A 72,089-nucleotide genomic window follows, 5' to 3' on the forward strand; every position below is an offset into this window, starting at 1 on the left:
TGCAGGACAGTACAAATCGCATTAGATCGCCCAGTCTTTGATGAATTTTAAAGACAGTTAGATCGAGAGGGGAAAGCTATTAGAACATTTATCGCGTCAATAGTCAATTTCTAAACTGAAGACAACTCAAAAATGATTAGTTGCTTGGAGTGCTCTTTATCTAGTCCCCCACTGTTGCGAGAAGTCAGTAATGCTGAGATTAAATCACATATTAAACTTGTCTTACTTTCCGTCCATAATTGGGATATGATAATCAAGAAATTCCCAGTTCACACAGAGGCAGACGAACTATGTGTGGAAGCATTGGGAAAAGCTGGGTCGAGGAATGGCTACATTAGAATGGAGCTGCTGTCATAATTATCCACGCATAACGTCAACAAGAATTATCATTCACACATACATTCAGCTGGAAGTAAGTGAAAAAACGGAGAGGTTCTAGGTTTTTCTTCTGTACTTTGGTATGAAAAAGAAATATCTTAGTTTCTTCGGAATCTAAGTTAAAAACAATTTTTGCTTAACAATACTACCAAGTTTCTAATATAATTTGTTTTGAAATATTTTAAGTAACAGAACTGAAATAACCGAGAAAAAATCTGTAAGTTTTTAATAGTTTTATCATTTTTTAAAAAGGTTTTTTTCCGTCTTTCGTCAACTCTGAAATCAGTCACTGACCTAAAGACGTGTCAAATTTCGATAGTATTTTAACAGTACTCTTTGTTGTTTTAATGCGTAACAGTTTGAGCTGTTAGATTCGAATGGTGTCATGCTGAAACACATTAAAACTCATCGTAAAAGTACAAAGCTTTGAAAATTTCTGCAAACTTTGGAACGCTTGGACGACCGGAAGACTTGAATCAATTTGATTTTCTCCATATTTTTTATCTACCTAGTTAGCATCTTTCCCGCAGTTTTATTCTTTCTTCGTGCCTTTGACCTGTAACTACATGTTGTCGGTAATTGTTACTATTGGGTTTTGCATGGTTAATTTGAGGGGTGGCTGGATTCCTTCCTGACGCCACACGGTTACCACCCTCGCCACTCCCCTCGCCCCCCCCCCAACCCCCTCCAGTACGGATTATGTGCATGTAGTGTTATCCAGGTGAATACTGCGAACGTTTTCGAAGTGTTTAGCGAGTTAGGTGGCGCAGTCGTTGGCATCCTGGACTCGCATTCGGAAGGACGACGTTTCAAACCCGCGTCCGGCCAGAAGTGACGACACTTTCTACAGGACCTGACCGTCATTTTGCAGGACAATGCTCGAGCACGAACGAACAAGCTGCTACTGATTTGGTTGACTGATGGGTCTGCTAAGTGCTATACCACCTAGTGCGCTCCCCTGACTGAAGCCCTCGTGAGTTCAACTCGATTTGTAAACTGAAGGAAACTCTTCACAGCATTCGCTTCAGAACTGCTACAAATTTGTCGGGCAATAGACCGCGCCGCTCGAACTGTCAACACAACTGGCACAGCTAAGAGTATCCTACGACTTCCACATCGCTGGTGACCAAAGCCAGTAAAACTTTGAAACACATATATATTTTATACGAGTTGTAAATAAATAGTTGCCACTATTTAAGTTCCCACCCTCGTACATCGATGCTCGAAATAAAAGAAAGATTCAAGAGTAGGGTTAAAATTCACGGTGAAAGGATGCTTCAGTGATGACATAGCTATCCGCAGTAAAAGTGAGGAAGAACTGCAGGACCTGCTGGATGGAATGAATAGCCTAATGAGTACAGAATACGGACTTAGAATAAACTGAAGAGAAAAGAAAACGTGAGGAGCATTCGAAACGAGGAAATGTTACCTCAGAATTTAAGACCACATACAGACTATGTTCAGGACATCTCCTAATACGTCATGGAATAACTTACATGGTACTAGAGAGAACGGCAGAGGAAAAAACTGTAAGGGAAGAAAGAGATTGGAATACATCCAACAAATAATTGCGGATGTCGGATGTATACGTTTTTCTGAGATGAAGACGTTGACATGACAGAGAAATTCGTGGAGAGTTACCGAAAGCCAGTCTGAAGACACATTAAATTGGTATGTTCTGAGCTTCCAATAGACTACCCATAGGAGGTACGAGAGAGGTTGGCCCTCAAGTATTGACCGCTAAGTTGGCGACACCATTCGGAAACATCCTATCGACTGTTATCTGTTTCAGAATGATACTACCCTCGGCGATCCCAAAGTCATAACAGTATAATGATCCGACGAAGATTTTTTTGTCTTGTTTGTATCAGTAGCAGACTAATTAATAACAGTAACTATGCTTCTATCTAATTGTAGTTTGCAATATGAGACGGTCAAAAAAAGTTCCACGCCGTTTCGGGATTGCAGCGGGATCACGTCGACTCCTTGCCACGACATTTCGGCTGAGAACCATTCTAAAGATGGCTCAAGACGTCTCAAAGTTTTTCAGCCAAAATATCGCTACAAGAAGTCGTTGTCATCCGGGTGCAATTCCAAACCTCGTGAAATACGCTTTACATCTACATGACTACTCCGCAATTCACACTTAAGTGCTTCGCAGAGGGTTCATCGAACCACAATCATACTGTCTCTCTACTATTCCACTTCCAAACAGCGAGCGGGAAAAACGAACACCTAAACCTTTCTGTTCGAGCTCTGATTTCTCTTATTTTATTTTGATGATCATTCCTACCTATGTAGGTTGGGCTCAACAAAATATTTTCGCATTCGGAAGAGAAAGTTGGTGACTGAAATTTCGTAAAAAGGTCTCGCCGCGACGAAAAACGTCTATGCTGTAATGACTTCCATCCCAACTCGTGTATCATATCTGCCACACTCTCTCCCCTATAACGTGATAATACAAAACGAGCTGCCCTTTTTTGCACCCTTTCGATGTCCTCCGTCAATCCCACCTGGTAAGGATCCCACACCGCGCAGCAATATTCTAACAGAGGACGAACGAGTGTAGTGTAAGCTGTCTCTTTAGTGGACTTGTTGCATCTTCTAAGTGTCCTGTCAATGAAATGCAACCTTTGACTCGCCTTCCCGACAATATTATCTATGTGGTCCTTCCAACTGAAGTTGTTCGTAATTTTAACACCCAGGTACTTAGTTGAATTGACAGCCTTGAGAATTGTACTATTTATCGAGTAATCGAATTCCAACGGATTTCTTTTGGAACTCATGTGGATCATCTTACACTTTTCGTTATTTAGCGTCAACTGCCACCTGACACACCATACAGCAATCTTTTCTAAATCGCTTTGCAACTGATACTGGTCTTCGGATGACCTTACTAGACGGTAAATTACAGCATCATCTGCGAACAGTCTAAGAGAACTGCTCAGATTGTCACCCAGGTCATTTATACAGATCAGGAACAGTAGAGGTCCCAGGACGCTTCCCTGGGGAACACCTGATATCACTTCAGTTTTAAACTGGGAAAATTTCAATAATTGAACCATCAAAAATGTTTACTAAATGTTTTGAATGTCATCTTTCTTCTGCTCATTTTGTTGTATTACAACAGCCTTAATTTCATATTCTTTGCGGCAGAAATGTATCTCCTAAGACGATCGTCTCTGCAGTGCATATTCACGAATCCATGTTACTTCCGTGGCAGAATTATAATATAGTAGCTGATCGATAAGTCACTTACGCCCGTGAGCTGTCAGTACTGGAAAGCCAAGAATAAAACATTCACCCTCTAACCACACAATGCCCACGCAACTTAACCCACTTGCACTTGTGGTAAGCGACAAACTTTACTTTGCTCACGGCCGGCAGTTATAATTAAGCACTTCTTAAAATGTTACCGTCTCCGTATTTTTGTTTCATACTGTGCAGGAAAATTACGCTCTAAAGGGTCTCTTAACGTTACTTGACGTTTCTGAATTAGATAGTGACATTTTTGAATTAGATTGTGACGTTTTTGAATTAGATTGTTAGGTGGTTTATGCATGTTGTTACACAAGGTGCGTCTGAAAAGGTCGGTCTGTGCTCTCAGGAAATAAAGGAAACAAGAATTACAAACAAAATACCTTTATTTGCCTTCAAATTAATCATCATTAGCTACCACACCCTGTTGGAAACTGTCAGTAAACGCTTCTCGTGGAATCGCTCGACGCATCGTTTTCTCGCGCTCCGGTGTCTGCGTGCTCAACTCCCTCGCTAAAAGAAAGTTGACTGTTCTTCAAAACTCCCCTTGTTCTCCGGATTTAGCTCCGGCTGCTCCTCTCGTTTTCCCGTCTTATATCAGCTATCGCTGATAACTTCATAGTTGAGCGCCCATAAGCTTCTTCCAAATAGATAACCGAACAATTCTTCCAATAAATACACAAGTACGAGTATTAACAAGAGCATCACACGTTCTAGCTCTGAAAGACGTTCGCTTCGCAGACGTTGGTGTGGCCACTGTGCTTCGAACGATTACACAAGAAACGTTTGCTGACTGTTTCCAAGAGCTTTACAACCGATGTCAGAAGGGTGTTGTAGCTAATGATGATTACTTTGAAGGGCAATAAAGATATTTTGTTAGTAACTCTTGTTTACTTTATTTTCTGAGACTGTTCCCCAATCTTTTACCACGTACCTTGTAAAATATGGCTGAGAACCGCGGGGCGCATGCGCACGAGTAATTGATGACCATTGGTCTGCAGCATGCAGCGGCGTGGTGTCGTCTCAGTACTCACATACGTGGCTGTAACACTCAATGTGATTGTTTCATTCAGCTCAGTCAGCTCCACAAATTCCGCTGCTTAATCCTGGACGACGATCGAGGTTACTTAGTCATTAAAAGCTATGAAAAATTAAGAGTGTGTTGTATGTGGATCGTAATTTTAAATAATAAACAGTAACCGCCCCATCTACTAAAAGTTGTTTGCTTCACTCATGTATTGATCTCCGCTTTTGTATTGACGCCACTTCCTAGTGGAATCTGAAGCTGCTACTGTTAGTGCAACCAAACATTTTACTTGATGATATAAAAAAAAATGGCTCTGAGCACGATGTGACTTAACTACTGAGGTCATCAGCCTCCTAGAACTTAGAACTACTTAAACCTAACTAACCTAAGGACATCACACACATCCATGTCCGAGGCGGGATTCGAACCTCAGACCGTAGCGGTTCCAGACTGTAGCGTCTAGAACCGCTCGGCCACTTCGGCTGGATGATATAATTAATAAATCAATTATTTACATGATAGGTATGTAGAAGTTTAATTTTCAGCATGACAAAGTTAGACATGTTCGGTATAGGTGCTGAAAAAGAAAAATGTAAAATATATCTTTCATCACTGTGTACTGAAGCTAGAATCTAAAAGCCAGTTAGATTTAAAAGTGGTCTGTCCAATAATATCTTAGGAAAATGAGCGTGGTATAATTCTAAAACTTGTACATTTGATAAACATTTTAGGTGCTTTAGGATATTTTGAGATGTTATAAATTTTAAACTGAATTTTTTTAACAACGGAAAGCTACAGGTAGTTGTACAACATTTGTAGTATATATAATGTCAGTTTCAGATTCCACCAAACGCGTTCAATATAAAAATGGAAACCTATCAAGGAGTAAAATAATTTCATTTTCAGCAACTGGAATGGTTATTCATCAATACAGGGAGAAGAAAAAGGCCTCTCTAAACACAGAGAGAAACCTACAACAATTTGAAATAGTTGAAAACTTGAAAGGTCATTTTACCGTTCGGCCTTGGTTTTGTGCCTTGCAGTAAGTGTTTTATTGAATGAATGACCTCGTATTCACGGAGTAATTAAAACACAAAACTGCTTCTAACTCTGTAGGAGGGCTTGGTAAAAACTGATGCCTTCGAATTTTTTTACGTGATGACTCTAAAACCTATTTAAATAAAACAAACTTTATTAGCATTCTACGTCTTCATTCTTCAGGGGGTCTACATATCAGCAACCCCCTGCCGCTAGAGGGTTCCGGTTTGTAGCGTGTAACGTGGTGGAGTGTAATGTAAAAATGTCGGTACCTCGTCTCAGGTACCGACTGGCATCGAGTTTCGTATTCAGAAGAACTCGTCCACACATGGAATATTTTGTTCTCTAGCGTGACAGTGCCAGACCACACGCGAGTTCTGCGATATCTGCAACAGTCCGACGCCTTGGGCTCACTGTCATCGATCACCCCCCACACAATGCGACCGGATCCCATCCGATTTTCATCTCTTTCCAAAACTTAAAGAATACCGCTGAGGACTTCACTTTGATACTAATGAAGTGGTGCAAGCAGAGGTGAGATTGTGACTCCGTCAACAAAGTCAAACATTCTACAGTGACGGCATCAACAAACGGGTATCTCTTTGGAAGAAATATGTTCGTCACCGTGAGGAGTATGTTGAGAAATAATCCTCACTTAAAAAATCCGGAGGCTTTGCTTTCTCAGCACGCCCTCGCACTCAAATGCCTAATACAAATCCCTAGACAACTGCTCAAGAATTTCTGTTTTAACTCTTGGAGCAATTTCAAATTCAACATTCACACTAACAGTCAGCAGTTATATACGCACAATATTCTGTTACTAAGCCCCTATATAGTCAGTCCATAAACAGCCTTCCTTACACGCTCTGATCAATTTGTAGGTATGGCTTCCAAAATTACCACACAATGCTTTAGTGAGTTTATAAGCGACTTCTGCGTAATATGACACCCTGAGTTACGACATGTCGTAAGCAAGGTCTGTTTCAATTCATCAAAATATCTTATCCCAGCTGTATTAAAATAGGATGTCACGCACATTTCCACTTTTAAGTGTCTAAGTTTTCTTGGTACTCGTCAAAATTACATTTTAGCAACATTTTGTCAAAATCATCAGAACCGCCCTAACGTTGGTGATTTAATTACAACTCCCCGAGAGTAGCTCGCGGAAAACACTTTCTCCCTCCACAACAGGGAAACGCACATTTCTCTGGTTAGCTGATTCTAGTGATGGTGAATAAGAGTTAGAGCTGTCCATATATATTTAAGAAAATCTCCTTAACTGACCAGTTGTAAGTAGGCTGTTTAGGTTTTTTTATTTGTACTACCATCTCTGTATGAAAATCACTGGCTGTGCTGTGTGCAGTCAGTGGCTGGTTGGCATTGTTGTAATACTCGCCATTGTAGCGTTGGGCAGTTGGCTGTTAGCGGCGCGTAGCGTTGCGCAGTTGGAGGTGAGCCGCCAGCGGTGGTGGATGTGGGGAGAGAGATGGCGGAGTTTTGAAATTTGTAAGACTGGATGTCATCAACTGCTATATATATAATGATTAGTAAGGTAAATACATTGTTTGTTCTCTATTAAAATCTTTCATTTGCTAACTATGCCTACCAGTAGTTAGTGCCTTCCGTAGTTTGAATCTTTTATTTAGCTGGCAGTAGTGGCGCTCGCTGTATTGCAGTAATTCGAGTAACGAAGATTTTTGTGACGTAAGTGATTTGTGAAAGGTATAGGTTAATGTTAGACAGGGCCATTCTTTTGTAGGGATTTTTGAAAGTCAGATTGCGTTGCGCTTAAAAAAATATTGTGTGTCTGTTTAAGCAGAGTCTTGTATAATTTTTCTAAGGGGACGTTTCACAGTCACACCTTTTACATGGACTAAATGATATTGACAAAATTCGAAATAAACGTTTATTAGTCATATATACCTTTACTCGTATTATGGACCTGCGTAAGCACTTTGCTATTCGGTTGGAGTTGCCGGCTGTTTCCGCACTTTTATCTCCAATCACTCAGTGTACGTGAGACACTGTTCCAGGCATCAGACATTCATAACTGCTCACCTATTCAAGATTCGTTCTTCACGTACGTTTCTAATCCACTCCACACCAATAATATGTAAACAATGCATCTTTTTTATTTCTTAGCTGAAAAATTGCATTTTAGGGTAATTTTTTGTCTCCTATGCTATGAAAGATATTTTATTTATATGGTGAAGTTATATGAGCTGGTGCGCTGCTGCCGCCAGTCTCCATCTATGTCATCCCGATCGTTGTGGGTCGATTTTCGATACCTGCTTGTCTTCTTCGCATCTTACGGATGGCTGTTTAACTGCGACGCGCGCGCTCTGCAGGGGCTTGCGTTCGGGTATCAGCTGTGTGAGCGACAGTGACATGTGACGCTGGCGAGTGGCCGGGTCGGTACGGCGAAGGAGCGTGGGCAGCTGCTGCAGCGTGTTTCGCCGTTTGAATGCAGATCCGCTGCCGATGGTGATTGGGATTTCCTGGAGATTTGAAGGACATATTTCCTTCGCGTCTGTTACATGTTACTCACAGTGAACGAACTGGAGTCGTCGAATTGTTTCTTGGTGGATTCTGTTCATGTTAATTGAATACCCGACTGCACTGAAAACTATCTTGGTTCTTTCAGTTACTTGTCACTGTACCTCGTCTCGGTGCCTGATCTACTGATGGTATTTAAGGGAGTGCTAGCTACGCACTGCAAATAGACATGAAGCCGTGCTTAGCGTTGCTAGAGGTCATGCCGAATAGTACGTAAGTCCGTGCCTGACGTTCAAGAGCGGGCCGAAATAACTTTCCTATTCCTATGTTATTATTTTATTTCTTTGTTCTAGAGAATTGACTAATCAAATTTTAACAGCCGTTACTGGGCGAGAGGTCACCTAGGTTAGGCCGGCTTGGGTTCATTGGTGCCGTGTATAATTAAAGGTTTATTTATAACCAGTTGGGCAGATATATTTGTCTATGAGATGCGCCAGAATGTTGTCTGCCACTGATGTGTTTATACTTCAGATAATTGGCAGTGGTCGACGCGAGCAAACTCCGATCGGGGTATCACGATGGAAGAGGGAAATTTAAGGACCTGGATCGGTGTCTCTGGTTACGTTGTTAGTGTCCTGCAATTCCATCTTTCCGGTGGAGCGTTGTGATTTTCTGGAAGCTTAATTGTAGCCCAAATTTGGGTATAGTTCCATCTTACCTTCTCGTCCGTGAATCTCCTCTATCGGGTACCACATTCCGGTCTGCTCGCGACCATCATTAATTTTCAACGTAAAAATTGTAACGGCTCCATGTTAACACTATTTAGTATCCTATTACTATATGCTGGCCATGAAATGTAGGTGAACCTCGTACCTCTGAGTAATACTAAAGAGAAGCTTAATCGAGTGCAGTAGTCTGATAATACTTTTAATTTGTTACATTTTATTAAAATCAGTCGATGGAAGTAGTTTTAGAATTTGATATGGAAGCCTGTTCCCATTTAAGTCAGGAAGCGTTTAGTTATGTCAGTTAAATTTTATTAATGGGGCTTCTAACAACCCTGCCACAACAAAGGTCAAAATTTTAATAACGATTGTGGTGTTGGTCACGCTGCTAAATACTGCATTTTCGGGCAACATCAGTCTTATTATGTGGCAGGTGTCATTAGAGCACAGTTAATAGTCATTTCATGTAATAATGAAAAAACTAGGCACTCCTCTTTTTGTGTTTCCAACGCTGGTCTCGTATTGTCATGGCTCAATCGTTGAAAATCTAGGCGGTTATGATTCCAAGCTCGGATGCAAAAAGGCTTAGATTTTATTCTGCTATATTTAAAAGTTATGTAGATGCGCTTCACAAAACATTCTTCGAGATTAATCCTTTCAAAGTTAGCACAATAGTGGTGTAAAAAAAAAAAAAAAAAAAAAATAATGAGAACTCCGAATTTAAGTTACACTTCCTTTTAATTGTCTTTATTGCAATATCACGTAAACACAAAACATCACATCACAATACAAAACATACTTGAAAACATCTCTCTCACAGTCACTGTTACAGTTCACATTTTATGCGTCTTTCCAACATGACGTCCAACGCTTGACTTTCTCACAGTCCGTCTCTCTAACAACGTAACCACTAACTAATAATCGGTTACGCGCCCAAAAATCAGACTTACAAGTACGTCAAAGATCATAGTGACAACAGAAAGAATACACATAAGAATAATATCATTGCAATGTAAACATATCGATGTATCAAAAGTGAAATCAGATCTGAATGTAGTCTCAGAAATATGTTAAGTAGTTAACAGAAACACAGTAGAAAATTACTGGTATCGAGAGGTTCAGGTGAGGTGCCGTAATGGTTGCGTAATTCAAGTACCATTACAGGCTTTATGAACATTGTTTTAATTAGCGAAAATTGTTTGAGTAAATTTTCAAAAACCTGGGTCTGTCACATTTAAATGCATTAACGTTCCAATCTGAGTACTGTTGTTGGTTCTGTAGGCCAGGTGCCTTTTATTATAATCGTGTTACTCTTGTTTTCATTAACAGCATGTGTTTGTAATAAAGAAGTGTTTGGCGACTACAAACTGGTTATGTGTTTAATTTAGATGTGTCGAAAGGAACGACGCATCATTATACTTTTGTATTGCTGTACACTACAAATGTTAATTAAAGTTGCACTACAGAAAAAATGAAAGTATAATCACAGTCCGGTGTATAGTTTACCGTCTCTCTACACGTGCACTCTGCAGCACGCCAGATGACGCTTAGAACAGAGTGGGTACCCGCTACCTACGCCCCACCCCCACTCCCCTTCTCCGCAAAGCATCTTCTAATCTCCCTATAAGGGTGAACTACAAAGACTGAATTTCTCCTGTACATACGTTTCACTTTGCGTCCATGATATGTTTTAATATTCCACATCTCAAAGTCACCCATTTAGCTTCTACAAGGTTTCTTCTAAGTGGAACCGCAGTGGTGGGACCCAACCACGTCCCGTATTTTGTGACCTGAGAATGGCCGATATCACCTGAAACAGATTATTTCGAAGGAATAAATTTGATATTTTTCAGATAATTAAAATATTCATCAATGGTTTTAAACTCCCACAGTTACGGTTGAGATGTACTTGAAGGCAACATTACAGAAAGGTAAGTGGACGTAGATGGAGATGAGAGATATATTGCTGCGAGGAAAATTAGACAGAGTTCTAAAAGATCTACGTCCAAGCAAGGCCCCAGGAGTGGACGATATTCCGTCAGAACTACTGATAGCCTTGGAAGAGCCAACCATGACAAAACTCTTATATCTGGAGTGCAATGAATAAGTCAGGCGAAATACCCTCAGCCTTCAAGAAGAGTGTAATAATTCTAATTCCAAACAAATCAGTATCTGACAGGTGTGAAAATTACGGAACTATTAGTTTAACAAGTCATGGTTGCAAAATACCAACTCGAATTCCTTACAGAAGAATGGAAAGTGGCAGTGGCCGACCTCGAGGGAAAGCAGTTCGGATTTCCGAAAAATGTAGCAACACCCGAGGAAATACTGACCCCAAGGTAGGTTAAGATCAGATAAACCCTCTTTTTTTGCATTTGTAGACTTACAGAAAGCTTTTCACAATGTTGACTAGAATACTCTTTTTGAAATTCTGTAGATAGCAGGGGTAAAATACAGGTAGCGAAAGGCTATCTACTGTTTGTACCGAAACCAGACGGCAGTTTAAGAGTCGAGCAGCATGAAAGAGAAGCAATGGTTGAGAAGGGAGTGAAACAGGGCTATAGCCTATACCCGATGTTATTCCATCTGTACATTGAACAAACAGTAAAAGAAACCAAAGAAATAGTTGGGGTAAGCATTAAAGTTCAGGGAGAAGAATTAAAAACTTTGAGACTTACCGATAACACTGTAATTCTGTCAGAGACAGCAAAGGACCTGGAAGAGCAGTGGAACGGATTGAACACTGTCTTGAAAGTGTATAAAATTAAAATTAACAAAATCAAAACAATGATATCGGATTGTATTCGAATTAAATCAGGTGATGCTGAGGGACTTATATTAGGAAACGAGATACTAAAAGTAGTACATGTGTTTTGCTATTTGGGCATCAAAATAACTGATGATGGCCGAAGTAGATAGGAGGTAAAACTTAGAGTGGCAATGGCAAGAAATACATTTCTGTAGAAGGGAAATTTCTTATCTAATAGAGATTTAAATGTTAGGAAGTCTTTTCTGGAAGTATTTTTCTGGAGGATAGCCAGGTACGGAAGTGAAACATGCTACACAAGCAATTTAGCCAAGCAGAGCATATAAGATTTTGAAATGTGGTGCTACGGAGGAATGTTTAAAATTAAATGGATAGATTATGTAACTAATGAGGAGGTGCTGAATATAATTGGAGAGACAAGAAATTTGCGGTACAATTTGACCAAAAGAAGGGATAGGTTGATAGGACACGTTCTGAGACATAAAGGGATCACCATTTTAGTTTTGGAGGGAAATGTGTGTGGGTGGTGGGGGGAGGGGGGGAAATCGTAGAGGGAGACACAGAGATGAATACAATGAGCAGATTCAGAAGGATGTATGTTGCAGTAGGTACTCAGAGATGATGAGGCTCGCACAGGATAGAGTAGCACGGAGAACTGCGTCAAACCAATCTTCGAATTGAAGATCAGAACAACAACAACAGTTATGATTTGTGTCACAGTACTAATGATTAGGCGCAGTAACTACGTGACGGGATCCTTAAACCAGCGGTTTAAATCCCCCTCCAGCCATTTGGATTTAAGTTTTCAAGTGCTGTATGGTACATTTGGAAACGATGAGTTCAATTCCTACTCAGTCCTTTGCAAAACCAAGCTTGTGCTTCGTCCCTAATGACCTCGTCGTCTACAACACGCTAAGATCAAGCTCGGCTTCCACGGGACATTGGGAAGAAATTTGAAATTTTAGTCAAAATAGTGCGCATTTGAGTGACTTGGCCATCTGACACCTTGCTATAGGACAAATAATGAAATACAAAATATACGAGACACAACGGAAATTAAACAAAAATACTGTAGAAAGCGAGGGCTCCAAAATACGATCATAGAGACAAGTGCTGACTGACAAAGCTTGCTACATTACGATCTGCGGAGTCACAATGCCAGATACTCGCGGAGCTAACGACGTGACTGCTCTGTAGCGACCAACGTATTTGCTGTAAGCTTCCTATGGCGAAACATGCTGACCAGGCCAAACAGTCTTTGAACAACGCTGGTCCCAAGGCAATGGAGAACAACGTTTGTGTACCCAAATACGGTAATTTCCGCACTGTTTCTATACGCGTTGTTAAGAAATCCGGGGTCTGAAGCCGGATGGGGCTGGAGAGTGCTGTTTGTAAACTCAGAGGCCGTCTTGTTGTCTGCATTCGTGGTTAACGGAAAGGTTCCCATAGCCAACATGGCAGAAGCTAGAAGCAGTACCGCTTATAATGCCTCGGCCCGGTTGGACAGGACGGACTCCTGGCGCTCAAGTTGGGATACCTACCTGTCTGGGAACGCCGGAGGAATTAGTCTGCCTCTGTTACGCCACGCTTCAACTTAAATTCAAACGTTGCAGAGGTTCGAGTCCTCCTTCGGGCATGTGTGTGTGTGCGTATTTGTCCTTAGGATAATTTAGGTTAAGTAGTGTGTAAGCTTAGGGACTGATGACCTTAGCAGTTAAGTCCCATAAGATTTCACACACATTTGAACATTTTTTCAAACGTTGCGTCTCTGGAACTCCACAGATTTCCGCCATCTTGCATACTTTCTACACCAATTACATGGTGAACGTGAAAATCGCTTCACCTCTTCCAATCGATGGTCCCCCATGCTAGTAAACCATTCTGGGAAAAATTAATTTCGTAACACGATATGATTGTTTCAGTTTACTGACTTTTTAAATAAGTAACAGTTCCGTCGCACATTACTACCAGTGTAATCGGAATGTTGCAAGCAGCTAGAATATGTGGTTGAAGTTATGGAATTAATTTTATTCGTTTATTTTCTTTGTTGATAAGGACTGACCTGGACAGCCGTCGTGCTGTCACCACGTATGTTGTATGCCTATAAAAATACTCCATGTTACAGATAACACTGAAGATCAAAACTGATGGTATTGTTCCACGTAGGGAAGAACGAATCACGTGCGCACTAAATTTAGAGCTAATATTTCATTTCACGGAATACTCTGTGTGAATACGAAGTTACTACCGAATTCATAATACAGATTAAATTTAAAGGGACTTGTCTTCCGTTTCAGATTCCTTTCCTGCAGCAACCAAATGACTCACATTTCACTGCCACTTAATCACTACGAATATTGGCGTTGAGCAACTTTGATCTGACACATATAGATTCTTCAGCAGCCCAAGTTAGATACTTTGCAATTCTTCAAGGTATTATTTGTAGCAAAGTCGCCTCCAAAACCAACGTTCCAAGGTTCGTAGCTACCTCAAAATGTACTTGTATGCCTGCTCAGAGCTCAACGACGAGAGACTAGGCGTCTTTTAACCACAACACTCTCTTGTGACGCAAGCAAACCTTTTACTTTCTGTATGTTCTTGTTTGTGTTCTAACAACGTTTCCCTAGTAGGACTATTTTCATTCTTCTTAGACATACTATTGAGTATTTTTTACATCGACAAATTTGTATTGTGTACATGATATGTTTTATAAATACAAAAATCCAATACTGTATTGAGAACATTACTAGTTTTATTAGATACGCACATATGGTGTTACTTAATTTTACAAACAACATATTTCATTCTAGGTTGTACTTTATTTGTTCTAATTACGCATTCCGGCAGATTCCCGTCATCAAGACAGTAACTTGAAGAATCAGTACGACGTATTACGTCAAACAGAACATGGTTGTACTGAGCATAAGCTTGGCACGCAACGACCACACCCTGTGCAGCATTAAAGAAGATCTGAAAACCAAAAGGACCTGCCCTCGACATTCTCGATTAGAAATCATGGAGTGCAAGCTCCAACATATAGACAATGGTCTAGACAACTTAAATATAAAAGAATGCAAAACAACTATCTGTAGTGTTTATAGCAGGCTCCAGTAAAGTACGTTTTTTCGGATGGTTATTTTTGCATAAGTGTTATATGTTTTATCTCGACACCCGATTTTGTTGCTTGTGATTTCAGTTGGGATTGGACTAACAGCTTTCTCTGAGAAATTATTAAAATTTTTCTTTTTATGTGTTCATAACTAATATGTAGTATAACATTTCAGCTCCTCAACACCAAATTAAAACGTTGCATTAGGAGGTGTCTGCTTCGTGCAAAAAGTCTTGAGTTCATATTGAAGACAACAAGTAATTCTTCATTACAGACGTTTATTTACAAACAGAACTGACAGACTTCACAGACTCAACAACTGACTCTCAGAGCTAACCGCACTGCATATCCGAACTGGCAACTGACAACTCCTAGGTGTATTAATATCTTTCCAAACAATGAGAGTCTTTGACAATGTTTTGTTTACAATACGATAGCAATTCACGACTTAAAACTAAATTAGACATTACAGAATTTTAGTACAGATTAAAGTAAGTAAAAGGATCAGTACATATAAATTCTTACAAGCATAATTTACAAATAGATTTTTATAACATTTTTCTACCAGCTTCTGGATAACCTTCACCAGTTTTGTACCGATGTTTCCAGAAATATCTTGACATTTTATTCTGGATATTTCTTGAGTGATTTATAACAACTATTTATATGTAAAATGATTTAAATCGTGTTTCAAAACGTAAATAAATCTTTTTAGCAATATTTCTTGATACAAATCGTCTTTCGAAACTAGGTTATGAAACAGTTTTCACAAGTTTTCGTATTTTTGCGATCATAATATAGAATTTCTCCATAGAAAGTTCCAGAAGTGTGCATTAAACGTTCATTCACAGACTTTCTCTTTAGCTGGTGAGTTTCCAAAAGTATCTTGTCCATATTATACGAAACAATCCAGCTCAAAACTGACAATTTATACAATTAATCAGAGCCACAGCAAACAGTGAGTCCCCCTTTCATAACCTAGTTTCGAAAGACGATTTGTATCAAGAAATATTGCTAAAAAGATTTATTTACGTTTTGAAACACGATTTAAATCATTTTACATATAAATAGTTGTTCTAAATCACTCAAGAAATATACAGAATCAATCGTGTTTTTGCGATCATAATATAGAATTTCTCCATAGAAAGTTCCAGAAGTGTGCATTAAACGTTCATTCACAGACTTTCTCTTTTGCTGGTGAGTTTCCAAAAGTATCTTGTCCATATTATACGAAACAATCCAGCTCAAAACTGACAATTTATACAATTAATCAGAGCCACAGCAAACAGTGAGTCCCCCTTTCACAAAATGAAATATAATTACAAAATTGAATGAAAACAGGTTACTAACACTAATATATACTTACATCAATTCTACTTTTGCTCTTCCCGTGCAAAATGTCCTAATATTGACACAGTACAACATTTAAACATCACCAAAGCCTCCCTTTACACCTTGCACATCTGTATCGACATCCCCCAAAAGTCTACAGTATCGAACACTTCAATATGTCCCAATATGTCCTGTAATGTTACACAACCCCCCCATCAGCACTTCCACGTGAAACACGGAAGGGTTGATGTCCTTACATTACAAAACAGAAAAGTTTTACACATATCTTTGGTGTCTTCTTTCTTGAAGACCGGTGATCTTCTTTCTTGAAGGTCGGTAATCTTCTTCCTTAAAGGTCGGTATACCTCAATGCCACTCACTGTATTTCAGTCTCATCTTCACAGTCCATATGGTTTCCATATACACTGCAGGCTATCACAGTCTGCAATAGCACAGTCCGCTATGAATATACAGCATACAGTGGTCAAACCCAGTTAAACATTAGCAAAAGCATTTAATAGTCGGTGGACCGGTTTTTGAGGACACAGAAATTTGAATTCTCTAAAGTCTAATTACTCAAGAAAATTTACTCTAAATAATTTCTTAAAGCTAACAGAGTATAGACTGACACATGGAGAAAATTGATTACACAGGATCACAGAATAAGTGTAAGATGCAATGTCAGAATACGAAAATGAAATATGACAATTGCATAGCTAGGGGACCTAGTGCTCGCCAAACACTTAGCACACAAAGAATGTATGCTCCCCTGAGGAATCAGATAAATATAACATAACAAAGTATACAAAAATATCCTGGTAAGATTACATATAAAAGTCTATAAACATCTATTATCTAAAATACTTTTTTACATTTTTTTATACAATTTCAGTTCGGTCACGTTTCGCAGGCCAAACAGTCTGCCAGAATTTGGGTAGACTAGATGGTAAGCATTCGGATGAGGATTGTCCTGAATCTTGAAAGGTCCAATGTATATGTCAAAAAACTTTTTTAATTCACCACTGATGGCTTTAGACTTCTCTTGTGTTTTAACAAGGACCAAGTCTTCAATTTTAAATTGAGTAGGCTTCAATCTTTTGTCATGTCTACATTTCCTCTTATCACCTTGAGATTTCATGGTCTTTCTCACTATTTCCTCTCTCTCTTGAGTACTTAATGGTTTGCAGACTGGAAAATCAATGAAATCACTAATTGGATGTGATGGTTTGCTATTATACTGTATTTCATAAGGCGAAAACCCTGTTGAGGAATGCTGTAGGCTGTTCACAACATCTTCGAATTTCTCAACATAGTCAATCCAACTAGCATGATCAGTATTGCAGTAGGTTCTAAAGAATCGCCCAATTTCCCTCATGTATCTCTCCGAAGGGTTTCCTAACGGATGATAAGCTGAAATAAGAATGTGACTTATATTTTCATCTTCAACAAAAGCTTTCCATATTCCAGAAGTAAATTGAGTCCCATTGTCTGATAAGATTTTCTGAGGTTTTCCAACCCTGCCAAAATAGTCTCCTCTGATATTTGAAATAATGCTATTACTGTTTGCCTTGCGAAGAGGGTATAACTTAATGAATTTTGAAAAAAACATCAACCATAACAAAAATGTAGCAATAGCCTCCTCTGGTTTTCGGTAGTGGTCCATATAAGTCGACAGCGACTAACTCGTGTTGTTCTTTTGGTAAGATGTTTTGCATCAATCCTCGACAAGTTTGGTTGGATACTTTTACTCTTTGGCACCTTCACAACCCGTCAAAATTTTTCTAACCGTCCTGGCTATGTTGTTAAAGTACACATTTTCTTGGATTTTCTGGATACACTTTTGAATCCCACAATGAACAAAACTTTCATGAATGTACTTGATGAGTACATTGATGTACTGTTCAGGCCAACATAATTACCATACATCGCTATCTACACTGTTTCTCTTGAATAGAATCCCCTTGTAGATTTTGTAATAATCTCCCACTTTTTCATGTCCCTTTTTCCCTAAATAACTTTTGACCAGTTTACAGTTCTCATCATGGTTCTGATTCCGTCGGATGTCATTACAAATGTCTCTGATTTCTTGTTCATTGCCCACCCCTCTTAAATACATAATTTTGAATTCTTTTTCATATTCCCCACTGTCATCTTCAAAGTCACCCCAAACAGGTAGTCTAGATAAAGCATCAGCAACTACATTATCGGGTCCTCTAAGATATTTTATTGAGTAATTAAATTGTTGTAACAAGAGCGCCCACCTGGTAATCCTTCCATGATGCAACCTTCATTCTTGAATATAAATTAATGCCTTATGGTCTGTGTAGACAACTACCTGGTTTCCCAATAAATAATTTCTGAAATTAGAAAATGCCCAGTAAATGGCCAAAAGCTCTTTCTCGGTAACAGTGTATTGCCTCTCATGTTTTTTCAAGGTTCGACTAGCAAAAGCAATAGACCTGTGTTCTATTTTCCCATTTATATTTACTTCTTGGAAAAGGTGAGCACCTAGGCCATAATCACTACTATCTGCCATAGTGCAAAAAGGTAAACTTAAATCAGGACGGTACAAAATTTGACTGTAACATAACTGTGTTTTTATTTCTTCAAAAGCAGCTTCACATTCCTGATCCCAAACCCACATTGCGTTTTTCTTCAGCAGTCTGTTAAGACTTGGAGCATTTAGAGCTTGGGTACTAATGAACTTTCTGTAGTAACCGCACATCCCGAAAAAGACTTTAGTTGTTTCTTGGTTTTTGGAATTGGGAATTTTGCAATTGCCTCGAGTTTTTCAGGATCTGGCAAAATACCTTCCTCAGAAATACTGTGCCCCAGAAACTTCAATTTTTTCATACCAAACTTACATTTAGATAATTTAAGTGACATTCCCCCTTTCCTTAATCTATTGCAAACCTCCCTCAAAGTATTAACATGTTCTTCCCAAGTTTCTCCAGTGATTAAAATGTCGTCTACATACACAGTTAATTTTGATAAAAGATCTTTTCCCAAAACAAAGTCAAGTGCTCTAATGAATTCGGCTACTGAGACATTCAGCCCAAATGGTACCACACAATACTGGTAACATCTTCCCCCATACAAAAAGGCAGTATACTTTCTGGAATCATTTTCTAATTCTACTTGGTGAAATCCTGATGTGAGATCTAAACTGGTCATGTATTTCATTCTTTCAAATTTATGAAGTAATTCGTCTATATTCTCGGGATGATCGGTCTCTCTTTCCAGATACTTATTTAGGTGTCTTGAATCTAGTACAAGCCTGACACTGCCATCACGTTTTGCAACCACTACCAAAGGATTATTATATTGGCTCTTACTTCTCTCAATGATGCCCCACTCTTCCATCTTTTGAAGTTCCTTTTCTACATCTTTTCTCTTTGCAATGGGTACACTATAAGGTTTTATAAAGAATGGCTCATGTGGTTTTAATCTGAGTTTACATTGATAATTCTTTACTCTGCCAGGTCTATCATCAAAAACATCACAGTAATTCCACAATAATCTTTCTAACTCTACCTTCTGTTCTTGGTTCAAATTATCTGATTCCCGTAATTTTTCTTGAACTATATCCCCATATTCTCCATCATCATAATCCTCAGTAATTTCCTCTACACAATAACCACTGTCTTTAGAAAATGTAACGTTCCTAATTTCAATTCCCTTATCAGCACAGTTTTGAACCGACATGTCAGTACTGGAACATACTCTCGTCTTAGGATCAATAAAGGTAAACAAACTCTTTTCCCAATCAAATGCTGCATTAGCTTTTAATATCCAGTCAATACCCAACAGTACATTCTCATTTAGGTCACTTATTACAAGACATCCTTGAGTAAACTGTACATCATTTATACTGAAGGACAACAACACCTGTCTATTAACAACTTTGCTCAGTTTGCCGGTAATGCCTCTAATTTTTATTCCAACAACTGGTAATTCAACAAAGTCACGATCATGCTTAATTATATCTCTTAATTTGCTTGAAATGGCACTAATTGGACTCTCTGTGTCAATCAAACAATACCCTTCCCAACCTGCAGCTTTAATTTTTATGTATGGACTACCAATAGTGGTGTTTTCCCTTTCTTCCTGTTCTTCATACAAAAGATCTTCTGCTATCTCATCATACCTCTGTTCCATATTTAGGTTATCTTTATTAGGCAATACTTTCTTCAAACTTCTAGGTCTACTGGAATTTACTGGAATGTCTGGATTACTATTTACCTTACACACATCCTGACTAGTACCCCATTTGATGATTTCATTAGGCTTAAAAGCAGAAACTGGTTCACAAATTTCCCTTAATTTGATCTTAACATCATTGTCATCACTGTAATCTTTAAATTTGTCCCAAACAGATTTCAAAATAATCTCAGATGCATCAGCACAATCAACCCCCCTGTCTCCTGATGTATTACTAAGCTGAACTGGCACAATCTGATTCTCATGTGGAATGTAGTTAGAGTTTCTGGCACAACTATTCTCAACACTATTGCTTATAACATCCTCCTTAACTTCAACATAAACATTCCATCCAATTCACCATCAAAATCTTCTAGTACATGATCACCATTAGCCTTAACATCAACATTATCATCATCATTGCCTGAGCTTACACTACAAACACTACTAGTATCACCAACATTACTCACAACACCATCTTCACCAACCACATCCACATGAATATCAGACTTTCCAGAAACTTCAGTACGAACATCATTATGACAACTTACATCTAAAACATCACCACACATAAGTTTGCACAATCCAAAATTATCAAAGCTATCCTTACCTTTCATTTCAGCATTAGGTGCTTCTTCTTGATTATATAAATTTGCAATTATATCATCTTATAAGCCTACTTCATCAAAGGTAGCCTGGTTCCTATTACAGTTGTTTCTAGTATTTTCTCTGATGACATTCCAAAATTTCCTGTCAAATTTAATTTTTTCATTACCTCTATCTACAGATCGATCATAAGCATACTGTCTATACTGGTTAGGTCTCTGATTATAGTGCTGTCTGTTCCGGGTGAAATTAGCCTGATTTTGAAATTTCCTTGCCCCAAACTGACAGACTCCCAGTGGAGCATTTAGTCGTTTAAAGGCCTATGTCTGTCGTTTCCCTGCCTCGGGTTACCTTCTCTCATGTCATTACCCCAGGACCTGTTTCGATTTTCCCATTCTCTGTTTGAATTAAAGTGCTGATCATTCCTACCAAAATTTCTTCTGTCATTGCTATTATAATTATCCCTGTTGTTGTTAAAGTTTCTTCGTTCACTACTATTGTTATTATTTCCACGGTTCGGTTCCCACCCTCTGTGTGACGAACCTACAAAGTCGTTAAATCTGTTGTTTTGTTCAAAGGCTCTATCAAGTTCGTCCACATATTTCAAGAATTGTTCTATGGACTCATCTGGACCATATACTAAACCCCATTGTACTCTTTTCGGAAGTCCTCGTTTTAGTGCATCAATTTCAGTTAGCTCTTCAAATGGCTTATCCAGATGCACTAATTTTTGCAACTGTTTCTCACAATAGGCTTTCATTGACCCATCAGATTCTCTGTAACTAGGACCATTCAAGAATTCACTTTTGATTCGAGTTTCAGACCAAAATTTGGTTAGAAAACATTTTTCGAAATCTTCAAAGGACATTTCCGCGGAACAATTCTGATTGGCCCACGAAAGCTCCTCACCATCAAGTCATTTCTTTACAAATTTTATCTTAACACTATCTGTCATTATGGACGTGAACTGCTCCTTGCAGAATTGCATGAAGTCTTTTGGGTGTATATTCTTGTCACCGGGATAAGTTTTAATGGGAAAATTTCCCCATACCCCATTACAACTATTACTAAAACCTTTTTGCAACATAGTTTCTTGTATTTCTACAAATTTTCTGTCTACAGTTTTTTCGACATTACCTACTGTACTACAATTTTCTGTGACCTTTTTGTCAAAATCAGATTTGAAAGATTCAATTTCGCTTTCAAAAAATCGTTTTGTCTGGTCAAATTCATTTCTCAATTGAGAATTTTCCTCATTTACAAAATGAACAACTTTTTTAAGTTTTGACTGGTTATTTGATATTTCGTTACTTAAATCAGTTTCAAGGACAGAAATTTTGTCCACACGACAACTAAGTTCTTTTTGGTTTGACTCAAAAGTTATTCGCCATTCTTCGAGAACCTGATTAGTGTGAGCAATCTGTTCTGTATTTGAATTTATTTCTGATTTTAAATCACACACAGCCTTCGAAATCGACCAGTCCATTTGTTGTTGTGTCTGTTCAATTTGTTGACGTAATTCGGCACGAGAATCGTCCGTCTTCGAGTTTGTGTTATCCAACTTCGAGTTTAACTCTGAAAACATTTGTTTTAACATTTCCAACATTCCTACACTGTCAGAAGCACTTTCCCTAATAGGTGTACTCGCTACACCGCTGTCAATACTGAAATCTGCGTCTTTTTCCATTGTTTTAGGAAGCAGGTACTTATCTTAGTGTCCGTCGGCGGTCGTTGGTGTCCGTGTTTTACGAAATTTCTTCAATTCCAGGATGGTTTCGCTCGGTTGATTCACTCCTCTTCTTGTGACCCCAGAATCAACGTATTTACTTCTGAAGAATGACTGGTCCGTTGTATATCCTCTTCTTGTGGTCCCAAAACAGACGTATTTTCTTCTTGTGATCCCAGAAGAGACGTATTTTATTTTGAAGAATCACTGGGTGGTCGTCATATCCCCTGCTTCCTCCACCAAATTATAACATTTCAGCTCCTCAACACCAAATTAAAACGTTGCATTAGGAGGTGTCTGCTTCGTGCAAAAGGTCTTGAGTTCATATTGAAGACAACAAGTAATTCTTCATTACAGACGTTTATTTACAAACAGAACTGACAGACTTCACAGACTCAACAACTGACTCTCAGAGCTAACCGCACTGCATATCCGAACTGGCAACTGACAACTCCTAGGTGTATTAATATCTTTCCAAACAATGAGAGTCTTTGACAATGTTTTGTTTACAATACGATAGCAATTCACGACTTAAAACTAAATTAGACATTACAGAATTTTAGTACAGATTAAAGTAAGTAAAAGGATCAGTACATATAAATTCTTACAAGCATAATTTACAAATAGATTTTTATAACATTTTTCTACCAGCTTCTGGATAACCTTCACCAGATTTGTAAAGATGTTTCCAGAAATATCTTGACATTTGATTCTGGATATTTCTTGAGTGATTTAGAACAACTATTTATATGTAAAATGATTTAAATCGTGTTTCAAAACGTAAATAAATCTTTTTAGCAATATTTCTTGATACAAATCGTCTTTCGAAACTAGGTTATGAAACAGTTTTCACAAGTTTTCGTATTTTTGCGATCATAATATAGTATTTCTCCATAGAAAGTTCCAGAAGTGTGCATTAAACGTTCATTCACAGACTTTCTCTTTAGCTGGTGAGTTTCCAAAAGTATCTTGTCCATATTATACGAAACAATCCAGCTCAAAACTGACAATTCATACAATTAATCAGAGCCACAGCAAACAGTGAGTCCCCCTTTCACAAAACGAAATATAATTACAAAATTGAATGAAAACAGGTTACTAACACTAATATATACTTACATCAATTCTACTTTTGCTCCTCCCGTGCAAAATGTCCTAATATTGACACAGTACGACATTTAAACATCACCAAAGCCTCCCTTTACACCTTGCACATCTGTATCGACATCCCCCAAAAGTCTACATTATCGAACACTTCAATATGTCCCAATATGTCCTGTAATGTTACAGTAGGTTTTAGGGATGTATGTAAGGTGAGCTTTACGCGGTGTCTGCTAGTGGCACCGTTTGTTTGGAGTGTGTATTCCGTGATTATGCAAATTGTGGTTAATTTTTGTTTTATACCTGTCCGTGCTATTACAACAAGTACCAACAATTTCTTTCTCGAAGGTTTCAATTTTTGACTATGTGTATATTTGATATATCCCTTATCATTGCATTTTATTGTTGAGAATGATTGTTTTCTGTCAATTCTATATATCCTGCAATTTATTGCATTGCGCTATACATCTTTCAGCTTAGCCGTATATCTTTCTTTTAGTAATATTGTTTTAGCGTATTTGCATCGGATTGTTTGGTGAGATAGTGTGGGGGTGGGCTGTGGATGTTCACAATTGAACTTGCTCAATATTCTGCGCCTTCCTTCGACACTAGCTCTCGCAGACTGAGCGGGCTCTCCCGCTGGAGATTCGAGTCCTCCCTCGTGGATGCGTGTGTTTGTGTTGTCCTTAGCGCAAATTAGTTTAAGTTACCAGAATGAGATTTTCACTCTGCAGCGGAGTGTGCGCTGATGTGAAACTTCCTGGCAGATTAAAACTGTGTGCCCGACCGAGACTCGAACTCGGGACCTGCAAGGTTCGCAGGAGAGCTTCTGTAAAGTTTGGAAGGTAGTAGACGGATACTGGCAGAAGTAAAGCTGTGAGTACCGGGCGTGAGCCGTGCTTCGGTAGCTCAGATGGTAGAGCACTTGCCCGCGAAAGGCAAAGGTCCCGAGTTAGAGTCTCGGTCCGGCACACAGTTTTAATCTGCCAGGAAGTTTCATAGTTTAAGTTAGTTTAATAAGTGTGTAGGTCTAGGGACCGATGATCTCAGCAGTCTGGTCCCTTAAAAATTCACACAAACATTAGCTGTTGCTGCGGCCACTCAATGGCGAGTTGTAATAGAGGTCAGAATCTGAGCTAGTACGATTCTAATGTTGCGGGTTGCATATCTCTCATTTCAAGGCGGCGCAGTTACGTCAGCGCTAACGGGCATACTGAGTCGCGCTGTAGTTACTCGAGTATGACGAACTGTGGGCGCTGTTGACGCTTCATACTCGTCGACTCGTTCTCTGTTACTGAAGCATGCGGAAGTGTGTCTTCTTGTTAGTACGGAAGATGAGTACGCGATCTTACTGCTGTAAAGTAGCACTGGATCACAAAGCCTTTAACGAAGCTGTGTTTTGTGAGACCGTGAAGGGTGTAAGAGGAAAATTCGTTGATGGAAAGTACACAATTGCAAATATGTTCCATTACAGGAGGAGTGATGTCTGGAGTACGTTTCACGCTATAGTCCACGCTTCAGGCGAAAACCATACAAATTTCGTCCAATGCAAACAAAATGGCTGTATTTTTGTTTATTCCACTTCCACCATTAGAAAACATATGTACTGCGTCAAACGAAAACTGCGCTCACAGCAACGTCACTGTATTCATTTGCTCATGGCAACTTGCGTTCTTGGCCTAACAGCGAGTGGTGTAGCTCATCACTCATTTCTGTAATTGGGGTTGGGATGTTTGGGGGAAGAGACCAGACAGTGAGGTCATCGGTCTCATCGGATTAGGGAAGGACGGGGAAGGAATTCGGCCGTGCCCTTTCAAAGGAACCATCCCGGCATTTGCCTGGAGCGATTTAGGGAAATCAGGGAAAACCTAAATTAGGATGGCCGGATGGGGGATTGAACCGTCGTCCTCCCGAAAGCGAGACCAGTGTGCTAGCCACTCCGCCACTTCGCTCGGTTCCTGTAATTTATTTTAATAATAAATGACCACTTAGAGACTGTACTTCATCCTCATGTCATGCTCTCTGGTACTGTCGTTACAGGCTCGGTAACGCCTCGAAAGTGTGTATACATCAACGTAACTGTTGGAACAAGTTTGTTTGTGTGGCCATTCTCCGCAGCAAGCATATAAAAACTTGTTTTCTAAATAAAACTGCCTTTTCCTGCTGCTAGTTACTTTGTTTATCCCATACGCGTTTAACCTTCTCCTGAAGCATCAGCAGTAGGATCTATAACGATAGAGTTTTATTAGTTTTTAGATTATTAAACAGTTCACTTCGCGATTTTTTTATAAAAAAAAGTAATTACTGACGATTTGCTGATCTGCGTTTCCTCACATCTGATCTGGAGGTCGCACTACCACTTTTATCATTGCCATATAATCACATCTCGCCTTCCACACTGTTCACCATGTTTCTCACTATTTTTTGTGGTGGAATATTGTTCTTTTGTCGCTTGATACAACTATTTTGTCGTACACTGTTTTTCACAGCGTAAATATTTCGACTCCTTTACGTGTTTCATCTTCTTTGGTACGTTTACCTATTTGCTGACAACCTAACGAAGTATATGTTCGAGACTAACTTCTATTTATGATGTTTATACCGAGCGTGTGTATGAGAGAGAGGAGGATAGGGCCGACGTATGTGTGTGAGGGGGGCGGGGGGGGGGGGAGGGGGGGGGCATAGCTTTTTCTTTTTTTTTTTTCAAAAGCAGACAAGGGGATAACAGTAGTACTGATAGACAAAGAACAATACATTGAAAAATCACAAGAATTCATCTCACAAAATAGCATTACAAAATTACAATCAGACCCAACTAACAGATTCCAGACAAAAGTAAAAAACACTCTGAAAAATATTGACATCATACTGGATAATACAGAGAAAAGAAAGTTGACACAGATCAGTCCCACTGCACCGGTCTTCCGAAGCCAAACAAAATTCCACAAACCGAATCTTCCTGTGAGGCCAATACTGGACTTCAGAAAATCCCCCGCTTACAAGCTTGCAGGATACATGTTAAAATTACTGTCTGAAAATTTCAAAGTACAAGAAGACAGAACCATTAAAAACACTACAAAGCTAATACAACAAATAAAAGATATAAAAATCCCAGACACAGCAACACTCGTCTCATCTGATATAGAAAACACGTAGTCCAACATACCAGTACCAGAAACAATAGAAACTATAGATAAGAACCTGAAAACGTATAGTCAACTCCCTGATGAACAGATTAAGGAAATATGCACACTAATAAAGCACATAACAGAGCAAAATTGCTTCCAATTCAATAATGAATTTTATTTACAAGAAGATGGATTACCAATGGGGTCCCCAGTTTCAGGAGCCTTAGCTAATATTTTTGTAAGCCACATTGGACAGATCATTTTCACAAAAATTTTAACAAAACAATACAACATATTATACTGGTTTAGGTATATGGATGACATCCTTTGCTTAATAGATGACCACAAACAAAAATTGAAAAACTAAATACTGACATAAACAAGATACATAAAAATATAAAATTCACAATTGAAAGAGAACGGAACAACCAAATTAACTTTATGGATATAACAATCAAAAAGCAAAACAAAAAGCATTTGTATGAAATTTACCGTAAATCCACAGCAACAGACATTATCATTCCCCAATCGTGGAACCACCCACACGCACAAAAGCAAGGAGCACTTCGACACATGCTCCATAGACTCAACACAGTACCACTCACCAAAGAAAGTTACCAAAAAGGACTGCACATAATAATGCAAATAGCACAAAATGATGGTTACACTAATAACACAGTCACAAACTAAGCAACAAACCTAAAAGTAAAATAAAAGCAGAAAGCTCCAAACCACGGACAACAACACAACAGAACCAAACACAAGCACGCAATCCCATAACAACTACATAGGATAATCAGAAAAAGATTAAAGAAAACGCAAGATGGTACACAATGACATACAAACACAAACTCATCCATAAAATCATCAACATATTCAAAAGACAGGGAATAAACATAGCATACACAACAGACAATTCTATACAAAAATACATCCCAAAACTGACAAAAAACAGAGACATATACCAGAAAGCAGATATCTATCAGCTACAGTGTAACACTTGTGAAGGCACATGCATAGAGCAAACAGGGAGAAATTTGATGTCAGATACAAAGAACACTTAAGAGCCTGAAAATATGGGACAAACCACTCCACAAATGCAGAACACCTAAGAAAAAATAACCACAAACCAACCAATAGAGAAGATGACATGAAAATAATTAAAATCAACAATAAAAAAGACCTCCTAACCATGCAAGAAAATTACCACATACAGAAAACTAAAGCAGAGGGGAGAATCCTGTTGAATGACCAAGTACACATGCCAAGCAAGTCATTATTTACACTAATAGATAAAATGATAGAACAACGTTCGCAAAAAGTATTAATATAATGAAACTGACATATATAATAATAACAGAACCCAACATCTTTACATTCACTCATCCATGATCCCCTCCACAGAATATTGAAACGAAAAGTCAAAGCAGCTGCCACCAAAGTTTTTAGCCACTCGCTAACAGCTAGTACCCCTCCCACCACTCCCACCCTCCTCCGCAAAAAAAAAAAAAAAAAAACACTTGTCAGCTTTATCCCCCTCACTAAACACTTGTCAGCTCTACTCGTCAGCTCTATCCCCCTCACTCACTCACTCATACACACACGCGGTATAAACAATACAAGTTAGTCTCGAACATATACTTCGTTAGGTTGGCATACGTAACCATACCAAAGAAGATGAAACACGTAATGGAGTCGTAATATTTACGTTGTGAAAAACAGTGTACGACAAAACAGTTGTATCAAGTGACAAAAGAACAATAGTCCACCACAAAGAAGAGTGAGAAACAAGGTGAACAGTGTGTGGAAGGCGAGAACACAAAGATGTGATTATATGGCAGTGATAAAAGTGGGCAGGCCGGTGTGGCCGATCGGTTCTAGGCGCTTCAGTCTGGAACCGCGCGACCGCTACGGTCACAGGTTCGAATCCTGCCTCTGGCATGGATGTTTTTTTTTTTGTGATGTCCTTAGGTTAGTTAGGTTTGAGTAGCTCTAAGTCTAGGGGACTGATGACCTCATATGTTTACTCCCATAGTGCTTAGAGCCATTTGAACCATTTTTTTGGTTGTCTTTAAATCAGCACGTTGTGTTAGACGATGTTTTGTTGTTGTTTTTGTGGTCTTCAGTCCGATGACTGGTCTGATAAAGCTCTCCATGTTTCCCTATCCTGTGCAACCCTATTCAGCTCCGAGTAGCTAATGCAATCTACATCTTTCTGTATCTGCTTACTGTAGTTATCTCTTGCTCTCCCTCTATGATTTTACCCCCCCCCCCCCCACACACACACACACTCACACACCACACATACACACACACACACACACACACACATCTATCTACTCTTCAGCACTGTTCTGTAGTGTACACGATTCCAAACGCGAAAATAACATGGAAAAAAATCTGGGCCATGTTCTGCAAAGAAGAGTTCTGTTTCCGAACTTGTACGGGGATAATCACAAGGTTTCAATTAACATCTTAGTAAAAATAAGTTATGAAATTATTTTTTGTTAATTTGCAGGTGCATGTCTACAGTGCTGTTGAACAATGAAATCCCTGCGCAACGACACCTCAACGTGCCACTAGAGACGCCAGAGCAAAGTGACACAGACCATTAACAAAATAGTGCATTGTGCGGTAATGGTTTTCTGCATCCTGGAAGTGTACAGCACCAGGGAGCCATCGTGTCACCCATTGGTTAGATCACGCGCTTCGAGCGTAGTCAGACACGTAATAACGAGATGAACCGGGTAACACAAGAGAATAGCGGACCTGGAGTAAGAAAACCGGAATATCACAAAAATCAGTCGCCGATCAGCACCACCCACAGTGAAGCCTAACCGAAGCAACAGCGAAGTTGTTTCCAACTGTGCTACACCAATTCAACAGAAAAAAAATTATAGCCAAGACTGAGACTTCTTTAGCAACCTAATCACGGTGATAAGACAGGAAGAGCTACGGGCAAAACCCGTCTGCTGCACATGTTCTAAATCACGGTTGAGCAACAGGTGGCCATCGGCCGGATACGGTCCGTGATTGACATCAGTCTACCCACCGAAGAAATTCGTGGGAGAGTGAGAGCGAATGACCAGCATTCTACTCCGCCGTGATATATTTTCAGATATTCGCTATTCTTTTATTCGCGTTTTCCCACTTTGGCTTCTGTAAAGTACAGCCGATACACAAAAGTTATGGGATACCACCTAATATCGCGTAGGATCGCATTTTGCTGGGTTTAGTGCATCAACACCGCCGCTGTAGCCGAGCGGTTCTAGGCGCTTCAATCCGGAACCACGCGGGTGCTACAGTCCCAGGTTCGAATCCTGCCTCGGGCATGGATGTGTGTGGTGTCCTTAGGTTAGTAACGTTTAAGTATTTCTAAGTCTAGGGGACTTATGACCTCAAATGTTAAGTCCCATAGTGCTTAGAGCCATTTTTTTGCATCAATCCTACGAGACATGAACAACTCGCTGGAAGTCCCCCGCAGAAATCTTGAGTCATGCTGACTCTATAGCCTTCGGAAACTACGAAAGTTTGCAAGTGCGGGATGTTTTACACGAAATGATCTCTCGATTATGTCCCCTAAATGTTTAGTTGCATTCACGGCGGTTGATCTGGGTGGCCAAACCATTCGCTTGAATTGTCCAGAATGTTCTTCAAACCAACCGCGAAATAATGTGGCCCGGTGACATGTTTGGAAACATGAAGTCCATGAATGGCTGCAATGATGGGTTCAGTTGGACCAGAGGACCCATTCCATTCCATAAAAACACGGCCCACACCGTTATGGAGCCACCACTAGCTTTCACAGTGCCTTATTGATAACCTGGGTCCGTGGCTTCGTGGAGTCTGCGTCATAATTGAATACTACCATCAGCTCTTCCCAGCTGAAATCGGGACTCATCTCACCAGGTCACTGTTCTCTACCCGTCTGGCCACGAGCCCCAGAAGATGCGCTGCAGGCAGTACTGTGCTGTTGGCAAACGCACTCACGTCAGTCGTCTGCTACCATAGCCCATTACCGCCAAATTTCGCCGCACTGTCCCAACAGATACGTTCCTCGTACATCCCACATAGATTTCTGCGCTTATTTCACACAGTGTTGCCTGTCTGTTAGCATTGACAATTCTACGCAAGCACCACTGCTCTCGGTCGTTGAATGAAGACCGTCGACCACAAATTTTCCCGTGGCGAGAGGTAAATTCGATATTGGTTCAAATGGCTCTGAGCACTATGTGACTTAACTTCTGAGGTCATCAGTCGCCTAGAACTTAGAACTAATTAAACCGAACTAACCTAAGGACATCACACACATCCATGCCCGAGGCAGGATTCGAACCTGCGACCGTAGCGGTCGCTCGGTTCCAGAATGTAGAACCGCATGGCCACTCCGGCCGGCAGATTCGGTATTCTCGGCACATTCTTGGCAATATGAATCTCAGGATCTTGAATTTCCTAACGATCACTTATTAACTGTTGTCTATTGTGGATTTATTAGAGTAGTGCAAAAGTTGAAACTGAAGGTAATTTATGATGAATTAACTGCAAGTAGTCGCTTTTATAGGCGTTTATTTTTCCATGATGACGTTTCAATATTCTTAGTGTCCGCCCCCGGTAACTGAATGGTCAGCGTGACGGATTGTCAATGTTTTGGGACGGGTTCGACTCCCGGCTGGGTCGGGGAATTTTCTCTGCCCAACTGGGTGTTGTGCTGTTCTCATCATCATCTTTCCATCCTCATCGACTGCAGGTCGCCGAAGTGGCGTCAAATTGAAAGACCGGGTCCCGGCGAACGGCCTGCCCGACAGGGCGCCCTAGCCATGTGACTAAATAAACAAATATGCTTGGCACCGCGTCTTCTAATGCTTGCATTTATTTATGTTTCATTACTTCTTTACTAAGAGCGTTGCAGAATTTTGCAATGGAAATGTTCGAGAGAGCTACTGTTGAACGTTATAAGTAAAAAAAAAAAAATTTATCGCGACTTGTATAAATAAATGTAACATCTGAAGAGGGTTGAACTTGATTGTACTTTCAACAACGCGAATTTCGAGACATAATTTGTTGACGAGTCTTGTCGGAAAAGAGGTGCCATTCATATCGGCGCGTTACTCTGCAACGGAGCTCGCGATAAATACAGACCTCGCAACCAAATTGTGAAGTCACGCTAGTCGCCTTGCTCCTCTACATCGCGAACGCTCGGCTTCGTGCCCTGCTCTCGACCAATCGCTGTGTCAATCAAAAGTTACCCACTAAAGGTCTTAACTTTGTCGTGTGCTATCGAGAGCTTGCATGAATTTTAACACACAGTTAAGGATTATTAAACTCGTCTGAAATAGTTACTGGCTCCCCGCCGGAGAAGGCCACAGGCACTCGTAAGAACTGTAGTGTCACGTGCTGTGACGTACATCGCAGGACCGTATATCCCGTTGGCACCGCTCCATAAACATTAACGTCGCGGTCGATATACTTCCGACTTTATGCACTAGCAGCGCTGCTGTCGCTCCACGTCACGAGCCGGCCAGCGCCGGCAAATAAGTGAACTACACCAGCGGGGCACCGTAGGTCTCCAAGCCTGGCCTAGGTGAAGGAGACAAATTGGATCCGTTGTTCTCCTGGTTTTTCGGCGGCACTCGGAGCTTGTCCCACACACGTCTCCTGTGCCACCGCCTGCAGAGCAGGGGGGCGGAAAATATGTAGTGCCTCGTCGCGCCGGGTGACGTGTTTGCCGCGGCCGTGGGCGGCGGCGGCGGCGGCGGTCTGCTAACGTCCGCGTCCGGGAGTCGGCGCGCGGGCGACGACTCTGCGAGGACACGCCCTCCTGCCGGCCTTGAACCGCAGCCCCCGGCAAGGGCGGGGCTTCCCTTTGATCAGCGCGTCAAACCGGTGTTCTTAGCGCACGGTAGCATGGCCGCGGCGTGTCCGAATGATTCGTTCTGCGCAGTCACCCTACTGTGTTCTGGCACGTCCAATGGGTTTTTCTTTCGAAGAACTCTGAGCCGCCGTAGTGTGTCTGGCCAGGGGAAGAGAGGACAGCTGCCCACCTCTTCCCTAGAAAAACAATCTTCGCTAACCGACCTAAGTTCCTGTCAAACGGACAGACTTATCAAATCGTAGTTTGCGGGAAACTGGAATTTTAATGGGATTAACACTGTGTGTGAGGGAATATCTGTAATGAGGATCGCTGATGGCATATATAAGGCATGTATTAACATACGAGGGAATAACTTCTATGGTACTGGAGGCTGCTGTAGTGGGTAAAAACTGTAGGGGAAAACAGAGGTCCGAATACATCTAATACATTATCGATGCTATCTGGTTCAAGTGATACTTGAGATGAAGAGGTTGGCACACTGGAGGAATTCTACTCGTGGCGCGCCGCTATATCAATTTACAGTGAGTAATAAATGTTACTTTTGTGCTAATGACTGTAATTTAAATCGCTGTACAGGGTGTAAACTGCAGTTGTTTACAAAGTGCCACAATGATGTAGAGGAAGACGGCACGAACAATTTTATACAGGACACATGCGAATTGCTGAATGGGGAAATTACCTTAAATTCGAATACAAAAGCCAACGAAGCTACAGCGCATACGCAGAGCGCTATGTTTTTGTATTCTTTCGTTCTCTATGCGCTACCTATCACTCGTAGAGATAAAGAAATGAACACGAACTTCTCTGTAGGAAAATGAATCCAGTTTACTTTCGTACCGGGGAGGTCGCAGTTTCCTGGTTATTCAAGAAAACATATAGAAGAGGCCTTCAAGCGCACCTCCATATTTTTAATATATTGAAACTTCCAGGCATATTAAAACTGTGTGCCCGACCGGGGCTTGAACCAACCCAGCACGACTCAGGACTGTTCCTCACAGCTTTATTTCCGTTAGTATCTCACCTCCTACCGTCCAAACTCGTATGTTGTTTATGGCACCGCCTCCTACTACTGTACAAATATTTGCGACTACGTGAATTATTTCCCATATCAGACATTTCTTGGTCTTCATTGACTGGAATGTAATGCTACCGGCTCAGTCGGCTATTTTGTCAACAATGATAATTTAAAATGCCTGTGCGTGTAATGAACGGAAAAAGACTGTCTGCAAACTTAAAGCAAAAGGTGATGATGTTGACAATTCGAGTCAAACTTAACCACTAAAAGCACAGTGATTCTCAGAACGCAAGACAAAGAAAACGATTTAATTGTTAGTTTTGTGCTGTTAAAATTCACTAAGTTTTTAGGTAAAATTTACACAAACGTCAGTTTTAGAGTTTGTAAGTGCACGAATAAGCCGGTGGCGTAAAATTTCCAGTCAATGAAGACCAAAAAACGTCGACTATGGGAAGTAATTAGTATAGTCGGAAATATTTGTACCGTCTCTTATTACCTCCTCATCTACTGGACATGAATCTCAAATTTTCTTTCCCTCGCCTATGTTTGACTAAAATACTGAGCAGTTTGCTTTCAGCATTGATCCATTCATACCGGTGCACAGCGTAACTTTGGTTCGACCAGAAAAATTTCGTTTTTGTTTGAAATTTATGTAAGTTTCTGAGGTCATTCATATTAAGTAACAGACACAGTGATTTAACTAATTTTTTTTCCATTTTATAGTGAAATGCTTGGCTTTTAGATATATCTAACATCATTTAGATAGGCAGATAAAAAAATCGCTTACATCACTGTATGTAAATTACAGAAACATTATGTAGTTATCTCACGAGACATTTAGTTTGCTCAAAACATTCTTTACAAAGGCCGTAAAATATTTAATAATATATGAGATGCAAAACCAGTAAACAGCAAAGTTGTCACAGTACTGTGGTTATTGTTACTACTCAAACAAGCAACTCAGTTTTCTATTTCCAAATCATTGCTGTCTGAACCATCTGGTGAAGACGAAGCGTTTGCAGTTTGAGTATACTGCATGACTGATAAATATTACAATTTGCTTCTTTCACCAAGTGACCCGCAATACTTTACTGACTGGCGTAACATTCGCACCAGTCAATATAACTACCTATAACATCACCGGACGCGCAGTTGAGTGAGCTTCAGGTTTCCTCAAATCAGTGTCCTCTATCGAAGAAAAATTAGGAAGTTCTATGGCAGCCCTAATTCGTTTAATTAATCTTAGTTCGATTGAGATAATCTGCACTGGGTTCTAGTTGTTTGAGGAGAGCTGAGAGAGATATTGTGTCTTGGAGAACTATCTTTAAACCCCTTCTGCCACATACCAGACCTTTCGCTTTCCTTCAACTCCCAAGCACGAATTGCAGCACAAATGAGGGAACTTCTGAACATAGGACGTACATTATTATGGAACGCAAAGTAACTGTTACTGAATGCTGCACTACACTTGAAATTGACGCAGCTGCATGACACTATTTTCCAACATAGTCATTCAGTTTCCGTGAACAAGTTCGGTATTCTTAGACGAAAAATTATCTATTAAAATGTAAGAACATGCTGATCCAATTCGCTTTCAATTTCGTTTGAAAAGACTTTACTGCGGCCAAAACTTTTCTATATCAGTTTGTATTTTCGTTTTTATTGTTCAAAATGGTTAAAATGGGTCTGAGCACTATGGGACTTAACATCTGAGGTCATCAGTCCACTAGAACTTAGAACCACTTAAACCTAACTAACCTAAGGACATCACACACATCCATGCCCGAGGCAGGATTCGAAACTGCGACCGTAGAGTCGCGCGGTTCCAGACTGAAGCGCTTAGAACCGCGAGACCACCGCGGCCGGCTGGGAGGAAGTGATATGTTTCCCGACTCTTCCCGGGAAGTTCTCTCTCGTATTTTCTGTAGGAAACCTCTCCGTAATCCACAACGCGTGTCGTTCAAAAATGGTGCGAGACGGCTACGCGTGTCTTGTAACGTCCCTCATTGGAGTTTGTTTAGTATCTCGGTAACCCTCTCGCACCGACGAAACGATCACGTGAAGAAACGCGCCACTTTTCGTTGGATCTTCTTTATCTCTTCTATCAATCCTACCTGATAAGGTTCCCACATTTATGAACAACACTCAAGAATCGATCGAACAGGCGCATTGTAATTCTTTCGTAGACTCGCTACATTTACTTAAGATTCTTCCTTTGAGAATAAATCTGGCATCTTCTTTTGTTACTATTTGTTTTATGTGGGCATTCCACTTAAGATTGTTCTGGATAGTTACTACTGTATATTTTGCGGAATTTACGGTATCCAGAAGTTTCTCATCAATAGTGTAGTTGTACTGTAATGGCTTTCTGTTCCTGTTTATGCGCAATGAACTGTGTACATGTGCTCCACTTACATAACGCCGTTCTGTTGCCATACTGTAGTACAAAATAACTACTGGAAAATTCAACACATAATTTCTAAATAATATGTTGCACTAACAATGCTAAACATGTTTTAAAGGACACCAGACGAGGAACTTTTTCAAATAGTACCGGTGCAACAATTTACAGCGTTACATTATACGTCAAGTCGCTACTTCCTCTTTGTCTGTTTCCTACAAACGAACCATAATAAGTACACATTCATGGCAGTCTGAAAACTAATAATATGTTTACTCACCTATAGATAAAATTCTTCCACTTACATTATGACAGTAATTCTCACAGCCACGCACACAACAAAGTTAGATGAAAGGTAAATGGCCAACGTGTAGCTATATAAATATTATTATTCTTTACTTTTTATTTTAGTTGTACGTAAGTGTTCTATGTTTTCTCTGTTAACACGTGCCAAATCATAACATTTATTGTGACTCTGACTCAGGGAACAAATAACTAACAACGATTTGTTTACATTTATGTCATCTAGAAATGACATACGGCTTCCTTCCGACTTCGTTTCACTGTTGTACCGCATGTGGTGTATCCTGGTTTCCGATTTCTGAGGGAAGTTCCCTCGGACCGCGAGACTGCCGCAGTGTGCGCTGGTCTGCCACAGCGGAGCAACGCTCCCCGAGGCCTTGGGCGCTCACTCCCGGCGGGTCTAGGTCGGCAGCAAGGCCGCGCCGCCAGCTGCCGCCCTCTACACCTGCTGCACGAGAACGCGTCTGCTCCTCTAATACAAACTGTTTTGCGAACCGCGATTCCAACCTTGGTCTCTGCCTCTCACGCTCAACACACGTGGTACACGACCCGATCTATTCGATGTGCTACAATCCGTCACATAGCTAGAGACTGCAACGTATTTTAAAAGGCAGTCAAGGCGTCCCTCTTAAATAATGTATACGATACAGTAGAAGATTATTTAGTTATGAGGAATAAGAATTTGATAAAATAACATAAACCAAGAATAAAAAACATCTGCCACAGTATAATACTGCTTCACACAATAGTGCATTATACTGGAAAATAATATCCCAAGATCTCTGGTGGAAAATAATCCCTGCCATTTTTAATCTATCTAAGCCCATAGCTTTATCTTTATACTGTGGAAGCTCAGTTTTTTAGAAAGACAAATGGGAAATCAAGAAAAATTTTATGTAGATGCACAGAAATGTTCATTCTCAGGTCGGATGATAGAGTGGTATGTGTATAAAGACCGGTCAGAAACCGTTTGAAAAGCATGTAAGAGTATTTTGGATATGTTGAGCTGAGAAATAATTGTTAAGGTGAAAAAAATTAGACATGTTACACCGTTTCCTAGTTAATTAGCAGTGAAGTTGGCCAATCAAACCGTTTCGCATGCAAGTACAAACGGTCCGCCAAAGACACTGTCGCCAAACGAATTCTTGGTTTGGGTTCCGAAAACCAAACAAGGGAGCGATACAAAAACTGGCAGAAAGGCTGGGCAGTCTCGTGCGCTATCAGCTACATTCTGATGACAACTAACTGTACCTGGAGAGCTGCTTTTATTTGAGCACAAGGGCCTTATTGACTAACTTCAAAGCTAATTAACTCAGCCGAATATTTTTCTTCCTTTCTTTTTTACAAATATTGATACCAACTGCGGAAAAATTTAATATTTGGGTCAACATTTGTAAAACTCTAAATCCTCTTTCTCAGACTTCACCCTACGGGGAGAGAGAGAGAGTTTTAGTTTTAGCGAATCAAAATTTACGAAGTAAATAAATACTTTTTATTTATAAATGACCATTTTACACGAAAAAAATGAGAACATGGATTTTCTCGAATTACAGCGCCAACTACCAAGAATCAAAACATATGTGTAAGACAAAATGTGCGTAGTTTTTTATGTCGAATTTGATTCTGCAATAGAAAAATGGGGGCTCTCATTTGAAATTTTAAAGTTGCCTCCCGCCCCACCCCCAGGGCGCTGGGATGGCGGGCTAATTTTACCACCAGCAATTGTCCCCCTTGAAAATAATCAACTTTGGATTCCACACATTTTTCGTGTGAAGCTTATATATATATACGATGTAACGAGTATAAGTGCAGATATTTTTCTATGTGGTAATCTTAATTATACCCGTTGCACTTATTGGAAGTCCCCTGCAGAAACATTGAGCCATGCTGGCTCTACAGCCGTCCATAATTGCGGAACTATTCCTGTTGCAACGTTTTCTGCACGAACTGACCTATCAATTACGTCCCGTAAATGTTCGATGGAATTCACATCGGGCCATCTGGGTGGCCAAATCATTCGCATGAGCTGTCCAGAATGTTTTTCAAACCAATCGCGAGCACTTGTGGCCCAGTGACATGGCGTCGTTGTTTGGAAATGTGAAGTCCATGAATGGCTGTAAATGGTCTCCAAGTAGCCGAACATAACCATTTCCAGACAATGATCTGTTCACTTGAATCAGAGAACCCAGTCCATTCCATGTAAACGTAGTCCACACCATTATGGAGCCACCACCAGCTTGCCCAGTGCCTTGTTTACAACTTGGAACCGTGGCTTCGTGCGGTATGAGTCACACTCGAACCCCACCATCAGCTATTACCAACTGAAATCGAGACTCACTGACCAGTCCAGGGCTTTCCAGTCGTCTAGTATCCAACTGATACGGCCACGAGGCCAGGAGAAACGCTGCGGGCGATGTCTGTGGTGCAGGTGCTGTTCCTGCAACTATTATACACGACGTTTGTATGAATTTTGTTACACTAGCTTTGGCTATATCAGTTAATTTCAAGAACAGTGGTATAGAAGCAAGACCATATAATTAAATTTGTAGTTAAAACGGGGAAATGAAGCGTGCGAAATTTAGTAGACACAGCTGCCACATTTAGCAGTAAGAATGGCTGTAAGCCAGCTGAATTTACGTTTTGCTCCTGCTCTGTGCCAAAGTAGTGGCTGGCGAACGGTAATATCCCAGTCTCTCTGAAATCCAAGATCAAATGTCTTCAGTGGGTGAGGCGTAAGGAGAAACGAGGTGATCAACCTAGGTTCGCAAAGCCGGTAATTTGGGCAGGAGGCGTCATTTCAGACGTGAAAAGACCGGCGGCTGTACACCAACTATGAGGGCTCAGTGGCATTGCCTCTCACAAAGTAACGTAAGCCAGCCTATTGTCTGTGCTATCCTGACCTGCACTATGTGATCAAAAGTATCCGGACATCTGGCTCAAAATGACTTAAAAGTTCGTGGCGTCCTCCATCGGAAATGCTGGAATTCAATATAGTGTTGGCCCACCCTTAGACTTGATGACGGCTTCCACTCTCGTAGGCATGTTCAATCAGGCGCTTGAAGGTTTCTTGGGGAATGGCAGCCCAAACTATACGCAGTGCTGCACAGAGGAGAGTATCGGTCGGTGAGGACTGTCATGAAGTCGGCGTTCCAAAACATTGCGAAGATGTTCCTTACGATTCAGGCCAGGATTCTGTGCAGGCCAGTCCATTACATGGATGTTATTGTCGTGTAACCACTCCGCCACAGGCTGTGCATTATGAACAGGTGCTCGATCGTTTTGAAAGATGCAGTCGCCATCTTCCAACTGCTCTTCAACAGTGGGAAGCAAGAAGGTGCTTAAAACAACAGTGTAGGCCAGTGCTGTGATAGTGCCACGCAAAACAACAAGGGGTGCAAGCCACCTGCATGAAAAACACGATCACACCATAACACCACGTCTCCGAATTTTGCTGATGGTACTACACACGTTGGCAGACGACATTCACCGGTCATCTGCCACAGCCACACCCTACCATCAGATCGCTACACTGTGTACCGTGATTAGTCACTCCACACAAAGTTTTTCCACTGTTCACTCGTCCAATGTTTACGCTCCTTACACCAAGCGAGGCATCGTTTGGCATTTACCGGCGCGATGTGTGGCTTATGAGCAGCCACTCGACCAGGAAATCAAGTTTTTTCACCTCCCGCCTAACTGTCATAGTACTTCCAGTGGATCCTGATGCTGTTTGGAATTCCTGTGTGATGGTCTGGATAGATGTCTGCCTATTACACATTACAGTCCTCTTCAAATGTCGGCTGTCTCTGTCAGTCAACAGACGAGGTCAGCCTGTACACTTTTATGCTGCACGTGTCCCTTCACGTTTCCACTTCACTATCACATCGGGAACAGTGGACCTAGGCATGTTTAGGAGTGTGGAAATCTCGCGTACCGACGTATGATACAAGTGATACCCAACCACCTGACCACGTCGAACTACGTGTGTTCCGCGGAGCGCTCCATTCTGCTCTCTCACGATGTCCAATTTCTACTGAGGTCGCTCATATGGAGTACCTGGTAGTAGGTGGCAGCAAAATGCAAGTAATATGAAAAATTTATGTTTTTGGGTGTGTCCGGATACTACTGATCACATAGCGTATCTCGATAGACCCTAGGGGAATCGTATTGTGTACCCGGTAGTACGCCATACCATCACAAAACGTATAGCGGTACGAATGAAATCGGTCAACAATCGTGAACCTTGGAGACTCCGTACATGATTGCACCCATCGCGATTCTGTATGCAGAACTGGGACCTGTCTGACAATAATACATGGTGCCACTCCTGTGTCTAGTGTTGCTGTTAGGCACATCTTAGTTTTGCACCTCTCTCTACTTCTGAATCAAGGAAAGCAACAACGATGATCACCATGCTGACCATTCTTAGTGGTCCAGACGCTGTCACACTGTCCGATCGGGTAGATATCTGGTTGCAAGCAAACCTATTTCTTTACTTAAGTCTATAGGATTCAGCATGGCCTAACGAACAAAGTGCCTCTCCTCTCAGGCGTTAGTTACGTGGGACGCTTGAGACCCTGACGGCCCTGAGTACGGCCCTCCTGAATCCATCGAATCCGTATTTGCATGACAAGCGTGAGACACCGATCAACAATCCCAGCAATGAAGACAAACGATAAACCGTAGTTCCGACAGGCCATGATCCTTCCATGTGAAATTCAGGCATGTGTGGTTGAAGTTCCTTCTCCATGCACGACGCATAAACCTACCTTTGCACAAACAATCAAACATTCAGATTTTCTGTCTGAACGACATTCAAAGTGCGTAGTATCTCCTTATGTAGGACTGTCCTATCAGTGCGGTTGCACTGAAATGCTTGTCAGCTACGCATCAGAACATGGAGTCCACTTTGTGCCAGTTTGACGTTTGTTGCCCACCTGTCTTGGAGTTTAAAGGCCATCATTGTGAGTCATGTTCGTCGGACGAGGATTTGAACCTCACTCATCCCGTAGGTGGGGATTTGAACCTCACTCTCTTAAGCAATGCAACACCTCAGAGGTCTGTAACTGGGAGATAAGAATTGGAGATCATTTTTGTGATTTTGTCTAAGCCAGTAACGAATCCATCTGTGGAAACCACTTTCTTTCGTGCGTGATAACTACCTCAGTGGAGGTGGTTGGTGTCAATAGGAAAGGTTCCGTCTCTTGTGGATCGGCTCGTGGCTGGAATGGGACAATCAAGACTTGGAAGCACGTCTTTACTCCAGTGATCCAAGCACCCCATCATTTATGAGACACTAGGACCGCCCTTTTTGTCTTGTTTGCTTTGGGGATTTTCCTTCATATGTCCCAGCTTCATATATTCCAGATCAGTTCCGTGAACCACGGAAAGCAGCATGGCTTCAGATACCAGCAATAGTTCACAGCTGCTGGGTGAATCTCGTCGGGTGCAGTTTCAGTACGTACCATTCTTCTGGACAATCGACGAGATTTCACATATACACTGAGTGAAATCGAAAGTACTATGTCACGAAGTGTCATTTTGATGACTATCAAAGATTATAGAAATTGTCGTCGTATAAAGGATATTAGATGATTACATTTTGATTCCATTCGGAATTGATATTCATCATCAACTACAGTATAAAGCGGACGCGCCAGGGTACGGCATGGACGCAAACAGCCTTTGAACGCCATTTTGAGGAATTTCTTGCCATGTTGTGTCAGCTCATGACGATAACTGGCTAGAGACTGATGTGAAAGTTTTCCCGTCGCATCCAAACATGCTTTATGGGTGACAAATCATGTCGGGCAGACCAATTGAGGATTTGTACATTCGTCAAGATGTTTGTGATGAGAGCTGAAATGTTGAGTTTGCATTACCCTGCTGAAATATCGCATATGGTATCCTGATTATGCAGGTGCGACTATAGGATTTTTTGATTCTTGACACTTACTGGTGAGCGTGCAGTCTCCCTTCAACAAACACCAAATCAATCCTTCTGTCATGCCCAATAGCTCCCCACATAACGAATCCAAGAGTTGGAGAGAAATGGGTCTCGAGAATCGGTGCCTCCTGTTTGTTTCACCAGTTCGCCTACAGACACGTTTACGTTCATTTGACAGCCACAAACATAAGTGACACCCATTTCTAAACGTTCCAGAATAGCGAAAATGGATCAGATGGCTCTAAGCACTATGGGACATAACATCTGAGGTCATCAGTCCCCTAGGCGTAGAACTACTTAAACCTAACTGAACTAAGGACATCTCACACACATCCATGCCCGAGGCGGGATTCGAACCTGCGACCGTAGCAGCAGTGCGGTTCCGGACTGAAGGGCCTAGAACCGCTCGGCCACAGCGGCCGGCCCCAGGATAGTACTAAATGTCGCAGTTCACTCTAACCATGGAACTCTCTGTTGTCTGTGGTGTGGTGCCAGTGGTCACGGACGCATGGCAACTAGAGATCTCAACCCAGGTTTTGATAATCTGATCCCGACCATGTGATGCTCTGCCTGTAACATCTGCCGGATTTCAGGTGTTGCAGTCCGTTTATTCGTCACAGTCACAGGAATAATCCTGCGATCCGTAAAATGCATTCGCAATTGCGAATATGGACTACCATCAACTGTATAATGGATTGACGACAGTGAAAATTTATGCCGGACCAGTACTCGAACCCGGATTTTCCGCTTATGGCGAGCGGTCGCTTAAAACTAGACAATCCGAACACGACTCAAGGCCAGCCCCAAACTCCCATATGTCATCAACCGTGTATCTACAATCCTGAGATCTTTTCGTGGCAGAGTGCTCTGGTAGCACGCGTATAGACTGTTCTGGCCGCACTAACGTCCAGAGTCTATGTCGTCACCACTTGTTGTGCAGTTATTGAACTACTGCCAACTGTCTGAGCGATTTGTCGGTTGTAGTGATACAACGTATACTATATCACCGACAACCCTGCGTCAATAATTAGTCTAGTGCGTTTATGACAATAATATTTTTGTTTACTGTAGATTACGAAGTGTCTTGTTGTTTTTACTTAGTACGTGTACGTCGCAGATACAGGGTGTTTCAAAAATGACCAGTATATTTGAAACGGCAATACAAACTAAACGAGCAGCGATAGAACTACACCGTTTGTTGCAATATGCTTGGGGCAACAGTACATTTTCAGGCAGACAAACTTTCGAAATTGCAGTAGTTACAATTCTCAACAACAGATGGCGCTGCGGTCTGGGAAACTCTATAGTACGATATTTTCCACATATCCACCATGCGTAGCAGTAATATGGCGTAGTCTCTGAATGAAATTACCCGAAACCTTTGACAACGTGTCTGGCGGAATGGCTTCACATGCAGATGAGATGTACTGCTTCAGCTGTTCAATTGTTTCTGGATTCTGGCGGTACACCTGGTCTTTCAAGTGTCCCCACAGAAAGAAGTCACAGGGGTTCATGTCTGGCGAATAGGGAGGCCAATCCACGCCGCCTCCTGTATGTTTTGGATAGCCCAAAGCAATCACACGATCATTGAAATATTCATTCAGGAAATTAAAGACGTCGGCCGTGCGATGTGGCCGGGCACCATCTTGCATAAACCACGAGGTGTTCACAGTGTCGTCTAAGGCAGTTTGTACCGCCACAAATTCACGAAAAATATCCGGATAGCGTGATGCAGTAATCGTTTCGTATCTGAAAAATGGGCCAATGATTCCTTTGGAAGAAATGGCAGCCCAGACCAGTATTTTTTGAGGTTGCAGGGACGATGGAACTGCAACATGGGGCTTTTCGGTTCCCGATATGCGCCAGTTCTGTTTATTGACGAAGCCGTCCAGGTAAAAATAAGCTTCGTCAGTAAACCAAATGCTGCCCACATGCATATCGTCGTCATCAGTCCTGTGCACTATATCGTTAGCGAATGTCTCTCGTGCAGGAATGGTAGCGGCGCTGAGGGGTTGCCGCGTTAGAATTTTGTATGGATAGAGGTGTAAACTCTAGCGCATGAGATGATACCTGGACGTTGGCGTCATTTGGACCGCAGCTGCAACACGGCGAACCGAAACCCGAGGCCGCTGTTGGATCACCTGCTGCACTAGCTGCACGTTGCCCTCTGTGGTTGCCGTACGCGGTCGCCCTACCTTTCCAGCACGTTTATCCGTCACGTTCCCAGTCCGTTGAAATTTTTCTAACAGATCGTTTATTGTATCGCTTTTCGGTCCTTTCGTTACATTAAACCTCCGTTGAAAACTTCGTCTTGTTGCAACAACACTGTGTTCTAGGCGGTGAAATTCCGACACCAGAAAAATCCTCTGTTCTAAGGAATAAACCATGTTGTCCACAACATACTTGCACGTTGTGAACAGCACACGCTTACAGCAGAAAGACGATGTACAGAATGGCGCACCCACAGACTGCGTTGTCTTCTATATCTTTCACATCACTTGCAGCGCCATCTGTTGTTGAAAATTGTAACTACTGTAATTTCGAAAGTTTGTCCGCCTGAAAATGTACTGTTGTCCCAAGCATATTGCTACAAACGGTGTATTTCTATCGCTGCTCGTTTAGTTTTTATTGCCGTTTCAAATATACCGGTCATTTTTGAAACACCCTGTATGTGACGAGCGCTCACTGCTATACTTGTCTCGGTGCGAGATGATCACGTCACCGAATGGAATACCCAGGTAGTCGCCGGCCGTCCTTGCATGGTGCATATGATCTTTTCTTTAAAGAGAAGTACTAAATATTAGAAGTATAGCACTCCGTCTTCAGGCCACGAGTGGCCTACCGGGACCATCCGATCGCCGTGTCGTCCTCAGTAGAGGAGGCATGGGGCATGGGATCAGCACAACCGCTCTCCCGGTCGTTATGATGGTATTCGGTCGACTAGCTCCTCAATTGGCATCACGAGATTAAGTGCACCCCGAAAAATGGCAACAGCGCATGGCGGCCTGATGGTCACCCATCCAAGTGCCGACCACGCTGACAGCGCTTAACTTCGGTGATCTCACGGGAACCGGTGTATCCACTGCGGAAAAGCCGTTGCCAAATATTAGGAGTATACCTCTGCTTTTATGATAGTTCGAGGACGTCTATACACAAAAAAAATATTTTGGTGATTCAAGGACAGTAAAGATATATAAACTGTTGATGAAATGTACACAGTGTGACTCCTTCGGGAATAATCGTATAATATATTAATGCTAGAAAATATTTATTTCAAGTGTAACTGAAAGCGCCAAGACCAACGTTCCACTGTTTTGTTGAGTTCTTGTTTAAACAGTATCGCTGATGTCTCTTAACGGAAGAAAATCAGTAACTGAATTACTTGGATTGCTAACCAAATGGGAGCGGGTATAATTTCCGTCCTTGTCGCAGATTTTCTCCGTTCAGGGACGGGGCGTTTTGTTGTCATTACGTTCGTATAATCACAATTGACAATACACTACTGAGATGACTGTATGGGCGTGTACCGAAAGCCAACAAATTAAAAAAAAAAAACTAAATTATACGACTACTTCTGAAAAGGATTATGGAAAAGAGTTTACCACATTCTTCCTCAAATGAGGCGAATCTGCAGAAATGCACGAAATTAACGGCATTAACTCAAATTATATCAAATATCAGACGAAGTTGTTGTTGTCACGGAAGAGCACACTGCCGAAACTTCTTTTTCTGGTGCCTTTGCCCTGCACCTGCGCATGGTCAGCATGGTTAATTTAAGGGGTGCACGGGAGCCATGCCTGTCTCCACTCTGTCAGCCCTCCCCCGTCCAACTTTCCTCATCCCCGCAGGACGGGATGTGTGTACCCCAACTGTGCTCGTGTTATTCATGCGACTGTGTGCGAAAGTATTCGAATTGTTTGTTAACCGTGTAATTGAGGTGAGACATCGATACCAGCCTGATATTCATTTAGTTAGTAGGACGTGGGAAACGGCCTAAAAACCACATCCAGGCTGACTGGCATAGCGACTTCCATCGTTAGTCCACCTGGAGGATTCGATCTCGGGCCGCACACCTCCCTGCCCCAAAATGGTTCAAATGGCTCTGAACACTATGGGACTTAACATCTGAGGTCAACAGTCACCTAGAACCTAGAACTACATAAACCTAACTAACCTTAGGACATCACACACATCCATGCCTGAGCCAGGATTCGAACCTGCGACAGTAGCTGTCGCGCGGTTCCGGACTGAAGCGCCTAGAACCGCTCGGCCACAAAGACCGACATACCTGTCCCAGAAGGGGAGATTTAACTTGCGTGTCTATATGGTCGGGTAGCACACGGTCGAAGCACTTTAGAAGATACTGTTTATCAGCGTTCCACATCCACGAAGAACGTGTTTCACCACATAGTATCATGATGCCATGCTCCTCATGCCAGTAATTCTACCTTTCTCAGAGTCGTAGAGATGGCAGTAAGCTGCACGAGCACATTCTCTGGGCGTTCTGTGTTGCGATGTCCACCCGAGAAGACACACACTATACCCTTCACATACATGTACACCATTCTACACTGTCCAGCCACATTAATGTGACCACCTGTCCAGAACCTGAATAACCACCTTTCGCAGCGCTTTCCACTGCGAGGCTTGCAGAAAGAGTCAATGATATTCTGGGAGTTATCGACAAGGACGTGGAGCCATGCCGACTCCAGCGCCGTGGCCAGCTGCGCTAGCTTTGTTGGTTGAGGATGGCATGAACAGCCCGATCGTGTTCGTCTCACAGAGTCTCGATTCGGTTTAAATCCGGGCCGTTTAGTGACAGGAGAATGCGGTAAACTTATCCTGGTGTTCTCTGAAGCACGCACGTACACTGCGAGCTATGTGATACGTTGCATTGTCCTGCTGGTAGATGCCATCGTACAGAGGAAAAACAAACTGCATGTGGAGGTGTACCTAGCGCCTAACAGTAGATGCATACTTGTATTGATCCACTGTGCCTTCCAAAATGTAGAGATCACCCAGGGAATGCCACGAAAACATTCCTCACACCAAAACGCTCCTTCCTCCGGCCTGGACCCTTCCAATAATTGTGGCAGGGCGCTTGGTTTCAGACGTATGAGAGGTTTCATTTGTCCGTTGGAGCACAAAACGTGGTTCGTGTGAAAAGGCCGCCGGTCACCACTCAGTGGACGTCCATTTGTGGTACTGACGCGCTAATTCCAAACTTCTTCGCCGATGAACATCAGTCTGAATGAATGTGTGAGCCAGGCGCCTGCTGCGGTAGCCCATGCGCAGCAACGTTCGCTGAATCGTCGTTGAGAAGATACTGTTGGCAGTCAATTGGTTCATCTGCGAGGTTTGTTACTCAACAGTTGCACGTACATTCGACTGTACACATCTCCTCAGCTGTCGTTGTCCCTATCATCTACGGCCCGTGTTGTACCACAGCTGCCTTGGTGTCGGTTTTTAAAAAAATGTTCATATGTGTGTGAATTCCTAAGGGACCAAACTGCTGTGGTCATCGGTCCCTACACTTACACACTACTTAAACTAACTTAGCTAAGAACAGCACAAACACCCATGTCCGAGGGAGGACTCAAACCTCCAGCGGGAGGGGCAGCGCAATCAGTGACATGGCGCCACAAACCGAGCGGCCACACAATGCGGCTGTCGGTATTAGATAGCGCCATTTTGCCTGCTCGGTATACTTTAACCGTGACGGTACGCGGACAGTTTACAAACTTAGCCGTTTCGGATAAGCTTTCTTCGCGTCGCCTTAATGCTAGCGCTGCTACCTGTCGTCTTTGATTGGTTATTGGACGTTGGAGTTGAACATAGGCCGTGGCTACGGTAACTGATGGGCAGTGTATGTGTTCAGCGAATACAGGATGTACAGAAAGTCCGGGAATACTTTCAATTATTTATTGCACAAGAACCAAACATTGTACAGATATCATAGGTATGTCATTTTGAAGAGAAACCCTGAAAGTCTTCTTTTTTTTTCGTGTGTACCGCCACAGCGTAGTTTGGTAATTTGCCGATAGTCAGCGCTAGTCGTAAACACGGCGAGTTAAGGTGGCAGCGAGCTTTCTGTGCGTTGGAATTTGACAAAAAAATTGTGCTACAGCTGTTCAACGGGTGTTTAGAACCAAGTACGGTAAGATGCCACTAACCAGGAAGGCCCTTTACCATTGGCACAACAAATTCGTTACGATGGGTTGCTTGTGGCCGGCAAAAAGAAGCGGACGTCCCAGTGTGAGTGAAGTGAAGGTGGAGCGCGTGCGAGAGACATTCGTAAGGAGTCCAAAGAAATTGGTATGTCTTGCATCACGTGAACCCTAAATGGCTCCAATGGCAGCGTGGAAAGTCCTGCGACAGAAGCTGTCTATGCAACCATTCAAATTGGAGCTAGTGCACAAGTTCAAACAGAATAACAAAGACAAGCGTTTTGAGTTTTGTTCGCAGTTGGTTCAAATGGTTCTAAGCACTATGGGACTTAACATCTGACGTCATCAGTCCCCTAGACTTAGAACTACTTAAACCTAACTAACCTAAGGACATCACACACATCCACGCCCGAGGCAGGATTCGAACCTGCGACCGTAGCAGCGGCGTGGTTCCGGACTGAAGTGCCTAGAACCGCTCGACCACAGCAGACGGCTGTTGGCAGTTGCAATAATTGAATGAGGATGTTCATCGCTTAATTTTTAGCAACGAAACCGCTTCTCAAACTAATGCGAAAGTGAACAGGAATAACTGTCGAATCTGGGGTACAAAGCAGCCATACAAATGCATTGAATTTAGCGTGATTCCCCAAAGGTAAATGTTTTTTGCCCTGTCACGTCTCAAGCTATACGAGTCATTCTTCTTCACCGAGAGCACTGTCGCTGGATATTCCTACTTGGTCATGTTGCAGCACTGGCTGATGCCTCCAATGCAAATCGAACTCTCCGTTCATCTTTTAGCACGATGGGGCTCCAACCCACCCGTCGTGCAGTTCGTGGGTAACTGAACACGGAGCTGCCACATCGATGGTTCGGCCGTGCTACAGAAGGGGACAGCTGTTTCATAAAGTGGCCTTCCCGATCGCCAGATCTCACTTCTTGTGACTTTTCTTCTGTGGGGACACATTAAAGATCTGATGCATGTTCCGCCTCTATCACGTGATGTAGCAGAGCTCCGGGAGAGAATGTGGAAAGCGACTGCCACAGTCGACGGTGCCATGATGGGACGGGTATGGCAAGAATTCGATTATCCTTTTGACGTGTGCCGAGTCACTCATGGTTCGCATATCAAATGATTGTCAAAAAAAAAAAAAAGAAAAAAAAGAACTTTCGTAGTTTCTCTTCAAAATGCAATATATATGACATCTGTACAATGTTTAGTTCTTGTGCAATACATAATTGAAAGTGTTCCCGGACTTTATGTACACCCTGTATATTTCTTCTGTGGTGAAAATAACCTCGCAGCTAGTCAACATATTCCACAGACGTGGAAATAGTGGAATGTGACTTCGGTATCATCCGGTCAAGATGTTCATAGCGAAATGGTTGTCATGTCCGCCAGAGTGTGTACGGGATCATCCACCACGACCCGTAACAGTGTTTGTGGGGGGCGCCAGACACAGAAGCGGCGCCAACGGAGCCGAGTGGGAAGCAGATGGTAGCGCCCCTGGCCGGCCCGGGGGTAGTGTTACGGACCGCCGCCGAGGCCGCGGGCAGATGCGGCCCAAGGCCGGCTGCCCGGAGAGACCCCGCGCGGGCCACACAGCCAGACACGCCCTGCGCCGCCGAGCCGGCCCCCTCCTCCCTATATAAGCCGGTGCGCGGCCACTGACGGCACTTCTGGACGCTCCGCACAGCACTCAGGACTCTCCGACATGATCAAGCTGGTAAGTGGCGCAGCTGCCCGTCACTACGTTTCGGGACACGCGACAAATCTCACAACTCCCGCGCGCTTTCCTCGTTCTATCTACAGATACATTACAAACAGCTGCTGTGAAGTACGAATGTATCTCGTTGTTTCTGCTTGCTATTGTAACCTCTGTATAAGGAAGAGTAAACTGGTGCAATTTCAAGTTGAGACTCTGCCCGTACGTGTTACCACTAATGTAACATCAAATTGTTTATAGAAGTAGCTAACTCTTTTGGTTGTCATCGATCAGCATACTTCTTCATTTTCTGAGAAGGCCAGTAATTGTCACAATCAGAACACGTTTAACGGCAATACCTAGTGACGGACTATCTGCTCAATTTTTCATTCAGCTCGTGCTTCCTTCTAAATGTGTACGTCGGTCGAGACTTTTTTTCGGGGCGTTATGTATCTCACACCGCACTTTCCGCGCTTGCTAAATAACGCAGGACGTTCACTTGTAATACAGAGTTATTCTTTATTATTTGGACGCAAAGTTGTCGGTGGGACTGTGTACGTTCTATCACAACGACCGACAAACCACTCAGACAGTTGGCAGTAGCTCAATAACTGCACAACAAGTGGTGATGACGTAGACTCTGGACATCAGTGCCGCCAGAGGAGTACGCACGAGTGCTTCCAGAGCACTCTGCCATGAGAAGATCTCAGGATTGTAGATACATAATTATTTTTCCTTTCAGCTTTATTTTACTATCGATTAGGCGCTCACTCGTACGAAAACGTACCTTCGCTGCCGAGTCATTTGTATTTGTCGCGAAAAAAAATAAACAGTACTAGAGCTTGCGCTTGTTCTGGTGGTATCAAGAGGACGCAAGTTATTAGCTCACTCGCAATTGTATCTGATTTAGAACAAATTATTCAGTGAGACCTTAAAATATTTACGTTGCTGCATCAGTTCATTGTTACCCTTTAACGCTACCTCTGTTTAAAAGACAATTAGAGTCCAACTCAGCAGCTCAGTGGGCAAAATATAGATGGAAAAAAAGGAGATACATTTGCCTTATTACAAAAAACTCCATGTAAACCTATTGAGCTAATAATAAAATATTGTAAAGAACAGTCTTGATCGGCTAAAAACACTTTTTTTTATATAAGTGGTGACCTGTTCCGAGGCGGTGTGGATTATTTTCGGAGTGAGGACGTGTCGAGACGATGGCACGGAGTAGGAACTGCAGAAACCACCCACTTACGTCAACTGGTCGGCATCGGTGGGTCGTATCCACAGTTCCTGCTACATGCCATTGTTTCCGCACGTCATCACCAAAGATGATCCAGATCGGGTCGAAACAAGTCACTGTTTATGAATAAAAGTGTTTTAATACTACCAGGACTGATTTGTGCAATATTTTACAACAGTATTGCTACATTTCGTGGCACATAAGTATGAGCACTACAGTGCAAAAATTTGCTTTCGATTTTGCAAGCTAAAAACTCGCACATATTATCGAATATTTTCATTCTTCTGTAGGAGCAATTCAGGAAATGCGAGGGAGACTGGGAGGCGGTTCGTAAACTCGGCTCTGTATCCAATTTTATCATCGACCATGACAGGGTTGAAAACAACTGTTCACCAATATACATAATTCATTTATTCGCGACCGCTTACGTCCCATTACGGTCATTATCAAGTGATCAACGTCCGCAATCACATGAAAAATGATGTTTAGTTACTTGATATTGACAGTAGTCTCTCGAAACCAATTATGAATCACGAATTGTGTACAGTTGTGGTTATTTTCTGTTTACTTACTCCAGTTAGTTTCGCGACAGAGGTATCACTTCTCCTAACATCTGTTCGTTTCTCTAACATAATATGAGGAGTTGATTACTAGGAATAATCCATTCTGCCAGTTATCATTTGATTTCACTGCCCTGGAGGTCATTAGGACAGAGGAGTGCCGCGCGCTATGAGCCCAGCGGTCTGAGGCGCTGCAGTCATGGACCGTGCGGCTGGTCCCGGCGGAGGTTCGAGTCCTCCCTTGGGCATGGGTGTGTGTGTGTTTGCCCTTAGGATAATTTAGGTTAAGTAGTGTGTCAGCTTAGGGACTGATGACCTTAGCAGTTAAGTTCCATAAGATTTCACACACATTTGAACATTTTGATTTGACAGAGAAGTAGTCAAAGATCTCAAACATAGTAAGGAGTGAAGTTCTTGTTCTGGACGATATCGCTTCACGAGTGAAGAATTCTGTGCGCTGTGTGAAGAGCACGCCGCACCCGTGCCAACGGCCCCTTGTACATCCCGTTCCCTGTGCTTGCAGGTGGTGCTGTCTGCCCTGGTGGCGCTCGCTTCCGCCAAGCCCGGCTTCCTGCACGGCGCCGTTGCCCCCGCGGCCATCTCCTACGCCGCCCCCGCAGTAGCCGCCGCCCCCGCCATCTCCTACGCCGCCCCTGCCGTGGCCGCCGCCCCCGCCGTCGCCTACGCCGCCCCCGCTGCCATCGCTGCCCCCATCAGCGCCACTGTCGTCTCCAAGCAGGTGAGTTCTCCTACGAAGACCAGTGTCAGCGTCCTTCCGTTATTTAATAATCGGTCGATCTCCACCTCTTCGACAAATTTTTGTAGCGTAAGCTAAGATCAAACGTTGAAACCATTTTTCAAAGTAATTACATATTAAGAATTCACTATAGTGGCAAACAGTCGGATGTCGAGTGTTTAGCAATTTCACACAATACTATCGCTTGTAGTACATTATGAAGATGATCAGGTTAATCCTCGAAATAATACGCGATAAAATGAAATCTTCAAACCGGGAGAACGCCGGAAAAGCCAATCACATAGATAATCTTCTTGAACCAGTATCTATTCACTTCAACAGATAACAGAGCCCAGCAATTTTCTTTTTTATTGTTTTCTGGTTTATAGCGTACGGCTACCACATAGCAATCGACTTTCGCCCTTCCCTCATTTAAGAGGTGTTTCGGCTTAACAGTGCGCTGCTTATGCTCATTGTGTCGTTCTTTGTGCAGGTCCACTATGCCTCCACACCCGTGGTGACTGGCTACAGCGCTCAGGTTCTGAAACCCAACCTGGGTGCTCTGGCCACACCTGCTGAGACCGTCTCCAAGGAGCAGGTGATCGCCCCAGCCAGATCTGTCGCCACCATCACCCCTCAGATTACGCAGGTAAGAGACACACCCAACGACCACCAAAGCTCGCCAACTTTTTAGAATTTTTTACGGTCTTAATGTTGACAACGTACTGCTGCAATGAAAGCTTAGTACTGAATCCAATAATTTTAATCTCAAAGTTGCTTTTTATTCATTTTATTTGAGCGATACGATGAATATCATATTTCTTAACTTTATAGTCATAGTTAGAAAACTCAGGCTTCCTTCTTGGTCGATCGTCGAAGTCTCCAACGTTATAGCTACTGTATTTCATCACAGGTAATGCGCTGCGTGATACAGGATGTCTTAGGAAAACTCAATGAATGTCTTTTAAATTTGCTACTTTATTTATTTTAGCCTCACGTTACAAAAGTTGTACCATACCCGATTTCGATTTTAAGCTTCATTAGATAATCTGAATAGTTTACATTTGTACGATCTACCTGTTTTGGGCGCTGAAATAATTCAACAGCTTCAAGTGAAAATTTGTACCGAACCGGAAGTCCAACCTGGATGTTCTGCTTCTGTAAAACACCTTGCGTTAAAGATTTCGGCTATCCGGAAACTCTCTCCGTCCGATCCAACTTCCTAAGTGCTGCTCACCAACCCGTTCATATTCTCCGTTGCTCGCAGCTTCACTGTATTCCCGCAAGGGAACGAATGCTGGTACGCAGCCGCATTCGAAGTGTCGTATGCCCATCGAGGCATATCTACACAATTATATGTGCGGCGTCTGTTCTTTCGGACAGGTAATGATACATACTATTTTGATGACCTAATACTTAGTTCGTATATGACACAACTTTTACAATTACATGTTTCGATACAGCTACTAGCCAAATTTGACTTAAATTTTATTTTCGTGTTGTTGTAAGAAACATACCCCATCATCTGGCAATGATAACAAAGAAGATATTTTCAACACCCTTTTAGTCCTCACGTGTGATCAGAAACGCCCAGGGAAAAAGATTCTTAAGAAATGCATCTCCTTCAATGGTTTGCCGCCCATTACGCGTGTTTGAAAAGTCTCTCACTGTGTTGATCAGTACTGGTTCTGTTCTGATGCTGCAGTTTTCTTTTCCACCAATGAAGCTGGTTGAATTTCGACTATCTTGTGTAATTCGTCAATTTCATTGCATAAATCGTTAAAGTGGAGAGATAGAATTTATCCAAAAGGTATGGAAACTGAGTTCTATATCACCACTGTTTGGATGTTAGCAATAATTTTCATTATGTAAGATCTTCTACGTCATTATTCCATTTTTCTTTGATATAAGGTGGCAAAGCTTAGTTTCAGATTTAGCCAAGTTTATTGTAATCTTAGGCTGAAAGTCTTACTGTCACGATTGCCTGTTGAGGGCTGTGTCTTGGGCCATGTTTCGGAAATAAAATTTAAACAAAGTATCAACAAGTTATGATTGTTAGAACTTTTCATGAAATGTATGTATGTCTTTGAAAAAAAGTTACCGTCAAGAACTATCGCTGACGTTTTGTTTGCGCAGGTGGAGCCCGAGGTCAGCGTGCAGAGCGTCCCAGTGGACGTCCCCGTGCCCAAGCCGGTGGTGAGTGAGGTGGAGGTCCGCACCCCCGCAGTCGCCGCCATCGCCGCCCCCGTAGCCGCCGCCCCCGTGGCCGTGGCCACCCACGCCGCCCCCGCTATCGCCGCGTACGCCGCCGCCCCCGCCGTCGTCGCCGGACATGCCGTCACCGCCTACGGAATCGGCGGCGTCCACTACAAGACACTCGCCGCCCCCATCGTCAAGATCCATTAGAAGACCTGATGCTGCATTCACTGCCGACGAACCACTTTTTCATTACACATAATGCTGTTAAGGAAGAAGTTGTTCGTAACCTCGACTGATCGATAGCTGTGAATAAATAGTCCATTTCCAACAATAAATCACACATTCTTTAATCACTTCTTCTGTTATGACTCCTTTTTTCCCTAATTCCTCTACTAAAGCGATCTTCGCTTGCACTGTACCATAAATTTTGTTGATCGAACATTTAAAGTTAATGGAAGGTTAAAATATTCCGAAATATGTTTCGCTGAGAAAGCACAAGGTGGTAATAACTTTGTCAAAAGAAATCAATTATAAAAGGCATGTAACATATACAGAACTAAATAATGCATAATCTAGAGCAAGTACTTCTGTCAAGTACTTTCTCATGCTATTTGATAGCTACATCAAAACGCAGAGCACTACAATTACCAACATTATGACCAAAATCCGTACAACGCTTTAAAAGCACAGCTTATTGAACATTGTTTGTGCAAATATTTTTTCCCCTTTCTGGTATCGCTTTATAGAAAATCTGATGTCATGCTGAACGTCCATATAGAATAGTTTTATCTTGCTGTATTTTAGCGGTGACATTTTCCAGGCTACTTAGACGTGACATTCGAATATCAAAACTTAGATTACATTATACTGACGTGCTTGCTATTAGCGTCTCAGTCCAGTAATCCATATGTAGAATTTTCTTTGTTTTCTCAGATCACTAAAGGTGAATGTAGAGTTTGCTTCCATTATAAAAAGCCACTGTAATCTTTTTCGGAATGCTTTAACACTTTCGCTTTAAAGTCCAACGACTTCGATGTGAAGAGGGCATTACATACTTTCTCCTTCGCATCGGTCTCCTATGGCTCCTGTTACAAGAGTTTCTTTTTGCTCTTTCTCTGCTCGAGATACTGCACTTGTCTTAATCTGTTATTTCAATTTCAATTTCTGTAAACAAACGTATACATTCAACATGATGATTTTAAGCGATTCTTTAACGTTTGTAACGTTACCTTTGTATGGCAGTTTTCTGGAAGATGGCTCTCCGTAAATATCACAGTTATGCTCGATCCTCGCACTCCTGTTGCCACAGACTGCGTACACAGGGAAAACTGCTATGGTAGGCACCACTTGGCTGTAAACAGAGTTCCCCAGCAATGGAAGATTTTGGACAGACGTATTAACCTTTGTTGGAAGCATAACTCCAAACAGGTCGCTTGATGTTACACGAGTAACCAGATCCGGCACGCAGATGACGAAATTACATCACACTCTCAGAGTCACGCATTTAAAATTCCGACAAGGTCAGAGTAGTGCTTCTAGCAGGCCACGCCCTTTCCGTCGACAATTTTAGGCTCTCATTACCTACTAAATGATTTACCTGGTCGTCAATGTCAACTACCTGCGATTTCATTATGTAAACATCCCACAGGTACCGTTGGTTGATCCGTAACACTTCGCGAGATGCGAATCCACTTCGTAGTTGTTCTCTAAAGAATAGACAGGCGCAACCAGTATACTAATGGCAAACGTAGTTCTCATATCACTGACGAAAACATTTGGTTCCACATTTCTCAAAATATTTCTTCCTTTGTCGCACTAAAGATCATTCTCAAGTAAACCTACAAATCGGATACGAAAAATATATGCGAAAGAGGCTTCGAATCTTGTCTAAGTAACGTTCAACGTAGAGAAATTGCAATTAGCGTCGCTTTAATACAGAAAAGCACTTACCGTTTTATATTTAATCACAGTAGTTTGTACAGTAAGAATGAGATACGTCTCCAGTAGTTATTGGCGACTGAATATAAGCTAATTAACGAGTTTCGACGAATCCTCAATAGCATTTTTCTCTTTTGCTCAAATAATTTGAAAATAATATCAGAAGAAACTACGGCAAAACAGGACATTTCTTTCGGAAGAATCAAGTTTGCAGGTACGAAATGGCAATCCTGGTTTAAGTTTCATTTGAGTCACTGTAGACATTTTAGTGGATGGCCGAGGTTGTCACTGTTATGGAGCTCCAGAATATTTCTTCCTATCCTTTTCAGTGTGAATGGTAGTCACTTTATAGTAAAGTATGTGAGGAATTAACCTGTGTGCTCGTATGTTTGGGGATGGGGATCAGATAGCATCTCCATGAAGGATTTCACATTTTAAGGTGCCGTAAGATTTCCGTCGACTTCAATAAAATAGAAGGAATATTCAAAATGGAAGCTTTAGAACACAGCTTGTCAAATTTTGGACTTGTATGAAATCACATCGTACCTTAGTTCAATGTTTATGTGATTACAATCGTGATACCTTGTCTTTTGCATGTTCCATGTGCTTTGTAATTAGTAAAACGGTTCAGTTTAAAACAGATGTGCATGAAAAGCCACCCGGAACATTAGCACAGTCGCCTTACAGTAAATATGACGAATATAACTCGCAACACAATTTTCAATTCCATGGGAAAGGTGTTGAGACAGACAAATGAAACTCTAGAATTTCGCTTCGTAGCTAAGATTTCGTAATAAGTTGTCACCAGCTTCAATATGAACTGTTGAAAGGCAACAAGCCCTTCACTCGCCTCTTTTCATTTGTTCATTTATTCCTTATGATATCAAATTCATGAAGTTGTTTCTTTATGCTTTATAACTCCGATTGTATTTTGTACTAAATTGCAGAGTAACCTAAATCTTGAGTTTTTTATCACATTCATTCCCTTTCAGTAATAACACTATATCAATCTCCCACCTTCAGATTCGCTGCCAGGGCCTAAATAAATGATGGCATTAGTAAATCCGTTCTGTATATTAAATCCAGCTGTGAACCTCAACGGTGTTCTGATTCATGATTCAGATTCAACAAAAATTTCACTTTTACACAAGCGGTGTTTTGCACTGCATGTAATTAATCAATTGGATTAGAATATTGTTTGCTTGCATTTTAAATAAGACAAGATGCTCAACGTTCGCGTTCTTCGCTGGAGGTCAGATACCAGCTCTGTCCAAGTCTACTTTCTCGAATCAGAAGCCGTACATTTCATTTCAACAAATGTGCTTGAAATTAAAAGTACCTGTGAAACATGGGATAAATTACTGTACACAGTTTCCTGATAGACCAAAACGATGCGCTGTTAGCCGTTGGCAAACGAACAAACATAAAAGTATAAGTATCAGGTGCTTGATCCGATGTACCGTTCGCTGAGATAACGAGTTAAAGACAAGACTGTCCATTCTAAAGAACACACAGCTAAATGTTTTACATAAAAACGTTTCAACCTACATTGAATGACCTGACAACAACGAGCTGAATATAAAAAAAGGATTTGAGTTTACAAGTGCATAACACATGATGACTGCAAAATATAAATTATTCCATGCATAAAGAGGTTTACATATTTATGGGATGTACCTAGAGTGAATTGCGAACCTTCAGTCCACCAAGGTAAGGAGGATCTTCAGAATATTTCTCGACTCATGCTAGAAAACGTACCAAATCTTCACAAATTACCAGAAAAGAGAACCCCTACCACATGAGTGATCACAAAACTTGGAACTAAAACTGGAATTAAAATGTTCAGTAGATTATGGAATATAATTATAGGCATAGAAGTGACATAATTTGAAATACGTGTACTTTATGTGTTGCTATGTAACTCTGCGTACTTAACTGTCCTGAAATACGTACTACCGTGTATTGCCCTTTCTTAATCCACGTGGAGAATGTGGGAAGCTGCATTATAATACAATCATGTGCGCATTGCATAGTAGGAGGACACAAGAAGAGTTTTAAATGGTAGCCGATCACGCTAGCAATTACTCCTCATACACGTTTATTGTATCATTGCAAGTTAAACCGTGTGGTGACAGTAGGATTCACAAGATTTCATCAAAATTATTAGTAGGAAGAATCCGTAATGGAGTATTAATAAGCATAAGTAGTGTTACAAATCTTACAAAACTGGAGCGGAACTAAGTCCAGCGCAAAAACTCGAAATCAAGGCTATGTGCTCTATAAGTCCCATGAAATTAGTGCTACTATAACCTGTTCTACACTACAATAAACAAGTCGTGTGAGATATAATTTTACAAAACGTTTCACCATCAGCATGTTATCAATGGTTAATATAGGCAATCGGACTCACAGTTAATTATTCTTCTCCAAAACATATCGTAATCGGTGTACAAAACAATGAGTATTGCAAATCGTTTCTGTTAGGTCCCACAAAGCTGTAATTACGAATAATAGCAAGATAAAATTACGGTCGCCAGTCCATACATTTAAAGAGTAATGAAACTGCAATAATTGAACCCAAAATTTCAATTGTTAACCGATCGTCTACATCTACTATTCCACGAGAAAGCTATTGAACAAACTTTTTCGAACAATATTGATAACGTGATGTACTGTGAGACACTAATTAATCAGGAAATGACTCCCTCGCATTAACGGTTATGAAAATTTTCTGCATGGTTCTCAGCGAAGAAACATCTACCCTAACCTACGAAATTACTGTGCAGCCCTAACTTCTTTACGTAGCTGTGTCATAATCACAAGTACACCTAAATGAACATACAGTTACCACACTTTATAGACACTGAAATACTGAAAAAATAAAGTTTGTACGGGACCTTAGGATATGGGCTTGGCCATCCCACACCCGGCCACCTCCTCGGTGGGAGACAGGTTATCACCGACCGACCAAAGAGAGACCCCTCCCCTCTCCCCTAGGCATCAAGGTAACCACCATTACACCCCATAACGTTTTCCTGTGCTGTGAAGAAGGGGAGAAGACTAGAAAGGATCCACTTTCTGATGGAGGATCAGATGGCAATTGAATTCTCTTTAGGGACCTGAAATGCCGATGTGAAATAAATGATATAAAGTTTGCTGCGAGAAAGACCGCGTGCTGTGAGAGCCCTTTATGGACGGTAAGTGTTCTCCTTTTGGGAGATCTGAGGGAAAGATCTCACTGCCGTGGAAGGAGATTTTATCACAGGTGGAGGCGATAATAAAGGAACAGAACAGAGGATATCCATGCTTAACTGGTGACAGGGAGCTCGCCTAGTGAAGGAGTAGGTCTGCGTGTGGTCATCCAGTGGTGGGAATTGTGGGCGGTACATTTAAAAAGGACGATGAACAGTAATTTTGATGAGCTGGAAGCAGAATGTAAGCTAGGGAACCGTTGGAGAGCTCTGGAGCTCTGGAGCGCTAGAGAACGAGAAAATATCGTCCTGGAGGACACTTGTGATCGAGCCGGGAAAGAGGAGATCGAAGCGGCGCGCCCCACCGCAATCGCGTCGCGCCGCAGTCAACCGATCTCTCGGAGTTGACGGCCCAGTACTCCAGGCTGCTCTCGCGCTGCTAAGAGACGACGGCAGACGATGTGAAGCACGTCTTCCGCCGCGAGACCAGCAGTCGGATCACCACCCGCTAAAATGCACTGCAGCTCCCACCAGAGTCTACTTGTAATTTGCGTTTGCCACATAGCAACCACGATTTAGACATCCTGCAGCCACTCTGAAAATTTTGTAACTGATAATGGGACAATCATTAAGCCATTTTCTTATGATTAAATGAAATCTGTCAATTTATTTGGACAACAGAGGTCAAAAGGCATTTTGTTTCAACAGACAAATATTTACAACTAATGGTTCAAATGGCTCTGAGCACTATGGGGCTTACATCGGAGATCATCAGTCCCCTAGAACTTAGAACTACTTAAACCTAACCTAACCTAAGGACATCACACACATCCATGCCCGAGGCAGGATTCGAAAGTGGGGCCCTACCAGTCGCGCTTTATAACTAATGTCCTTAAATTCTTGTTGTTGGCGCTCCTAATTCTTTCACCTAATTTGCATTTTTCCCGCACTCAAGTGAAATTTAAGGTACTGTGTTTCTTGTTTATTTAATATGCAAAAGTCGCACTTAAGTGCAATTTTAGACATTGTGATTCGTTTTATTTAACATGCAATGCCACACACAAATGCAGTCTTTTAATAATACGTTGTGAAATATAGACCACCACCAAAGTTAATCGTTTACCTTGAATGTTTCTTTAGTAATTCTATTTCGCGATAATACAAAATGAGCTGTCCTTCTTTGGACTTATTTGATGTAATTCATCAATCCTTTCTGGTGCGGATCCTGTATTGTACAACAGTACTCTACCAGAGGACGGACAAGCGTAGTGTAGGCAGTGCTTTTAGTAGACCTGCTGGATCTCCCAACTGTTCTACAAACAAAACACAGTCTTTCGCTTGTCTCCTCCCAACCTTATCTACACTACTGGCCATTAACATTGCTACACCACGAAGATGACGTGCTACAGACGCGAAATTTAACCGACAGGAAGAACATGCTGTGATATGCAAATGATTAGCTTTTCAGAGCATTCACACAAGGGCGGCGCCGGTGGCGACACCTACAATGTGCTGAGATGAGGAAAGTTTCCAACCGATTTCTCATACACAAACAGCAGTTGACCGGCGTTGCCTGATGAAACGTTGTTGTGTAAGGAGGAGAAATGCTTCCCATCACGTTTCCGACTTTGATGAAGGTCCGATTGCAGCCTATCGCGATTGCGGTATATCGTATCGCGACATTGCTGCTCGCGTTGGTCGAGATCCAATGACTATTAGTAGAATATGGAATCCGTGGGTTCAGGAGGGTAATACGGAACGCCGTGCTGGATCCCAACGGCCTCGTATCACTAGCAGTATAGATGACAGGTATCCGCATGGCTGTAACGGATCCTGCAACCAATTCTCGATCCCTGAGTCAACAGATGGGGGCGTTTCCAAGACAACAACCATCTACACGAACAGTTTGACGACGTTTGCAGGAGCATGGACTATCAGCTCTGAGACCATGGCTGCGGTTACCCTTGACGATGCGTCGCATACAGGAGTGCCTGCGATGGTGTACTCAACGACGAACCTGGGTGTACGAATGGCGAAACGTCCTTTTTTCGGATGAATCCAGGTTCTGTTTACAGCATCATGATGGTCGCATCCGTGGTTGGCGACATCGTGGTGAACGCACATTGGAAGCGTGTGTTCGTCATATCCATACTGGCGTATCACCCGGCGTGATGGTATGGGGTGCCATTGGTTACACGTCTCGGTCACCTCTTGTTCGCATTGAGGGCACTTTGAACAGTGGACGTTACATTTCAGATGTGTTACGACCCGTGGGTCTACTCTTCATTCGATCCCTGCGAAACCCTACATTTCATGCAGGATAATGCACGACCGCATGTTGCAGGTCCTGTACAGGCCTTTCTGGATACAGAAAACGTTCGACTGCTGCTCTGGCCAGCACATTCTCCACATCTCTCACTAATTGAAAACGTCTGGTCAATGGTGGCCGAGCAACTGGCTCGTCTCAATACGCCATTCACTACCCTTGATGAACTGTGGTATCGTGTTGAAGCTGCATGGGCAGCTGTACCTGTACACGCCATCCAAGCTCTGTTTGACTCAATGCCCAGGCGTGTCAAGGCCTTTATTACGGCCAGAGGTGGTTGTTCTGGGTACTGATTTCTCAGGATCTATGCACCCAAATTGCGCGAAAATGTAATCTCTTGTCAGTTCTAGTATATTTGTCCAATGAATACCTGTTTATCATCTAAATTTTTCTTGGTGTAGCAATTTTAATGGCCAGTAGTGTATGTTTTCGTTCTAATTTAAGTTGTTCGTAATTGTAATTTCTAGTTATTTAGTTGAATTGACAGATTTAAATTCCTGTGATTTAATGTGTAGCCGAAATTTAACGGATTTCTTTCCGTGCTCGTGCGGAAGACCCCACACTTTTCGTTATTTAGAGACAACCGCCACTTTCCGTAGCACGCAGATATCGCATCGAAGTCATTTTGCAATTCACAGAACTTTTGTCAAGCGACCAGTTTTATGTGATTGCCAATATGGGGTTGTTACGAAGTTGCTTTTTTATCAGGAGGTCAATAAGAGCGGAAGTGAGCCTGTAGAGTGCCAGGGCGCTAACGAAATATCATTCAACTGACAGTAATTTATTGGCGAGGATTTTACAGTCATGGCGTTTTCTTGTCGGTTCTACCTAGCACCGACGGTGCTGAGTTCGTTCTACTGAAAGCGTGAGATGATCAGTGCGGCAGCCTCGTCGCATAAGGATGCAACGGCCGTGCTTTCCCGCTGCCTGACGTGGCTGTGGTCGCCCGATAGAGTCTCAAGAATCTCGATGAGTGAAGCTGCGTCCAGGCTCGGCCCCAGAAATATACATTCCCCTACTGTCAGTTGTTGGCATGGCGTGTAGACGGAAGACCCAGCACCAACACGATGGACTGGCCGAGTGACAGTCCCAGTGTACAGCCGGTGAGGTGGTATTAGTACTGCTCCAGTAACAGTTGAACAGCCTGCAGACGGGCAGATCGATTCTTCACTCATGGAACATCGGCCATCCTCAGTCAGACACGCTTGAGTCCGGCAGGACTGCGGCGTGCACATCAGAACCCTCCACGACTGGACGCCTGTGGACTTGCAGCATTGGACTCCAAGTTGGCGCTTGTTGATTTCACCAGACACTTGTTGAGATCACTTGCAACTTAATAACGCTGGTATTCCATCGCTATCTGTGATGAAACTGGAATGGCCTCACTCTGAGGATGAGCTTGAGGAGGGTGGAGATTTTACACCAAGCATATACGTCGTGGCCCCCACACTGGTAATCGAATGTGCTCTCGTTTCTGAGCCTGACAGCATTCTCGGCTCCACTAGTGTTTAACGTCAGGGTTTTATGGCGTTCCTTTATGCGAAGTTTGTATCCTGAAAGGCGTTCTTGTGAGATCTCTGAGTGAAATTACTACATTTAGCCCTCTGACGGCAGAGCGTGCTGTCTATTCCGCAAAGTGTTGAATCTGTTGTTTTTGGCTAACCTTTCAGAAAGTCTGATGAAGCGAGCTAGCTGCTTGTTTGCACTTCGAGCCTCCCCGGTTGACAATTGGTTACGACACCGTTGCTTAACTGGAAGACGCACCCCACTTAGCGACATCTCCGTCGATTTGTAACAAAACTTCATTCTTGCGCTTACTTGCTATTCTCATGTGCAACAGCGCTATTGTAGCAGCATACTTGGAATGCAATCTAACTGGTATTTTAGATGTACCTTTATCATGTGTTTTAACCTTGAATCTTCGTGGCCGAATCTGAGTCTGGGTCCGGTATGCAGTTTTAATCTGCCAGGAAGTTTCATATCAGCGCACACTCCGCTGCAGAGAGGAAATTCATTTTGTAAATGTGCCCCAGGCTGTGATTAAGACGATCTCAGCAATATACACTCCTGGAAATGGAAAAAAGAACACATTGACACCGGTGTGTCAGACCCACCATACTTGCTCCGAACACTGCGAGAGGGCTGTACAAGCAATGATCACACGCACGGCACAGCGGACACACCAGGAACCGCGGTGTTGGCCGTCGAATGGCGCTAGCTGCGCAGCATTTGTGCACCGCCGCCGTCAGTGTCAGCCAGTTTGCCGTGGCATACGGAGCTCCATCGCAGTCTTTAACACTGGTAGCATGCCGCGACAGCGTGGACGTGAACCATATGTGCAGTTGACGGACTTTGAGCGAGGGCGTATAGTGGGCATGCGGGAGGCCGGGTGGACGTACCGCCGAATTGCTCAACACGTGGGGTGTGAGGTCTCCACAGTATATCGATGTTGTCGCCAGTGGTCGGCGGAAGGTGCAGGTGCCCGTCGACCTGGGACCGGACCGCAGCGACGCACGGATGCACGCCAAGACCGTAGGATCCTACGCAGTGCCGTAGGGGACCGCACCGCCACTTCCCAGAAAATTAGGGACACTGTTGCTCCTGGCGTATCGGCGAGGAACATTCGCAACCGTCTCCATGAAGCTGGGCTACGGTCCCGCACACCGTTAGGCCGTCTTCCGCTCACGCCCCAACATCGTGCAGCCCGCCTCCAGTGGTGTCGCGACAGGCGTGAATGGAGGGACGAATGGAGACGTGTCGTCTTCAGCGATGAGAGTCGTTTCTGCCTTGGTGCCAATGATGGTCGTATGCGTGTTTGGCGCCGTGCAGGTGAGCGCCACAATCAGGACTGCATACGACCGAGGCACACAGGGCCAACACCCGGCATCATGGTGTGGGGAGCGATCTCCTACACTGGCCGTACACCTCTGGTGATCGTCGAGGGGACAGTGAATAGTGCACGGTACATCCAAACCGTCATCGAACCCATCGTTCTACCATTCCTAGACCGGCAAGGGAACTTGCTGTTCCAACAGGACAATGCACGTCCGCATGTATCCCGTGCCACCCAACGTGCTCTAGAAAGTGTAAGTCAACTACCCTGGCCAGCAAGATCTCCGGATCTGTCCCCCATTGAGCATGTTTGGGACTGGATGAAGCGTCGTCTCACGCGGTCTGCACGTCCAGCACGAACGCTGGTCCAACTGAGGCGCCAGGTGGAAATGGCATTGCAGGCCGTTCCACAGGACTACATCCAGCATCTCTACGATCGTCTCCGTGTGAGACTAGCAGCCTGCATTGCTGCGAAAGGTGGATATACACTGTACTAGTGCCGACATTGTGCATGCTCTGTTGACTGTGTCTATGTGCCTGTGGTTCTGTCAGTGTGATCATGTGATGTATCTGACCCCAGGAATGTGTCAATAAAGTTTCCCCTTCCTGGGACAATGAATTCACGGTGTTCTTATTTCAATTTCCAGGAGTGTATATATGCAGAATTTGTGCAAAAGACATTGTCAGCGTTTAGAATATCGTACAGGACGTCGAACCGTTCTTTTGTGACGAGGTAATCCGTGTCCACAGAAAAATAATTAAGACAACGTGAGGCATTAAAGTTCGGAATCTGTAGCATCAAAATTAAGAGAAGCGTGTTTTTATCCTAATTAGCTGTAGAATCCGTAGCCATCGGTGTGAAATCGACACAATGTGGAAAGATGCAGCGCGTTCGCAGTAAAGGAAACCCCATAACCACATCTGGTAGGTTTTGTTCACAAGTTTCTTTGGGTATTCTCTCAAAAATAATTTTAATGTTCTGGTCTCTGTTGTCAGATAGGTTTTGATAAACGAGATATGTCTAACAGCTAAACTTTGATCACTAGTGTTACAGCTCTTTTCATGCGTTACCCCACCTTCACATCTGGGTTGATCTAGTCACCGCTGTGGTTCAAATGGCTCTGAGCACTATGGAACATAACATATGAGGTCATCAGTCCCCTAGAATTTAGAACTACTTAAACCTAACTAACCTAAGGACATCACACACATCCATGCCCGAGGCAGGATTCGAACCTGCGACCGTAGTGGTCGCGCGGTTCCAGACTGAAGCGCTTAGAACTGCTCGGCCACAACGGCCGGCCTCACCTCTGTGTATCAACAACAACTCCACTAGTACCGTGCACTGTAGATCGGGTTTTACCCATTTAGTAATACAGATAACGTTATAACGATTTATTCTGTTTGTTGCGTCAGCTGCCTTTGTCCCTATGAAAATACCTTCACAACAGTGAACCAGACAGTAATGTACATTCAGCAAAAGTTTCAACAGAAAACGAAAAGAAAGGGTAGGCGTACAGTTACTAAAGGGCGGAGATATGGTTGCCGGCGCTGAGAGAACAGCCTACCATAGTGTCTCTGAGACCCTCTTCCATTTCATTCAGCGAATCCACACACAAGATGCACATCGGCCAACTCTTCATCAGCAAATCTGTCCAGACGGCTTCTTATCACTGTTAACGTGCGCCGAGGCTACAAAACTCACGGGATAGCGATGTGTATATATAGAGATGGCGGTAGCACCGTGTACACAACACATAAAAGGGCATTGATTAGCGGAGTTGTCATTTGGACTCAGGTGATTCATGCGAAAAGCTTTCTAACGTTATTGTGGGTGGACGACTGGAATTAGCAGACTTTGAACGCGGAATGTTAGTTGAATCGAGACGCATGGTGTATTCTATCACGGAAATCGTTAGAGAATTCAATATTCCGAAATTCACAGAGACAAGAGTGTGCCGAGAATACCAAATTTCGGGCATTACCTCTCACCACGGACAGCGCAGTCGCCAAAGGCCTCACTTAACGACCGAGAGCAGCGGTGATTGCGTATAGTTTTCAGTGCTAACAGACAAGCAACACTGTGTGAAATAACCGCAGAGATCAATGGGGGACGCATGACGAACGTATTTGTTAGGACAGTAAGGCGAAATTTGGCGTTAATGGACTAAGGCAACAGACAACCGATGCCAGTGCCTTTGCTAAAAGCAGAACATCGCCTGCAGCGCCTTTCCAGGGCTCGTTAGCAATTCGATACGACGCTAGACAATTGGAAAACCGTGGCCTGGTAAGGTGAGGCCCGATGTCGGTTGGTGAGATCTGACGTTAGCGTTCGAATGTGGTGCAGACCTCAAGAAGCCATGGACTCTGATAGTAAACGAGGCAGCTTGCAAGCTAGTGGTGGCTCCATAATGGTGTGGGCTATCTTTTCATGGAATGAAGTCGGTCCTCTAATCTAACTGAAGTGATCATTTATTGGAAATGTTTATGTTCGGCTACTTGAAGACCATTTGTAGCAATTCGTGGACTTCATGTTTCCAAACAATGATGGCATTTTTAAGGATGACAATGCGCCATGTCACCAGGCCACAATTGTCCGCAGTTGGTACTGGACAGTTCGAGCGAATGATTCCGTCACGTAGGTCGCCCCACTTGAATCTCATCGAACATTTATGGGGCATAATCGAGAGGTCAGTTCGTGCGCAAAGTCCTGAACCGGCAACCGGCAACCATTATGGTCGGCCGTAGAGAGAGCATGGCTCAGCATTTCTGCAGGGGACTTCCAACGACTTGTAGAGTCTATGCCACATCGAGCTGCTGTACTACTCCGGACTAAAGGAGGTCCGACGCAACATTAGGAGGTGTCCCATGACTATTGCCACCTCATCGACCGCAGCTCGTGGTCTTGCAGTAGCATTCCAGCTACCCACGCACGGGGTCCCGGGTTCGATTCACGGCGGGGTCATGGATTTTTCTCTGCCTCGAGATGACTGGGTGTTGTGTGTCCATCAACATCAGTTCATCATCATTGACTCGCAAGTCGCCGATGTGGCGTCAACTGAAAAGGATTTGCAGTTCGGCGGCCGTACTCATCCGCATGAGGCCTCCCGGCCAACAATGGCATTCGATCATTTCATTTAATTTCAGTATACAACTAACACTGCTGGGTAAATGAAATCCGAAACAGAACAGAATAGAACTCAACTGTTGAGGGAATTACTGTTCTGAACAGCAAGTTCGATGGGTGAGTGGAACAAGTCTGCTTTGAAATGAGAAACGTTAAGTGTGAATCGTCGACATTTACAGTATTGATCAGCTGTCCTGAGTGCGATACAGATACAAAAGTAAATGAGAGTAAGAAATAAAACGAAATGCAATGGCTGTGTAATGAGCCGGCTGAAACCACGGGTCCCTGGTATTAAAATATTCAACAGACTCATTGAATCACCTCCAGAATTTCGGCCGTTGAGCTTGGATGTAACAATGCTCCTATCTGCTGAAGGGGTTGATTACTACATCTACATCTCCATACATACTCTGCAATACACCATACGGTGCGTGGTGGAGGGTACCTCGTACCACAACTAGAATCTTCTCTCCCTGTTCCACTCCCAAACACAACGAGGGAAAAAAGACTGCCTATATGCCTCTGTACGATCCCTAATCTCTCCTCTCTTATCTTTGTGGTCTTTCCGCGAAATGTAAGTTGGTGGCAGTAAAATTGTACTGCAATCAACCTCAAATGCTGGTCCTCTAAATTTCCTCAGTAGCGATTCACGAAAAGAACGCCTCCTTTCCTCTAGAGACTCCCACCCGAGTTCCTGAAGCATTCCCATAACACTCGAGTGATGATCAAACCTACCAGTAACAAACCTAGCAGCCCGCCTCTGAATTGCTTCTATGTCCTCCCTCAATCCGACCTGATAGGGATCCGAAACGCTCGAGCAGTACTCAAGAATAGGTCGTATTAGTGTTTTATAAGCGGTCTCCTTTACAGATGAACCACATCTTCCCAAAATTCTACCAACGAACCGAAGACGACTATCCGCCTTCCCCACAACTGACATTACATGCTTGTCCCACTTCATATCGCTCTGCAATGTTACGCCCAAATATTTAATCGTCGTGAATTTGTCAAGCGCTACACTACTATTGGAGTATTCAAAAATTACGGGATTCTTTTTCCTATTATCTGAATTAATTTACATTTATCTACATTTAGAGTTAGCTGCCATTCTTTACGAAAATCACAAATCCTGTCCAAGTCATCTTGTATCCTCCTACAGTCACTCAACGACGACACCTTCCCGTACACCACAGCATCATCAGCAAACAGCCGCACATTGTTATCCACCCTATCTAAAAGATCATTTGTGTTGATAGAAAACAACAGCGGACCTACCACACTTCCCTGGGGCACTCCAGATGATGCCCTCACCTGCGATGAACACTCACCATCGAGGACAACGTACTGGTTTCTATTACTGAAGAAGTCTTCGAGCCACTCACATATTTGGGAAGCAGTTCCATATGCTCGTACCTTTGTTAGGAGTCTACAGTGGGATACCGAGTCAAACGTTTTCCGGAAGTCAAGGAATATGGCATCCATCTGATACCCTTCATCCATGGTTCGCAAGATATCATGTGAAAAAATGGCGAGTTGCGTTTCGTAGGAGCGATGCTTTCTAAAGCCGTGCTGATGCATGCACAGCAACTTCTCTGTCTCAAGAAAATTCATTATATGCGAACTGAGAATATGTTCGAGAATCCTGCAACAAACTGATGTTAAGGATATTGGTCTGTAATTTTGAGGATCCGTCCATCTATCCTTGTTATATGCAGGGGTCACCTGCGCTTGTTTCCAGTCGCTCGGGACTTTATGTTGGGCAAGAGATTCGTGATAAATGCAAGCTAAGCAAGGAGCCAATGCAGTAGAGTACTCTCTGTAAAACCGAATTGGAATCCCATCATGACCTGGCGATTTATTTATTTTCAACCCACTCAGCTGCTTCATAACCTCAGGGATGTTCATCACTATGTGCTCCATACTGGAATCTGTACGAGATTTAAACGGCGGTATGTTTGTACGATCCTCCTACGTGAAAGATTTGCCAAATGCTAAATTTAAAATTACAGCTTTCGTTTTGCTGTATTCTGTTGCCTGGCCAGGCTGATCAGTGAGTGACTGGGTGGAAGTCTTCGACCCGCTTACCGATTTTACGTAAGAGCAGAATTTCCTGGGGTTTTCAGCAAGATCTTTTGCTCAGGTATGACGGTGGTAGTGGTTGTATGCTTCGCACATCGCTCTTTTTACAGCATCACGAATCTCTACCAACTTTTGCCTGTTCTCATTCTCCCGATCTTTCATGTACCGTGAGTGCAACTGCCTTTGCTTCCTGAGCATTCTCCGAATTGCGCTGTTAAACCACGTTGGGTCTTTTCCGTCCATAACCCACATTTTTGGCACATACTTGTCCAATGCGTGATTTATGATATGCTTAAAATTTGCCAATAATTCATCCACGTCCATCGTACCGGAAGTAAATGAAGTCTACTCATTTACTAAGTGGGATACTAGTAACTGCTTATTTGCTCTTTCAACTGCTTATCTGCTCTAGATGCTGCTGATCGACGCCCGCGTCGCCGAGCGAGCCGGGTTGCCCCTCACACGCTGCTGGCCTGGGCGTGACCCGGCAGCTCCCCTCGTCAGCTTTGGACGTGGAGGCCCGCGGTCGCCGCTGCCGCGCCCAGAGCACAAGGTCGGCAACGCTGACCGCCGGCCTCCACGTCCAAAACTGCGCGGCACGGCCACTCCCTGCGTTACTCACTCCACTTCCTGCGTCGTTAGGACCGCGGAATGCACTGGGCACGCGTGTCTGTAGCTCTGAAACATCTAGATGGATATGCCTACCATGAATAACGCCCTTATCCCAGCGGGCTGACTGCTTCACCAGCCCCAATAAAACGCGCTGTTTGGAAATTTACTTCTAACTCAAGTAATCTGTTCTTACTTCCATAGTCTCACCACACGACACAATCTTCTATTACGGAAAGAAACATTTTAAGTTAGCTCCTTACACTGGTTTATTTTGTCTAAATCCTTATACACGAACCTGCACACGGTAAATATACAGGGTGCTACAAAAAGGTTCGGCCAAACTTTCAGGAAACATTCCTCACACACAAAGAAAGAAAAAATGTTATGTGGGCTTGTGTCCGGGAACGCTTACTTTCCATGTTAGAGCTCATTTTATGACTTGTCTTCAAATCACATTAATTATGGAATGGAAACACACAGCAACAGAACGTACCACCGTGACTTCAAACACTTTGTCACAGGAAATGTTCAAAATGTCCTCCGTTAGCGAGGACACATGCATCCACCCTCCGTCGCATGGAATCCCTGATGCGCTGATGCAGCCCTGGAGAATGGCGTATTGTATCACAGCCGTCCACAATACAAGCACGAAGAGTCTCTGCATTTGGTACCGAGGTTGCGTGCCCCCATAAATGAAAGTCAGGAGGGTTGAGGTCTGGAGAGCGTGGAGGCCATGGAATTGGTCCGTCTCTACCAATCCATCGGTCACCGAATCTGTTGTTGAGAAGCGTACGAACATTTCGACTGTAATGTGCAGGAGCTCCATCGTGCATGACCCACATGTTGTGTCGTACTTGTAAAGGCACATGTCCTAGCAGCACAGGTAGAGTATCCTGTATGAAATCATGATAAAGTGCTCCATTGAGCGTAGGTGGAAAGAACATGGGGCC

The 72,089-nt window shown here is 42.7% G+C and overlaps 1 protein-coding gene across 1 annotated transcript; it reads left to right on the forward strand.

Annotated features, from left to right (window-relative positions):
- The first annotated feature begins 50,178 nt into the window (after window positions 1-50,178).
- Window positions 50,179-55,387, forward strand: LOC126356362 (cuticle protein 16.5-like). Its single transcript, XM_050007349.1, has 4 exons — window positions 50,179-50,320; window positions 52,623-52,838; window positions 53,329-53,484; window positions 54,972-55,387. Exons 1-4 carry the CDS (start codon window positions 50,309-50,311, stop codon window positions 55,239-55,241), a joined length of 654 nt encoding a protein of 217 aa, XP_049863306.1. The 5' UTR covers window positions 50,179-50,308; the 3' UTR covers window positions 55,242-55,387.
- Window positions 55,388-72,089: the final 16,702 nt, after the last annotated feature.

This window comes from Schistocerca gregaria, chromosome 3 (genome assembly GCF_023897955.1).
Source record: "Schistocerca gregaria isolate iqSchGreg1 chromosome 3, iqSchGreg1.2, whole genome shotgun sequence".
Classification (NCBI taxonomy): domain Eukaryota; kingdom Metazoa; phylum Arthropoda; class Insecta; order Orthoptera; family Acrididae; genus Schistocerca; species Schistocerca gregaria.

What these genes read in the sequence shown, in the direction of transcription:
- LOC126356362 (XM_050007349.1), top strand. An exon ending in CCACTGTCGTCTCCAAGCAG is followed by an intron (nt 52,839 to 53,328) that starts GTGAGTTCTCCT and finishes TTCTTTGTGCAG; the next exon opens with GTCCACTATGCCTCCACACC. An exon ending in TCACCCCTCAGATTACGCAG is followed by an intron (nt 53,485 to 54,971) that starts GTAAGAGACACA and finishes TTGTTTGCGCAG; the next exon opens with GTGGAGCCCGAGGTCAGCGT.